Source organism: Rhinoderma darwinii, unplaced genomic scaffold, assembly GCF_050947455.1.
Source record: "Rhinoderma darwinii isolate aRhiDar2 unplaced genomic scaffold, aRhiDar2.hap1 Scaffold_483, whole genome shotgun sequence".
In the NCBI taxonomy this organism is placed as follows: domain Eukaryota; kingdom Metazoa; phylum Chordata; class Amphibia; order Anura; family Rhinodermatidae; genus Rhinoderma; species Rhinoderma darwinii.
In genome coordinates this window covers 143524-196550 of record NW_027464029.1, presented here as the reverse complement: position 1 = coordinate 196550, position 53027 = coordinate 143524, and the positions used below count along the sequence as shown (strand labels likewise).

Sequence of the window (53027 nt, the reverse complement as noted above, 5' to 3'; positions counted from 1 at the left end):
CCTGACCCTCTAACCCCCCCACCTCCTGACCCTCTAACCCCCCCACCTCCTGACCCTCTAACCCCCCACCTCCTGACCCTCTAACCCCCCCACCTCCTGACCCTCTAACCCCCCCACCTCCTGACCCTCTAACCCCCCCACCTCCTGACCCTCTAACCTCCCCACCTCCGGACCCTCTAACCCCCCCCCCACCTCCTGACCCTCTAACCCCCCCACCTCCTGACTCTCTAACCCCCCCACCTCCTGACTCTCTAACCCCCCCACCTCCTGACCCTCTAACCCCTCCACCTCCTGACTCTCTAACCCCCACCTCCTGACCCTCTAACCCCCACCTCCTGACCCTCTAACCCCTACCTCTTGACCCTCTAACCCCCACCTCCTGACCCTCTAACCCCCCCACCTCCTGACTCTCTAACCCCCCCCACCTCCTGACTCTCTAACCCCCACACCTCCTGACTCTCTAACCCCCACCTCCTGACCCTCTAACCCCCCCACCTCCTGACCCTCTAACCCCTCCACCTCCTGACCCTCTAACCCCCCCAGCTCCTGACTTTCTAACCCCCCCCACCTCCTGACTCTCTAACTCCCCCACCTCCTGACTCTCTAACCCCCCCACCTCCTGACTCTCTAACCCCCCCCCACCTCCTGACTCTCTAACCCCCCCACCTCCTGACGCTCTAACCCCCACACCTCCTGACTCTCTAACCCCCACCTCCTGACCCTCTTACCCCCACCTCCTGACCCTCTTACCCCCACCTCCTGACCCTCTAACCCCCCCACCTCCTGACTCTCTAACCCCCCCCACCTCCTGACTCTCTAACCCCCCCACCTCCTGACCCTCTAACCCCCCCCACCTCCTGACCCTCTAACCCCCCCCACCTCCTGACTCTCTAACCCCCCCACCTCCTGACCCTCTAACCCCCCCCACCTCCTGACTCTCTAACCCCCCCACCTCCTGACTCTCTAACCCCCACTTCCTGACCCTCTAACCCCCCACCTCCTGACCCTCTAACCCCCCCCACCTCCTGACCCTCTAACCCCCCCCCACCTCCTGACCCTCTAACCCCCCCACCTCCTGACCCTCTTACCCCCCCACCTCCTGACTCTCTAACCCCCCCCCACCTCCTGACTCTCTAACCCCCCCACCTACTGACCCTCTAACCCCCCCACCTCCTGACCCTCTAACCCCCCCACCTCCTGACCCTCTAACCCCCCCACCTCCTGACCCTCTAACCCCCCCACCTCCTGACTCTCTAACCCCCCCCCCACCTCCTGACTCTCTAACCCCCCCACCTCCTGACTCTCTAACCCCCCCACCTCCTGACTCTCTAACCCCCCCCACCTCCTGACTCTCTAACCCCCCCCCACCTCCTGACTCTCTAACCCCCCCCACCTCCTGACTCTCTAACCCCCCACCTCCTGACCCTCTAACCCCCCCACCTCCTGACCCTCTAACCCCCCCACCTCCTGACTCTCTAACCCCCCCACCTCCTGACTCTCTAACCCCCCCACCTCCTGACTCTCTAACCCCCCCACCTCCTGACTCTCTAACCCCCCCACCTCCTGACTCTCTAACCCCCCCACCTCCTGACTCTCTAACCCCCCACCTCCTGACCCTCTAACCCCCCCACCTCTTGACTCTCTAACCCCCCACCTCCTGACTCTCTAACCCCCCACCTCCTGACTCTCTAACCCCCCCCCCACCTCCTGACTCTCTAACCCCCCCACCTCCTGACTCTCTAACCCCCCCACCTCCTGACCCTCTAACCCCCCCACCTCCTGACCCTCTAACCCCCCCACCTCCTGACCCTTTAACCCCCCCACCTCCTGACTCTCTAACCCCCCCCCACCTCCTGACTCTCTAACCCCCCCCACCTCCTGACCCTCTAACCCCCCCACCTCCTGGCTCTCTAACCCCCCCCACCTCCTGACTCTCTAACCCCCCACCTCCTGACTCTCTAGCCCCCCCACCTCCTGACTCTCTAACCCCCCCACCTCCTGACTCTCTAACCCCCGCCTCTTAGTTATTCACTTGCTAAGTCAGTTATTACCCAGAATCCTCTCAACAGCTGAATGGAACCAAAGCCCAGGAAGAGGTTCTGCAGCTTATTGGGGCTCTGCGCTCTGCCCTTGATGAGAAACAAGCTGTACTGACACGGGACATCACAGAGCGACAACGGGAGCGCCGCCGCATTCTGGAGGCCCAGGTGTGGGAGCGTCAGTCCTTGTTGGAGAACTCAGGACTGGTCAGCTATGCCCATGAGGTGATGAAGGAGACCGAGCAGCCATGTTTTGTCCTTGCGGCAAAGCAGCTACATGAACGGTATGTCCCATGGGAAGAATGGAGGTGGAAACACATGGGGAATGTATGAGGGGGAAGGGATGATGAACCAGGCTATAGGGGTCCAGATACACCTGGAGAACCATGGATGATCGAGTCTAAGGGATCTGTGAGGGTAATGGGTGCAGAGTCCAGGGGACGCCACTTTAAACTTGGCCGTTTCTTGTCCTCAGCATTATGCGAGCTATAGAATCCGTCCAGGGCTTCCGGTCTGCGGCCTGTGGCCCCCTGCACCCCATCAAACTGGACGTCAGCAGAGAGTTGAAGCTACTGACAGAACTGACCTTTGTCCGAGGTAAATGCAGCCACTATTACACTGCGGAGGGCGTACATTACATGGCATTGTATCTCCAGGGTCATCCTCATCATGGCTTATATGGTGTGAAGGGATCTCCCATCCATGACCCTTTCATCATGACCTCTCAACCGCCGGCTCACTCATCTCCAGATCTCTGCATCTCACGATATATGAATTGGTGCAGAGTGTTCAGAATGACCCGGGCCCCTGACCATACAGCACCCTCCGGGTCACACTTTGTAAGTATGGGGTCACCTCCTCTCAATCAGTGGACTATGAATGAATCTTGTGGTCCAGGCTACTGAGCAATGGGCGAGGTCCTACATGTGGTCCGGATGGACAGGAGATCTGCTGCATATGCTGAATGTTAACGCTTTGTCATTGACTTCCATTCATTTCAAGGTCGCTTTAAGGAGCCTTCATGTCTGTAGTGGTCTCCCGAATGATAGCAGAGACCTCACCACCTCCCGGAGGTTTTCTGTTAGCCCGTCCGTGGCCCTTCTCAGACCCACATGTCCCTCTCTCTGTTTGTAGGGCTCTCAGGGTGATGCACAGTCCAGGAGATAGCAGAGGCAAGTGACCACCCCAACCTTTTGCCCAGAGACTCCTAACCCCTTCCTCTCAACTTTCCTCCTGTGCCCCATACTACTGAGAGTAACCCGGCCTCGGGCCAGACTTACATCTATCTCCTTACTTCAGACAGACTGTGTTTAGGATATTTTCATGGCTTTGTCTGTTCCTCACACCCTCCATCTCCTCCACCTTCTCCTGCGTCTTCATACCTCCATCCTCCTCCACCTCTTCTCCAGGTTCCTTGGATTGACTCTCTGCCTGCGTCTTCCTGCTTGTTCTTTGACCTGGGATCTGCAGTAATGAGGTCTCTCTCTTCCCTCTATCTTAGCATGGAAAGCTCCCCGTGTCCCTTCTGTTTATCCTGCAGCCTCTGCCGCCCTTCCCCTCTGACTCTCATTGTCAACGCTTCTTCTACAGCTCCGGATGCTCCTGTCATTGACACTCAGCGGACTTACGCCTACGATCAGATCTACCTGAGCTGGCGCCTACCCCAGGACTCGGCACCTGCCTGGCACTACACTATAGAGTATCGAAAAATCGACCCCAAACACAAAACCCTAAAGCTATGGCAACGACGAGAGGAGGTGTGGAGCCTCAGCACCATCTTAGAGGGTCCAGATATTGACAGCGTGTACGTGCTGAGGGTGAGGGGCTACAACAAAGCTGGATACGGGGAGTACAGTGAGGACATCTACCTACACACCCCACCAGCTCCAGGTGAGTGACCCCATCAGGGTCCGGAGATGTTTGACTCTTGGGGAAGTAGCCACCGTAGACAGTGAGCTGGAGGTCTTGCTGGGTTCCTTTTATAGTCCTTTTTAGTCCACGGTTAAGTGGCAGGGAAATCCGTGGGATGTCCTCACTGCTGTACATTGGGTATCTCGGTGCTGGTGGAGGGGCGGCAGATCCGTGGACTGTGTATTTCTAGGGAAACAATAGTGGTTTTCTCATCCTTTCTACCCTTTGGCCTGAAATTGTCTGATGGCCCTATAGATTTTTTTGGGGTGCTCCCCAATTGAACCCCTTTCATATGGCATATTACTAGGTTTTAGAGGGGGTCAGCCAGGACGGTTCTGTAGAGCCACGACACGGTTGTCTCTAGCTTCGGAGGACTATTCGTGTCCTTGAGTTACGTGGATGTTCGTTGAAATCAATGTCCTCTATAGTGATCAGTTTGTTACACCAGTGTCAACAGCTGATCGTGGAGGGTCCCAGCAGCAGTACCCCCAACAATCAGCCCGTCACTGAAGGACTCCCTCAAAGGGGCTGATGAAACAGGGCCGGCTCCTTACATATGTAGCCCAGTCCTGCTGTATTCACCAGGCACTAGATGTAAAGAAGGTCATGGACTAGAAGTCCTAGGCCGGGTGATGGGTTACAGGTGACATGAAATGGTCAGACGTCTGCACCTGGCAGTTCTGTGACCACTCAGGGTGGAGTCTCATTGATTGTCCTCTGGATCACCCATAAGCCTCGGCTCCGTCTTGTCATGCTTCATATTTCCGGCAGTTCACTAGATTTATAGATCTTTATGACGGACAGGAGGGAGGGCATTGACTTTTATCATTTGTTTGCGTTTCCCAGTTAATGAGCCGCCATGACGGTAACCCAGCTTAACGAGCTGTAAAAATAGTTCTGGTCTAGTGAAATAAAAAAGGAAAAGTAATAAAATGTTATCAATTGGAGTCTTTAGGTCAACACACTGATCAAGACTTATCATCATCCCGTGTACACGTCACCATATCATCAGATCACATGTTATCATCATCCTGAGCACATATCATCAGATCACATGTTATCATCATCCCGTGTACATATCACCGTATCATCAGATCACATGTTATTATCATCCCGTGTACATATCACCGTATCATCAGATCACATGTTATCATCATCCCGTGTACATATCACCGTATCATCAGATCACATGTTATCATCCCGTGTACATGTCACCGTGTCATCAGATCACATGCTATTATCCCGTGTACATATCACCGTATCATCAGATCACTTGTTATTATTATCTCGTGTACATGTCACCGTATCATCAGATCACATGTTATTATCATCCCGTGTACATATCACTGTATCATCAGATCACATGTTATTATCATCCCGTGTACATATCACCGTATCATCAGATCACATGTTATTATCATCCCGTGTACATATCACCGTATCATCAGATCACATGTTATTATCATCCCGTGTACATGTCACCGTATCATCAGATCACATGTTATTATCCCGTGTACATATCACCGTATCATCAGATCACATGTTATCATCATCCCGGGTACATATCACCGTATCATCAGATCACATGTTATTATCATCCCGTGTACACGTTACCGTATCATCAGATCACATGTTATCATCATCCCGTGTACATATCACCGTATCATCAGATCACATGTTATTATCATCCCGTGTACATATCACTGTATCATCAGATCACATGTTATTATCATCCCGTGTACATATCACCGTATCATCAGATCACATGTTATTATCATCCCATGTACATATCACCGTATCATCAGATCACATGTTATTATCCCGTGTACATATCACCGTATCATCAGATCACATGTTATCATCCCGTGTACATATCACCGTATCATCAGATCACATGTTATCATCATCCCGGGTACATATCACCGTATCATCAGATCACATGTTATTATCATCCCGTGTACACGTTACCGTATCATCAGATCACATGTCATCATCATCCCGTGTACATATCACCGTATCATCAGATCACATGTTATTATCCCGTGTACATATCACCGTATCATCAGATCACATGTTATCATCATCCCGGGTACATGTCACCGTATCATCAGATCACATGTTATTATCATCCCGGGTACATGTCACCGTATCATCAGATCACATGTTATTATCATCCTGGGTACATATCACCGTATCATCAGATCACATGTTATTATCATCCCGTGTACATATCACCGTATCATCAGATCACATGTTATCATTATCCCGTGTACATGTCACCGTATCATCAGATCACATGTTATCATCCCGCGTAAATATCACCGTATCATCAGATCACATGTTATTATCATCCCGTGTACATATCACCGTATCATCAGATCACATGTTATTATCATCCCGTGTACATATCACCGTATTATCAGATCACATGTTATTATCATCCCGTGTACATATCACCGTATCATCAGATCACATGTTATTATCATCCCGTGTACATGTCACCGTATCATCAGATCACATGTTATTATCCCGTGTACATATCACCGTATCATCAGATCACATGTTATCATCCCGTGTACATATCACCGTATCATCAGATCACATGTTATCATCATCCCGTGTACATGTCACCGTATCATCAGATCACATGTTATTATCCCGTGTACATATCACCGTATCATCAGATCACATGTTATTATCATCCCGTGTACATGTCACCGTATCATCAGATCACATGTTATCGTCCCGCGTAAATATCACCGTATCATCAGATCACATGTTATTATCATCCCGTGTACATATCACCGTATCATCAGATCACATGTTATTATCATCCCGTGTACACGTCACCGTATCATCAGATCACATGTTATCATCATCCCGGGTACATGTCACCGTATCATCAGATCACATGTTATTATCATCCCGTGTACATGTCACCGTATCATCAGATCACATGTTATTATCCCGTGTACATATCACCGTATCATCAGATCACATGTTATCATCATCCCTTGTACATGTCACCGTATCATCAGATCACATGTTATCATCCCGGGTACATGTCACCGTATCATCAGATCACATGTTATCATCATCCCGTGTACACGTCACCGTATCATCAGATCACATGTTATTATCATCCCGTGTACATGTCACCGTATCATCAGATCACATGTTATCATCATCCCGTGTACATATCACCGTATCATCAGATCACATGTTATTATCCCGTGTACATATCACCGTATCATCAGATCACATGTTATCATCATCCCGGGTACATGTCACCGTATCATCAGATCACATGTTATTATCATCCCGGGTACATGTCACCGTATCATCAGATCACATGTTATTATCATCCCATGTACATATCACCGTATCATCAGATCACATGTTATTATCCCGTGTACATATCACCGTATCATCAGATCACATGTTATCATCATCCCGGGTACATATCACCGTATCATCAGATCACATGTTATTATCATCCCGTGTACATATCACCGTATCATCAGATCACATGTTATTATCATCCCGGGTACATGTCACCGTATCATCAGATCACATGTTATTATCCCGTGTACATATCACCGTATCATCAGATCACATGTTATCATCCCGTGTACATATCACCGTATCATCAGATCACATGTTATCATCATCCCGTGTACATGTCACGTATCATCAGATCACATGTTATTATCCCGTGTACATATCACCGTATCATCAGATCACATGTTATTATCATCCCGTGTACATGTCACCGTATCATCAGATCACATGTTATAGTCCCGCGTAAATATCACCGTATCATCAGATCACATGTTATTATCATCCCGTGTACATATCACAGTATCATCAGATCACATGTTATTATCATCCCGTGTACACGTCACCGTATCATCAGATCACATGTTATCATCATCCCGGGTACATGTCACCGTATCATCAGATCACATGTTATTATCATCCCGTGTACATGTCACCGTATCATCAGATCACATGTTATCATCCCGTGTACATATCACCGTATCATCAGATCACATGTTATCATCATCCCGTGTACACGTCACCGTATCATCAGATCACATGTTATCATCATCCCGGGTACATGTCACCGTATCATCAGATCACATGTTATTATCATCCCGTGTACACGTCACCGTATCATCAGATCACATGTTATTATCATCCCGTGTACATGTCACCGTATCATCAGATCACATGTTATTATCATCCCGTGTACATGTCACCGTATCATCAGATCACATGTTATTATCATCCCGTGTACATATCACCGTATTATCAGATCACATGTTATCATCATCCCGTGTACACGTCACCGTATCATCAGATCACATGTTATTATCATCCCGTGTACATGTCACCGTATCATCAGATCACATGTTATTATCATCCCGTGTACACGTCACCGTATCATCAGATCACATGTTATTATCATCCCGTGTACATGTCACCGTATCATCAGATCACATGTTATTATCATCCCGTGTACACGTCACCGTATCATCAGATCACATGTTATTATCATCCCGTGTACATATCACCGTATCATCAGATCACATGTTATTATCATCCCGTGTACATATCACCGTATCATCAGATCACATGTTATCATCATCCCGTGTACACGTCACCGTATCATCAGATCACATGTTATTATCATCCCGTGTACACGTCACCGTATCATCAGATCACATGTTATTATCATCCCGTGTACATATCTCCGTATCATCAGATCACATGTTATTATCATCCCGTGTACAGATCTCCGTATCATCAGATCACATGTTATTATCATCCCGCGTAAATATCACCGTATCATCAGATCACATGTTATTATCATCCCGTGTACATGTCACCGTATCATCAGATCACATGTTATTATCCCGTGTACATATCACCGTATCATCAGATCACATGTTATTATCATCCCGTGTACACGTCACCGTATCATCAGATCACATGTTATTATCATCCCGTGTACACGTCACCGTATCATCAGATCACATGTTATTATCCCGTGTACACGTCACCGTATCATCAGATCACATGTTATTATCATCCCGTGTACATGTCACCGTATCATCAGATCACATGTTATTATCCCGTGTACATGTCACCGTATCATCAGATCACATGTTATTATCATCCTATATACAATTCTGGTTTCTGGTCTTCTCTTCAGTGCTGAACTTCTTCCTGGACAGTAGTTGTGGATTTCCCCGGGATCGGCTGGTGGTCAGTAAGGATCGCAGGGCAGTGCGCAGTGTTCCTGGGGTGCCCATGTTGTTTGCTGCAGAGCGGTTAATGACGAGCTGTCATGTGTCCATGGAGCTGGTGCTGGGGGACGTGGCCATCACACAGGGGCGATACTACTGGGAGTGTTCTGTGGACCCCAGCTCCTACGTGGTCAAAGTGGGCGTAGGGCAGGAGAATAAACTGCAAGAGCTATTTCAGATGCCCCAGGATGTGGTCAGTCCCAGGTAAGAGCCAAACAATACTAGAAGTATATCCAGTGCTGCTGTGATTAGTATATATATATCCAGTGCTGCTGTGATAGTGATCAGTATATATATATATCCAGTGCTGCTGTGATTAGTATATATATATCCAGTGCTGCTGTGATAGTGATCAGTATATATATATCCAGTGCTTCTGTGATAGTGATCAGTATATATATCCAGTGCTGCTGTGATAGTGATCAGTATATATATATCCAGTGCTGCTGTGATAGTGATCAGTATATATATCCAGTGCTGCTGTGATAGTGATCAGTATATATATATATATCCAGTGCTGCTGTGATAGTGATCAGTATATATATATCCAGTGCTGCTGTGATAGTGATCAGTATATATATATATATCCAGTGCTGCTGTGATAGTGATCAGTATATATATATATCCAGTGCTGCTGTGATAGTGATCAGTATATATATATCCAGTGCTGCTGTGATAGTGATCAGTATATATATATATATATATCCAGTGCTGCTGTGATAGTGATCAGTATATATATATATCCAGTGCTGCTGTGATAGTGATCAGTATATATATATATCCAGTGCTGCTGTGATAGTGATCAGTATATATATATATCCAGTGCTGCTGTGATAGTGATCAGTATATATATATATATATATATATCCAGTGCTGCTGTGATAGTGATCAGTATATATATATATCCAGTGCTGCTGTGATCAGTATATATATATATATATCCAGTGCTGCTGTGATCAGTATATATATATATCCAGTGCTGCTGTGATCAGTATATATATATATATCCAGTGCTGCTGTGATCAGTATATATATATATATCCAGTGCTGCTGTGATCAGTATATATATATATCCAGTGCTGCTGTGATCAGTATATATATATATATCCAGTGCTGCTGTGATCAGTATATATATATCCAGTGCTGCTGTGATCAGTATATATATATATCCAGTGCTGCTGTGATAGTGATCAGTATATATATCCAGTGCTGCTGTGATAGTGATCAGTATATATATATATCCAGTGCTGCTGTGATCAGTATATATATATATCCAGTGCTGCTGTGATAGTGATCAGTATATATATATATCCAGTGCTGCTGTGATAGTGATCAGTATATATATATATCCAGTGCTGCTGTGATAGTGATCAGTATATATATCCAGTGCTGCTGTGATCAGTATATATATATCCAGTGCTGCTGTGATAGTGATCAGTATATATATATATCCAGTGCTGCTGTGATCAGTATATATATATATCCAGTGCTGCTGTGATCAGTATATATATATATCTAGTGCTGCTGTGATCAGTATATATATATCCAGTGCTGCTGTGATCAGTATATATATATATCCAGTGCTGCTGTGATAGTGATCAGTATATATATATCCAGTGCTGCTGTGATAGTGATCAGTATATATATATATCCAGTGCTGCTGTGATAGTGATCAGTATATATATATATCCAGTGCTGCTGTGATAGTGATCAGTATATATATCCAGTGCTGCTGTGATCAGTATATATATATCCAGTGCTGCTGTGATAGTGATCAGTATATATATATATATCCAGTGCTGCTGTGATCAGTATATATATATCCAGTGCTGCTGTGATCAGTATATATATATATATCTAGTGCTGCTGTGATCAGTATATATATATCCAGTGCTGCTGTGATCAGTATATATATATATCCAGTGCTGCTGTGATCAGTATATATATATATCCAGTGCTGCTGTGATCAGTATATATATATCCAGTGCCGCTGTGATCAGTATATATATATATCCAGTGCTGCTGTGATCAGTATATATATATCCAGTGCTGCTGTGATAGTGATCAGTATATATATATATCCAGTGCTGCTGTGATCAGTATATATATATATATATCCAATGCTGCTGTGATCAGTATATATATATATATCCAGTGCTGCTGTGATCAGTATATATATATCCAGTGCTGCTGTGATAGTGATCAGTATATATATATATCCAGTGCTGCTGTGATAGTGATCAGTATATATATCCAGTGCTGCTGTGATCAGTATATATATATATCCAGTGCTGCTGTGATAGTGATCAGTATATATATATATATATATATATATCCAGTGCTGCTGTGATAGTGATCAGTATATATATCCAGTGCTGCTGTGATCAGTATATATATATCCAGTGCTGCTGTGATAGTGATCAGTATATATATATATATATATATCCAGTGCTGCTGTGATCAGTGTATATATATATCCAGTACTGCTGTGATAGTGATCAGTATATATATATCCAGTGCTGCTGTGATCAGTATGTATATATATCCAGTGCTGCTGTGATAGTGATCAGTATATATATATATCCAGTGCTGCTGTGATAGTGATCAGTATATATATATATCCAGTGCTGCTGTGATAGTGATCAGTATATATATATATATCCAGTGCTGCTGTGATCAGTATATATATATATATCCAGTGCTGCTGTGATAGTGATCAGTATATATATATCCAGTGCTGCTGTGATCAGTATATATATATATCCAGTGCTGCTGTGATAGTGATCAGTATATATATATCCAGTGCTGCTGTGATAGTGATCAGTATATATATATATCCAGTGCTGCTGTGATAGTGATCAGTATATATATCCAGTGCTGCTGTGATCAGTATATATATATATCCAGTGCTGCTGTGATCAGTATATATATATATCCAGTGCTGCTGTGATAGTGATCAGTATATATATATCCAGTGCTGCTGTGATAGTGATCAGTATATATATATATCCAGTGCTGCTGTGATAGTGATCAGTATATATATATCCAGTGCTGCTGTGATAGTGATCAGTATATATATATCCAGTGCTGCTGTGATAGTGATCAGTATATATATATATCCAGTGCTGCTGTGATAGTGATCAGTATATATATATATATCCAGTGCTGCTGTGATAGTGATCAGTATATATATATATCCAGTGCTGCTGTGATAGTGATCAGTATATATATATATCCAGTGCTGCTGTGATAGTGATCAGTATATATATATCCAGTGCTGCTGTGATAGTGATCAGTATATATATATATCCAGTGCTGCTGTGATCAGTATATATATATATCCAGTGCTGCTGTGATAGTGATCAGTATATATATATCCAGTGCTGCTGTGATCAGTATATATATATCCAGTGCTGCTGTGATAGTGATCAGTATATATATATATCCAGTGCTGCTGTGATAGTGATCAGTATATATATATCCAGTGCTGCTGTGATAGTGATCAGTATATATATATCCAGTACTGCTGTGATAGTGATCAGTATATATATATATATATCCAGTGCTGCTGTGATAGTGATCAGTATATATATATATATATATATCCAGTGCTGCTGTGATAGTGATCAGTATATATATATCCAGTGCTGCTGTGATAGTGATCAGTATATATATATCCAGTGCTGCTGTGATAGTGATCAGTATATATATATCCAGTGCTGCTGTGATAGTGATCAGTATATATATATATCCAGTGCTGCTGTGATAGTGATCAGTATATATATATCCAGTGCTGCTGTGATAGTGATCAGTATATATATCCAGTGCTGCTGTGATAGTGATCAGTATATATATATCCAGTGCTGCTGTGATAGTGATCAGTATATATATATATATATATATCCAGTGCTGCTGTGATAGTGATCAGTATATATATATCCAGTGCTGCTGTGATAGTGATCAGTATATATATATCCAGTGCTGCTGTGATAGTGATCAGTATATATATATCCAGTGCTGCTGTGATAGTGATCAGTATATATATATATATATCCAGTGCTGCTGTGATAGTGATCAGTATATATATATCCAGTGCTGCTGTGATAGTGATCAGTATATATATATATCCAGTGCTGCTGTGATCAGTATATATATATCCAGTGCTGCTGTGATAGTGATCAGTATATATATCTCCATCGCTCCCGTCGTTGTGTGTTCTGATTGTTGGTTTCGGGCCCCATCTTCTGTCCCGTTCTTCTTTCCAGCAGGTATGATCCGGACAGTGGCCATGACTCGGGGGCAGAAGATGCGACCATGGACGTGTCTCCGTCCTTCTGCTTCTTGACCATTGGAATGGGGAAGATCCTGCAGCCTCATGGGGCGACCCCCACCTCCCGGGACCCATCGGGCTGCACGGTTCCTCTGCCCCCGCGGCTGGGCATCTGCCTGGACTATGAGAAGGGTCGCGTGGGATTTTTTGATGCCGTGTCGCACCGCAGTCTGTGGGAGGGCACCGTGGACTGCTCCGCTCCTGTATGTCCAGCCTTTTGCTTCATTGGAGGGGGCGCTCTTCAGTTACAGGAGTTGGTGTCCATCAAACACGAGCGCAAGGTGACGATTGGGGGGTTTACCAAAGCGGAGTGAAAGCCCCCAGGGAGGCCGGGAGCGACACCATAGTCCAGACGACTCCACCAGGGGACCTCCGGGAGGCCGCAGCGGAGTACGGCTGGAGATGGTGGACTGTTAGATATGTGGCTCTCTGTGGCCGGTGTCCTCATCTTTTCATCCTCCGTCTCCTTCCCACCGGGCTGGACCCACCGTCTCCTCCCCACCCCCGGTAGCAGGGTCCCCTCCGGGAGGCCGCAGCGGAGTACGGCTGGAGATGGTGGACTGTTAGATATGTGGCTCTCTGTGGCCGATGTCCTCGTCTCTTCATCCCACCGGCCTGGACCCACCGTCTCCTCCCCACCCCCGGTAGCAGGGTCCCCTCCGGGAGGCCGCAGCGGAGTACGGCTGGAGATGGTGGACTGTTAGATATGTGGCTCTCTGTGGCCGATGTCCTCGTCTCTTCATCCCACCGGGCTGGACCCACCGTCTCCTCCCCTCCGGGCCGTGCACAGTATAACTTCTAGTCACCACTTTTTATGAACTTTTTCTTTTTGCGGAGGGTGAAGCTCTTTCTGTCTTCCTTTTTCTACACGTGGACCTCAGAAGACGACACATGAGATGCACAGAACACGCATGCGCACACGCATGTACAGAGGCCTCCGCATGCTCCGGTCTATGAACCCTTGTGTTATACAGGTGTATGAAAGGGAGCGGAGGAGATCACACAGGAGCGGGGCGATCACACAGGAGCGGGGCGATCACACAGGAGCGGGGCGATCACACAGGGGCGGGGCGATCACACAGGGGCAGGGCGATCACACGGGCAGGGCGATCACACAGGGGCGGGGCAATCACACAGGGGGGGGCCAGGCTCACCATTCACTAATTACATAGTATGACGACAATAAAGAGGAGCAAAGAGGATCTGCAGCAGCCTGGTTATTCACCGAGTCCCTGCAAAAGCCAGCAAGTATGGAGAGCTTAGATACATGGTAGACAGTATCACACATGATAGGATTAGACACACAGCTCAGCAGACAGTATCACACATGATAGGATTAGATACACAGCTCAGCAGACAGTATCACACATGATAGGATTAGATACACAGCTCAGCAGACAGTATCACACATGATAGGATCAGATACACAGTTCAGCAGACAGTATCACACATGATAGGATTAGATACACAGCTCAGCAGACAGTATCACACATGATAGGATTAGATACAGTGGTTCAGTAGACAGTATCACACATGATAGGATTAGATACACAGCTCAGCAGACAGTATCACACATGATAGGATTAGATACACAGCTCAGCAGACGGTATCACACATGATAGGATTAGATACACAGCTCAGCAGGCAGTATCACACATGATGGGATTAGATACACAGCTCAGCAGATTGTATCACACATGATAGGATTAGATACACAGCTCAGCAGACAGTATCACACATGATAGGATTAGATACACAGCTCAGCAGACAGTATCACACATGATAGGATTAGATACACAGCTCAGCAGACAGTATCACACATGATAGGATTAGATACACAGCTCAGCAGGCAGTATCACACATGATGGGATTAGATACACAGCTCAGCAGATTGTATCACACATGATAGGATTAGATACACAGCTCAGCAGACAGTATCACACGTGATAGGATTAGATACACAGCTCAGCAGACCGTATCACACATGATAGGATTAGATACCCAGCTCAGCAGACAGTATCACACATGATAGGATTAGATACAGTGGTTCAGTAGACAGTATCACACACGATAGGATTAGATACACAGCTCAGCAGACAGTATCACACATGATAGGATTAGATAGACGGCTCAGCAGACAGTATCACACATGATAGGATTAGATACACAGCTCAGCAGAAAGTATCACACATGATAGGATTAGATACACAGCTCAGCAGACAGTATCACACATGATGGGATTAGATACACGGCTCAGCAGACAGTATCACACAAGATGGGATTAGATACATGGCTCAGCAGACTGTATCACATTTGATGGATTAGATACACAGCTCAGCAGACAGTATCACACATAAGCTTAGATACACAGCTCAGCAGACACTATCACACATGAGGGGATTAGATACACAGCTCAGCAGACCGTATCACACATAAGCTTAGATACATCTGCCTTGTGATTCGATTTTTCTTGCTGGATCCGGGTGTGGTGGTGTACAATGTTTCCATGCTCATACCAGTCTGTGACCACCAGGGGGCGACGTACGTTTTGTCATGATGTGGTACGGGGCAGTAGTGGGTTGGTTATGAGGGGTTAATAAGTGGCAGTCTGCACTCTGCTCTATTAGTCACTGCTGCAGCTGGTGGGAGAGGCCTGAATGTGTGTAATACAGAATATAATGTACGGGAGGGGGAATCTGCCACCAGGAAACGTTATTCCAGCTCGATAGATAAATAAAATAAGTTTTTGTAAATCCTCCTTTACTGAAGCGCGACAATCGCCGATTACCAGTGCGCACCACTTCCCAGCGATCCGCCTCAGCAAACTGGAGGGGGGCCCCAACCTCATACATAGAATGGTCCTGCGGGCACGCTGCCACGTGACGTGATATAACACTGGATGTCATGTGACCCCGGGCCGCGCCGTTCACCACTGTCAGTAGAGGGTGATGTCGTTCTGTGGAGGCGATGATGTCATTGGGCGCTGTCACCTTGACTGCCGGTGTTATTGGTGGCGCCCTCGTCTGCGTGATCTATAAACTCTGTTATAAGTGGCGACATTTTATAACTGCGTGTTTCCTTCTTTTATCGCTCAGTCACCACGTACATTACTGCAATTACATTTTACACTGTGTAACAATACGCCGCTATTCCTACGCCGGGGTCCGCGTGCGGGAGTATTGCGCAGTTTTTATAAATGTGTTGAAATCTTGGCTAATCTGTAAGCCACGTCCACTTTTAGAAACTGACGAGCATATGGGGCAAATAGCTTCAAATTCTGGCACAAATGGTTAATAACTGCGGAGTAGCAGGTAGGACACTAATTTGGAGTAAAATGCGCCAAAAAAAGGCATAAATCTGGTCAATGTGGAGGATAAAACGTACACCCCGAGCGTCAGCAATGATAAAACCTAACACAGTATTACCTCCTGGGAGGAACAGACGTCTAACACTCTGGAATTTACATCTATTTCTGAACATACAAGGACAGACCGACACTCCCAAACAACGTGACCTGGAAGCAAGGAGACTTGGCTCTGAGTGCTCACATAATACCCCCATACACTGCTCACATAATACCACCATACACTGCTCACATAATGCCACCATACACTGCTCACATAATGCCACCATACACTGCTCACATAATACCACCATACACTGCTCACATAATACCACCATACACTGCTCAAATAATATCCCCATACAGTGCTCACATAATGCCACCATACACTGCTCACATAATGCCACCATACACTGCTCACATAATACCACCATACACTGCTCACATAATACCACCATACACTGATCACATAATACCACCATACACTGCTCACATAATACCACCATACACTGCTCACATAATACCAACATACAGTGCTCACATAATACCACCATACACTGCTCATATAATACCACCATACACTGCTCACATAATATCACCATACACTGCTCACATAATACCGCCATACACTGCTCACATAATACCACCATACACTGCTCATATAATACCACCATACACTGCTCACATAATACCACCATACACTGCTCATATAATACCACCATACACTGCTCACATAATACCACCATACACTGCTCACATAATATCACCATACACTGCTCACATAATATCACCATACACTGCTCACATAATATCACCATACACTGCTCACATAATACCGCCATACACTGCTCACATAATACCACCATACACTGCTCATATAATACCACCATACACTGCTCACATAATACCACCATACACTGCTCACATAATGCCACCATACACTGCTCACATAATGCCACCATACACTGCTCACATAATATCACCATACACTGCTCACATAATATCACCATACACTGCTCACATAATACCACCATACACTGCTCACATAATACCACCATACACTGCTCATATAATACCACCATACACTGCTCACATAATATCACCATACACTGCTCACATAATACCACCATGCACTGCTCACATAATACCACCGTACACTGCTCACATAATACCACCATACACTGCTCACATAATACCACCATACACTGCTCACATAATATCACCATACACTGCTCACATAATATCACCATACACTGCTCACATAATACCACCATGCACTGCTCACATAATACCACCGTACACTGCTCACATAATATCACCATACACTGCTCACATAATACCACCACACACTGCTCACATAATACCACCATACACTGCTCACATAATACCGCCATACACTGCTCATATAATACCCCCATACACTGCTCACATAATATCACCATACACTGCTCACATAATACCACCATACACTGCTCACATAATACCACCATACACTGCTCACATAATACCGCCATACACTGCTCACATAATACCCCCATACACTGCTCACATAATGCCACCATACACTGCTCACATAATACCACCACACACTGCTCACATAATACCACCACACACTGCTCACATAATACCACCACACACTGCTCACATAATACCACCATACACTGCTCACATAATATCACCATACACTGCTCACATAATACCTCCATACACTGCTCACATAATGCCACCATACACTGCTCACATAATACCACCATGCACTGCTCACATAATATCACCATACACTGCTCACATAATATCACCATACACTGCTCACATAATACCTCCATACACTGCTCACATAATGCCACCATACACTGCTCACATAATACCACCATGCACTGCTCACATAATACCACCATACACTGATCACATAATACCGCCATACACTGCTCACATAATACCACCATACACTGATCACATAATACCACCATACACTGCTCATATAATACCACCATACACTGATCACATAATACCACCATACACTGATCACATAATACCACCATGCACTGCTCACATAATGCCACCATACACTGATCACATAATACCGCCATACACTGCTCACATAATACCCCCATACACTGCTCACATAATATCACCATACACTGCTCACATAATACCACCATACACTGCTCACATAATACCACCATACACTGCTCACATAATACCGCCATACACTGCTCACATAATACCCCCATACACTGCTCACATAATATCACCATACACTGCTCACATAATATCACCATACACTGCTCACATAATACCTCCATACACTGCTCACATAATACCCCCATACACTGCTCACATAATACCACCATACACTGCTCACATAATACCACCATACAGTGCTCATATAATACTGCCATACACTTCTCACATAATACCACCATACAGTGCTCACATAATACCACCATACACGGCTCAAATAATATCACCATACACTGCTCACATAATACCACCATACACTGCTCACATAATACCACCATACAGTGCTCAAATAATATCCCCATACAGTGCTCACCTAATACCACCATACACTGCTCACATAATATCCCCATACACTGCTCAAATAATACCACCATACACTGCTCAAATAATATCACCATACACTTCTCACATAATACTACCATACACTGCTCACATAATACCACCGTACACTGCTCACATAATACCGCCATACAGTGCTCACATAATATCCCCATACAGTGCTCACGTAATGCCATCATACACTGCTCACATAGTATCACCATACACTGCTCACATAATACCACCATACACTGCTCACATAATACCAATATACACTGCTCACATAATACCACCATACACTGCTCATATAATACCACCATACAGTGCTCACATAATACCACCATACACTGGTCACATAATACCACCATACACTGATCACATAACACCACCATACACTGCTCACATAATACCACCATACACTGCTCACATAATACCACCATACAGTGCTCACATAATACCACCATACACTGCTCACATAATACCACCATACACTGCTCACATAATACCACCATACACTGCTCATATAATACCACCATACAGTGCTCACATAATACCACCATACACTGCTTACATAATACCACCATACACTGATCACATAATACCACCATACACTGCTCACATAATGCCACCATACACTGCTCACATAATACCACCATACAGTGCTCACATAATACCGCGATACACTGCCCACATAATACCACCACACACTGCTCACATAATACCACCATACACTGCTCACATAATACCACCATACAGTGCTCACATAATACCACCATACACTGGTCACATAATACCGCCATACAGTGCTCACATAATACCACCATACACTGCTCACATACCACCAAACACTGCTCACATAATACCACCATACACTGCTCACATAATACCACCATACACTGCTCACATAATACCACCATACACTGCTCACATAATACCACCATACACTGGTCACATAATAGCACCATACACTGGTCACATAATACCACCATACACTGCTCACATAATACCACCATACAGTGCTCACATACCACCACCATACACTGCTCACATAATACCACCATACACTGCTCACATAATACCACCATACACTGCTCACATAATACCACCACACACTGCTCAAATAATAACACCATACAGTGCTCTAATAATACCACCATACACTGCTCACATAATACCACCATACACTGCTCACATAATACCTCTATACACTGCTCACATAATATCGCCATACACTGCTCACATAATACCGCCATACAGTGCTCACATAATATCACCATACACTGCTCACATAATACCACCATACAGTGCTCACATAATATCACCATACACTGCTCACATAATACCACCATACAGTGCTCACATAATACCACCATACAGTGCTCACATAATACCACCATACAGTGCTCACATAATACCACCATACAGTGCTCACATAATACCACCATACACTGCTCACATAATACCGCCATACAGTGCTCACATAATACCGCCATACACTGCTCACATAATACCGCCATACACTGCTCACATAATATCACCATACACTGCTCACATAATACCACCATACAGTGCTCACATAATACCACCATACAGTGCTCACATAATACCACCATACAGTGCTCACATAATACCACCATACAGTGCTCACATAATACCACCATACACTGCTCACATAATACCGCCATACAGTGCTCACATAATACCGCCATACACTGCTCACATAATACCGCCATACACTGCTCACATAATATCGCCATACAGTGCTCACATAATACCTCTATACACTGCTCACATATCACCATACACTGCTCACATAATACCACCATACACTGCTCACATAATATCACCATACAGTGCTCACATAATACCACCATACACTGCTCACATAATACCTCTATACACTGCTCACATAATATCGCCATACACTGCTCACACAATACCGCCATACAGTGCTCACATAATATCACCACACACTGCTAACATAATACCTCTATACACTGCTCACATACCACCATACACTGCTCACATAATACCACCATACACTGCTCACATAATACCACCATACACTGCTCACATAATACCACCATACACTGCTCACATAATACCACCATACACTGCTCACATAATACCATCATACACTGCTCACATAATACCACCATAAACTACTCACATAGTACCACCATTCAGTGCTCACATAATACCACCATACACTGCTCATATAGTACCACCATACTGTGTTCACATAATACCACCATACACTGCTCACATAATACCATCATACACTGCTCACATAATACCTCCATACACTGCTCACGTAATACCACCATACACTGCTCACGTAATACCACCATACACTGCTCACGTAATACCACCACACACTGCTCACGTAATACCACCACACACTGCTCACGTAATACCACCACACACTGCTCACGTAATACCACCACACACTGCTCACGTAATACCACCATACACTGCTCACATAATACCATCATACACTGCTCACATAATACCACCATACACTGCTCACATAATACCACCATACACTGCTCACATAATACCACCATACACTGCTCACATAATACCACCATACACTGCTCACATAATATCCCCATACAGTGCTCACGTAATGCCATCATACACTGCTCACGTAATACCCCCATACACTGCTCACGTAATACCACCATACACTGCTCACGTAATACCACCATACACTGCTCACGTAATACCACCATACACTGCTCACGTAATACCACCACACACTGCTCACGTAATACCACCACACACTGCTCACGTAATACCACCACACACTGCTCACGTAATACCACCACACACTGCTCACGTAATACCACCATACACTGCTCACGTAATACCACCACACACTGCTCACGTAATACCGCCACACACTGCTCACGTAATACCGCCACACACTGCTCACGTAATACCGCCATACACTGCTCACGTAATACCGCCACACACTGCACAAATTATTACACCCTACACTGCCCACATAATATCACCGTACACTGCTCTAATAGTACCACCATACACTGCTCACATAATACCACTATATAGTGTGTAGATAGTATATGTGTATACAGTGTGTATATAGTGCATGTGTATACAGTGTGTATATAATGTGTTTTTCTATATAGTGTGTTTATACAGCAATAGCAGTGTCAGGGCCCCTGAGGGCCGCAGTCTCTACACTGCTCATGCCCCTCTTGATGCCAGGTGTGAGGACACTGAGTATCTCCTGCCACTCCCAGATGTTTATATAAAATACCAGCAGCTTGTGCACATCCTCGAGCACCACACCAGCCCTCACCACCCGGATGTCACCCCATGGTGTGCAAGGCGAAGCACCAGATAAGATGCCAAGTGACGCAAATCAAGGTGTGGTATGAGCTGAAGGAATCTCACTGAGCTATCTGGGACACGTTAGGTGACATACCACCCACTGCCCACACATACCAGCTCTTACCCACATATCACCTGCTGCCCACACCTACCACCTACTGCCCACACATACCAGCTCTTACCCACATATCACCTGCTGTCCACACATATCACCTACCCACATACCATTCACTGCCGCACTTACCAGCTCTTACACACATCCCACCCACTGCCCACACATACCACCCAGCTCTTACCCACATATCACCTCCTGTACACGCACATCACCTCCTGTACACACATCACCTCCTGTACACACATCACCTCCTGTACACACGCACATCACCTCCTGTACACACGCACATCACCTCCTGTACACGCGCACATCACCTCCTGTACACGCGCGCATCACCTCCTGTACACGCGCGCATCACCTCCTGTACACGCGCGCATCACCTCCTGTACACGCGCGCATCACCTCCTGTACACGCGCGCATCACCTCCTGTACACGCGCGCATCACCTCCTGTACACACATCACCTCCTGTACACACATCACCTCCTGTACACGCGCGCATCACCTCCTGTACACGCGCGCATCACCTCCTGTATGCGCACGCGCATCACCTGTGCACGCGCACGCGCATCACCTGTGCACGCGCATCACCTCCTGTGCACACGGACGCCCATCACCTCCTGTGCACGCGCACGCCCATCACCTCCTGTGCACGCGCACGCCCATCACCTCCTGTGCACGCGCACGCCCATCACCTCCTGTGTAAGACACTAGTCACATTCACTCTATTCCTTTTAAACAAACACTAAAATTGGACCAACACCCCACGATACCGGGGCACGACATGTATACAGCGCTAGACCTTTCCAAGACCTGTGCTGTACTACAGATAGATATGACCACATCTCTAATGTCATTCCCTTGTGGCCAGAGATGTAGTCTGGTGACCCACTGGTTTTGTAAAGGATCTGCCAGGCACAACTTCTGTGTATACGCCCATGGGTAATCAGTCTGCACCTGGTTCTATGTCTCTGAGACTGACTCCATCTTCCACCACTCAGGATGGCAGGCTTAGGAGTGGGAGAGCCTATCGCAGCCTGGCCAGACGGAGCTAGCTCCTGCCCTCTGTCTATTTATACCTGCCTTTCCTGTTCCTCCTTTGCTTGTGATTCTTCTCGTGTGGTTTCCTGGCCTTGCTGCAGCTTCTAGCTATTTGACCTTGCTTCATGCTGACCCCGGCTTACTGACTACTCTCCTGCTCTGCGTTTGGTACCTCGTACACTCCTGGTTTGACTCGGCTTGTTCACCTCTCTTGTTGCTCACGGTGTTGCCGTGGGCAACTGCCCCATTTCCCTTTGCTTGTGTCCCCTTGTCTGTTTGTCTGTCGTGCACTTACTGAGCGTAGGGACCGTCGCCCAGTTGTACCCCGTCGCCTAGGGCGGGTCGTTGCAAGTAGGCAGGGACTGAGTGGTGGGTAGATTAGGGCTCACTGTCTGTTTCCCTACCCCCCTGTCATTACATAATCACAAGCCCATATACCTAGGCTACCCTGGTCCCTCACACTACTATGGACCCCCTTGAGACCCTGGCTCAGCAAATGCAGGGTCTCTCCCTACAGGTCCAGGCCCTGGCTCAGAGGGTCAACCAGCCTGACGCTACCATGGTAGTGCCCCTCACCTCTTGAACCCCACCTCAAGTTGCCTGACCGGTTCTCAGGGGACCGGAGGACTTTTCTCTCCTTTCGGGAGAGTTGTAAGCTCTACTTTCGCTTAAAGCCCCACTCCTCAGGTTCTGAGAGCCAGCGGGTGGGTATAATTATGTCCCGGCTCCAGGAAGGGCCCCAAGAATGGGCCTTCTCCCTGGCTCCTGACGCCCCTGAACTTTCCTCCGTTGATCTTTTCTTTTCTGCTCTCGGACTCATTTATGACGAGACTGACAGGACTGCCTTTGCCGAGAGTCAGCTGGTGACCTTACGTCAGGGTAAGAGACCTGTGGAGGAGTATTGTTCTGACTTTAGGAAGTGGTGCGTAGCTTCTTGGTGGAATGACCCTGCCTTAAGGTGCCTGTTTAGGTTGAGTCTGTCGAACGCCCTGAAAGACCTGCTAGTTAGCTATCCCTGTTCTGACTCCTTAGACCAGGTTATGGCTTTAGCGGTACGACTTGACCGACGTCTCAGGGAACGACAACTTGAACGTTTTTGTGTTTTCCCCTCTGACTCCCCCATGATGCCTCCCAAGGTCCCGTTGCTTCGCTCTTCCACGGAAGACTCGGAGGTACCTATTCAACTCGGGGCCTCCGTGTCCCCCCGACAACGTAGAGAGTTCCGCAGGAAGAATGGTCTCTGCTTCTATTGTGGGGATGACAAGCATCAAGTGAACACCTGTCCTAGGCGTAAGAATAAGCAGCCGGAAAACTTCCGCGCCTAAGTGACCATCGGGGAGGTCACTTGGGTGCACAGGTATTTCCCGTAAATATGAAACGTAATAAAATCTTGCTTCCCTTTCAGGTCTCTTTTGGTGGTAGGTCTGCTACCGGCAGTGCCTTCGTGGATTCAGGGTCTTCTGCTAATATCATGTCTGTGGAATTTGCTATGTCTCTAGCTATGCCTTTGATTGATTTGCCTAAACCTGTCCCGGTAGTGGGTATCGACTCCACTCCTCTTGCTAATGGTTATTTTACACAGCATACCCCTGTTTTCGAACTCCTTGTGGGCTCCATGCATTTGGAGCAGTGCTCTGTACTGTTGATGCAGGGATTATCGTACGATTTGGTTCTAGGCCTTCCCTGGTTGCAGTTGCATAATCCCACATTTGACTGGAATACTGGGGAGCTTACCAAATGGGGTAATGAATGCTTGACGTCATGTTTTTCTGTTAATTCTATTTCTCCCCCTGAGGAGGTGAACACGCTTCCTGAGTTTGTTCAGGACTTCGCTGATGTTTTCTCTAAGGAGGCCTCCGAAGTGTTACCTCCTCATAGAGAATACGATTGCGCTATCGATTTGGTACCAGGAGCTAAGCTCCCTAAGGGTAGGATATTTAATCTTTCTTGTACCGAACGTAAAGCCATGAGAGAGTATATCCAGGAATGCCTGGCCAAGGGTTACATTCGTCCCTCTTCTTCTCCGGTAGGTGCTGGCTTCTTCTTCGTGGGGAAGAAGGATGGTGGTCTTAGGCCATGCATTGACTACCATAACTTGAATAAGGTCACTGTAAGGAACCAGTATCCCCTTCCTTTGATTCCTGATCTCTTTAATCAAGTTCAGGGGGCCCAATGGTTCTCTAAGTTTGATCTACGGGGGGCGTATAACCTTATCCGCATCAAAGAGGGGGATGAGTGGAAGACTGCGTTTAACACGCCCGAAGGTCATCTCGAATACCTCGTCATGCCCTTTGGGTTGTGTAATGCTCCCGCGGTCTTCCAGAATTTCATAAATGAGATTTTGAGAGATTACCTGGGGGTATTTCTTGTAGTGTACCTTGATGACATACTTGTGTTTTCGAAGGACTTGTCCTCCCACATTGAGCATGTCAGGAAGGTGCTCCAGGTCCTTCGGGAAAACAAACTGTTTGCTAAAACCGAAAAATGTGTGTTTGGGGTGCAGGAGATACCATTTTTGGGTCAAATCCTCACTCCTCATGAATTCAGCATGGACCCCGCCAAGGTCCAGGCTGTGGCGGAATGGGTCCAACCTGCCTCCCTGAAGGTGTTACAGTGTTTCTTGGGGTTCGCTAATTATTACAGGAGATTTATTGCTAACTTCTCGGTCATCCCTAAGCCTCTCACGGACCACACTCGCAAAGGTGCTGATCTCCTCCACTGGCCTCCTGAGGCTGTCCAGGCTTTTGAGGTCCTTAAGAAGTGCTTTATCTCGGCCCCGGTGCTGGTCCAGCCCAACCAAATGGAGCCATTTATCGTGGAGGTTGACGCATCCGAGGTGGGAGTGGGGACTGTCTTGTCCCAGGGTACCAGGTCCCTCACCCATCTCCGTCCCTGTGCCTACTTCTCCAGGAAGTTTTCGCCCACTGAGAGTAACTATGATATTGGCAACCGCGAACTCTTAGCCATTAAATGGGCATTTGAAGAGTGGCGCCACTTCCTGGAGGGGGCTAGGCACCAGGTAACGGTCCTTACCGACCACAAGAATCTGGTTTTCCTAGAATCTGCCCGGAGGCTAAACCCGAGACAAGCTCGATGGGCGGTATTTTTTACCAGATTCAACTTTTTGGTTACCTATAGGGCTGGGTCTAAAAATATTAAGGCTGATGCACTGTCGCGTAGCTTCATGGCCAGCCCTCCTTCGGAGGAAGATCCTGCTTGTATTTTGCCTCCAGGTATAATCATTTCCTCTATTGATTCTGATTTAGTCTCTGAAATTGCGGCTGATCAAGGTTCAGCTCCCGGGAACCTTCCTGAGAACAAGCTGTTTGTTCCCCTGCAATTCCGGCTAAGGGTACTTAGGGAAAATCATGACTCCGCACTATCTGGCCATCCAGGCATCCTGGGTACCAAACACCTCATTGCCAGAAACTATTGGTGGCCTCGGTTGCCTAAAGACGTTAAGGCCTACGTCGCCGCTTGTGAGGTTTGTGCTAGGTCCAAGACTCCCAGGTCCCGACCAACGGGCTTACTGCGTTCGTTGCCCATTCCCCAGAGACCTTGGACCCATATCTCCATGGATTTTATCACCGATTTGCCTCCATCTCAAGGCAAGTCGGTGGTGTGGGTTGTAGTAGACCGCTTCAGTAAGATGTGCCACTTTGTGCCCCTCAAGAAACTACCCAATGCTAAGACATTAGCTACCTTGTTTGTCAAACGCATCCTGCGTCTCCATGGGGTTCCTGTCAATATTGTTTCGGACAGAGGGGTACAATTTGTTTCATTGTTTTGGAGAGCCTTCTGTAAAAAGTTGGAGATTGATCTGTCCTTCTCCTTTGCCTTCCATCCTGAAACTAATGGCCAAACTGAGAGGACTAATCAGTCTCTAGAACAATATTTAAGGTGTTTTATCTCTGACTGTCAATATGATTGGGTCTCATTCATTCCCCTCGCCGAATTTTCCCTTAATAACCGGGTCAGTAACTCGTCAGGGGTCTCCCCCTTTTTCTGTAATTTTGGGTTTAATCCACGGTTCTCCTCCGTTTCACCTGGTAGTTCCAACAATCCCGAGGTAGAGGTCGTTCATCGGGAACTGTGCACAGTCTGGGCCCAGGTTCAGAAGAACCTAGAGGCGTCCCAGAGCGTACAAAAAACTCAGGCTGATAGAAGACGTTCTGCTAACCCCTTGTTTATGGTCGGGGATCTGGTGTGGTTATCGTCTAAGAACTTGCGCCTTAAGGTCCCGTCCAAGAAGTTTGCTCCCCAGTTTATAGGGCCGTATAAGGTCATTGAAGTCCTCAATCCTGTCTCCTTCCGACTGGAGTTGCCCCCATCTTTTCGTATACACGACGTGTTTCATGCCTCCCTCCTTAAACGCTGCTCCCCGTCCTTGGCTCCCTCGAGGAAACCTCCTGTTCCCGTTCTCACCCCTGAGGGGGTGGAATTCGAGGTGGCCAAGATTGTGGACAGCAAGATGGTCCAAGGCTCCCTCCAGTACCTGGTCCATTGGAGAGGATACGGGCCTGAGGAGAGGACTTGGGTACCCGCCCAAGATGTTCACGCTGGGGTATTGGTCAGGAAGTTCCACCTTCGTTTCCCCAATAAACCAGGTCAGCTTAGAAAGGGTCCGGTGGCCCCTCATAAAAGGGGGGTACTGTAAAGGATCTGCCAGGCACAACTTCTGTGTATACGCCCATGGGTAATCAGTCTGCACCTGGTTCTATGTCTGTGAGAAGGACTCCATCTTCCACCACTCAGGATGGCAGGCTTAGGAGTGGGAGAGCCTATCACAGCCTGGCCAGACGGAGCTAGCTCCCGCCCTCTGTCTATTTATACCTGCCTTTCCTGTTATTCCTTTGCTTGTGATTCTTCTCGTGTGGTTTCCTCGCCTTGCTGCAGCTTCTAGCTATTTGACCTTGCTTCATACTGACCCCGGCTTACTGACTACTCTCCTGCTCTGCGTTTGGTACCTCGTACACTCCTGGTTTGACTCGGCTCGTTCACCTCTCTTGTTGCTCACGGTGTTGCCGTGGGCAACTGCCCCATTTCCCTTTGCTTGTGTCTGTTTGTCTGTCGTGCACCTACTGAGCGTAGGGACCGTCGCCCAGTTGTACCCCGTCGCCTAGGGCGGGTCGTTGCAAGTAGGCAGGGACTGAGTGGTGGGTATATTAGGGCTCACTGTCTGTTTCCCTACCCCCCTGTCATTACAGGTTTATTGTGATTACAGTCACCGCCAATGCCTACTACTACTCCTATCATTACTGTTTTTACATAGGCCCCTGTTGTGTACTACTACTCCTATCATTATTGTGATTACATAGGCCCCCACGGTCTACTACTCTTTCCTGGTTGCACAGCAGATATGTCATGAACAATCCTGTGTGAATAGCGGCTACCTGCCCTGGAGTTATGAGGAAATAGTCTGGGGGAGGGGGACACATTCTTCAACTTGGCTGACACAGCGCAATATTTATACCATAAACAAAGTCTAGAAACCGAGGCGAGGACTAAACACTGACCAGCGTCTACAGGGGGCGGCCCCTGCTCTCCATACTGAAGATCTGAACCACGTCTATAATGCTTCATAGACCACACCCCCGCGCTAAAGCATCCATCATGATATATTGACCAGACCCCTGCACTATGAACTCCATCATGATATATAGACCACACCCCTGCACTATGACCTCCATCATGATATATAGACCACACCCCTGCACTATGACCTCCATCATGATATATAGACCACACCCCCGCACTATGACCTCCATAATTATATATAGACCACACCCCCACACTATGACCGTCATCATGATATATAGACCAAACCCCCTGCACTTTGACCTCCATCATGATATATAGACCACACCCCTGCACTATGACCTCCATCATTATATATAGACCACACCCCTGCACTATGACCTCCATCATGATAAATAGACCACACCCCGCACTATGACCTCCAGCATGATATATAGACCACACCCCTGAACTATGACCTCCATCATGATATATAGACCACACCCCCGCACTATGACCCCCATCATTATATATAGACCACACCCCCGCACTATGACCCCCATCATTATATATAGACCACCCCCTGCACTATGACCTCCATCATTATATATAGACCACACCCCCGCACTATGACCTCCATGATGATATATAGACCACACCCCCGCACTATGACCCCCATCATTATATATAGAGCACACCCCCGCACTATGATTTCCATCATTATATATAGACCACCCCCTGCACTATGACCTCCATCATGATATATAGACCACACCCCCGCACTATGACCTCCATCATGATATATAGACCACACCCCCGCACTATGACCCCCATCATTATATATAGACCACCCCCCTGCACTATGACCTCCATCATGATATATAGGCCACACCCCTGCACTATGAACTCCATCATGATATATAGACCACACCCCCGCACTATGACCTCCATCATGATATATAGACCACACCCCTGCACTATGACCTCCATCATGATATATAGACCACACCCCCGCACTATGACCTCCATCATGATATATAGACCACACCCCCGCACTATGACCTCCATCATGATATATAGACCACACCCCCGCACTATGACCTCCATCCTGATATATAGACCACACCCCCGCACTATGACCCCCATCATTATATATAGACCACACCCCCGCACTATGACCTCCATCATGATATATAGACCACACCCCTGCACTATGACCTCCATCCTGATATATAGACCACACCCCCGCACTATGACCCCCATCACTATATATAGACCACACCCCCGCACTATGACCCCCATCACTATATATAGACCACACCCCCCTGCATTATGACCTCCGTCATGATATATAGACCACACCCCTGCACTATGACCTCCATCATGATATATAGACCACACCCCCGCACTATGACCCCCATCATGATATATAGACCACACCCCTGCACTATGACCTCCATCATAATATATAGACCACACCCCTGCACTATGACCCCCATCATGATATATAGACCACACCCCTGCACTATGACCTCCATCATGATATATAGACCACCCCCTGCACTATGACCTCCATCATTATACATAGACCACACCCCTGCACTATGACCTCCATCATGATGTATAGACCACACCCCTGCACTATAACCTCCATCATGATCTATAGACCACACCCCCGCACTATGACCTCCATCATTATATATAGACCACACCCCTGCACTATGACCCCCATCATTATATATAGACCACACCCCTGCACTATGACCTCCATCATGATATATAGGCCACACCTCTGCACTATGACCTCCATCATGATATATAGACCACACCCCCGCACTATGACCCCCATCATTATATATATACCACACCCCCGCACTATGACCTCCATCATGATATATATAGACCACACCCCCTCACTTTGACCTCCATCATTATATATAGACCACACCCCTGCACTATGACACCCATTATTATATATAGACCACACCCCCGCACTATGGCCTCCATCATGATATGTAGACCACACCCCCGCACTATGGCCTCCATCATGATATATAGACCACACCCCTGCACTATGACCTCCATCATGATATATAGACCACACCCCCGCACTTTGACCTCCATCATGATATATAGACCACACCCCCGCACTATGACCCCCATCATTATATATAGACCACACCCCTGCACTTTGACCCCCATAATTATATATATACCACACACCCGCACTATGACCTTCATCATTATACATAGACCACACCCCCGCACTATGACCCCCATCATTATATATAGACCACACCCCTGCACTATGACCTCCATCATGATATATAGGCCACACCTCTGCACTATGACCTCCAGCATGATATATAGACCACCCCCCTGCACTATGACCTCCATCATGATATATAGACCACACTCCCCCACACTTTGACCTCCATCATTATATATAGACCACACCCCTGCACTATGACCCCCATCATTATACATAGACCACACCCCCGCACTATGACTTCCATCATTATACATAGACCACACCCCCGCACTATGACCCCCATCATTATATATAGACCACACCCCTGCACTATGACCCCCATCATTATATATAGACCACACCCCTGCACTATGACCTCCATCATGATATATAGGCCACACCTCTGCACTATGACCTCCATCATGATATATAGACCACACCCCCGCACTATGACCCCCATCATTATATATAGACCACACCCCTGCACTATGACCTCCATCATGATATATAGGCCACACCTCTGCACTATGACCTCCAGCATGATATATAGACCACACCCCTGCACTATGACCCCCATCATTATATATAGACCACACCCCTGCACTATGACCTCCATCATGATATATAGGCCACACCTCTGCACTATGACCTCCAGCATGATATATAGACCACACCCCTGCACTATGACCTCCATCATGATATATAGGCCACACCCCTGCACTATGACCTCCATCATAATATATAGACCACACCCCTGCACTATGACCTTCATCATTATACATAGACCACACCCCCGCACTATGACCCCCATCATTATATATATACCACACCCCCGCACTATGACCCCCATCATTATATATAGACCACACCCCCGCACTATGACCCCCATCATTATATATACCACACCCCTGCACTATGACCCCCATCATTATATATAGACCACCCCCCTGCACTATGACCCCCATCATTATATATATACCACACCCCTGCACTATGACCCCCATCATTATATATAGACCACACCCCTGCACTATGACCCCCATCATTATATATAGACCACACCCCCACACTATGACCTCCATCATTATATATAGACCACACCCCTGCACTATGACCCCCATCATTATATATAGACCACACCCCCACACTATGACCTCCATCATTATATATAGACCACACCCCTGCACTATGACCTCCATCATTATATATAGACCACACCCCTGCACTATGACCCCCATCATTATATATAGACCACACCCCCACACTATGACCCCCATCATTATATATAGACCACACCCCTGCACTATGACCCCCATCATTATATATAGACCACACCCCCACACTATGACCTCCATCATTATATATAGACCACACCCCTGCACTATGACCTCCATCATTATATATAGACCACACCCCTGCACTATGACCCCCATCATTATATATAGACCACCCCCCTGCACTATGACCCCCATCATTATATATAGACCACACCCCCGCACTATGACCTCCAGCATGATATATAGACCGCACCCCTGAACTATGACTTCCATCATGATATATAGACCACACCCCTGCACTATGACCCCCATCATGATATATAGACCACACCCCCGCACTATGACCTCCATCATGATATATAGACCACACCCCCGCACTATGACCTCCATCATTATATATAGACCACACCCCTGCACTATGACCCCCATCATTATATATAGACCACCCCCCTGCACTATGACCCCCATCATTATATATAGACCACACCCCCGCACTATGACCTCCAGCATGATATATAGACCACACCCCCGCACTATGACCTCCATCATGATATATAGACCGCACCCCCGCACTATGACCTCCATCATGATATATAGACCACACCCCCGCACTATGACCTCCATCATGATGTATAGACCGCACCCCCGCACTATGACCTCCAGCATGATATATAGACCACAGTACAAAATATGGCCCCGCATCCTTTACCCTCCTCATCCTCAGACACGACATGGAGATCAGGGGGTTTCTGTTTGAACAATTCTTTATTTAATACAAATGACAACAGAGATTTACATATAAATAGACATGAATTGTGTAGACAGCTGGAGCAGACCTTGGTGTATATATATCTGGGCAGGTGCGGGTCACTAGAGGTGGTTACAGATACATATATAACCTCCAGAGAGCGGCACCAGCGCGGAGTGTGAGCCGAGACTTTGTAGCTGTGGGGACAGGAACCTTCATACACCCATCAAACCCGCAGGGTGGGATCGTCCAGAACCCGCCAACACCCAAAATGGTGGAGAACTCCCAATGGGACCCATCATTGTTATCTGCACATAACTGACATGGACTGTACATTATAGAGGGCCACGAGGGCCCCCGACTGCACAACAGAGCAACCCGTCTGTAATGTATATATGGCTTGTATTTAGGGTGCAAGTTCAGGTCATGTGACTACAACTCCAGATGTAGAGGGGCACAAGGGTCCCCCCATCCGTCAGGGCAGCTACTGGTCAGTTCTGCAACTATGAGCCGCCACCCCCACCATCCCCTGGATACTGGAGACTGGGACACTGGGACAATGGAAAGCTAGATCTCCTCCAACTGATGCTCCAAAGACGTCTACACTTTGGTGGGTGGGAAGCGAGTCCCCCGGGGTCATCATTTGTGGCAAACCATCACAGACCATGAGCCGGAGAAGCTCAGAGCTAAATCAAACCCAAGCCCCCAAGGCTCCACCATGAGCGACAATGAGGACGTCACTATACGGAGAGAACATTCCCAGAAGTCACTGAGGCACAAGACTGAAAGGGAATACACTCAACATGGATGAACCGAGCTCAAGGGACCGAGGGGTTAATGCCATATAACAACCCAACAGTCCTCTCTATATAACAACCCAAAAGTCCTCTCTATATAACAATCATACAGTCCCCTCTGTATAACAGACCTCTCTATGTAACATCCCTACAGTCCTCTTTATATAACAACCCTACAGTCCTCTCTATATAACAATCCAACAGTCCTCTCTACATAACAATCATACAGTCCTCTCTATATAACAACCCTACAGTCCTCTCTATATAACAATCATACAGTCCTCTCTATATAACAATCCAACAGTCCTCTCTATATAACAACCCTACAGTGCCCTCTGTATAACAGACCTCTCTATGTAACAACCCTACAGTCCTCTCTATATAACAACCCTACAGTCCCCTCTGTATAACAGACATCTCTATGTAACATCCGTACAGTCCTGTGTATACAACATCACAGTATGGAGCTTGAAGACTTACAAAGGTTCCTTTAGGGCACATCTTTTTTTCTTGGGGAACCTTTGACCATATCCGGGTCTAGGATTGACCATCATGTACAACATTTCTCACAAATCTGAATCTTGTGTCTTATAATAAAGTTGTGATATGGTTAGAAATTGTCAATGTCATTGGGTTTTGTTGAGCTGTAAGGAATTGTAGAAGGACAACGGTTTCCAGAACAGATGAGGTGCTCATGAACTTGATGTGCAGAGATAATGGTTCCTGTGGGTCCAGAAGATGTGGTGGTGACCTCCTCTAAGGTGCATTGTGACTGGGAAATGATGAAGAGAAGACCTGGTGTCTACATGTTGGGAATACAATGAGTAAGATGGTCATTGGCCACTAAACATGATAACAACAAGGTGGAGGAACAACCATGTGGAGGTACAGCCATGTGGAGGTACAGCCATGTGGAGGTACAGCCATGTGGAGATACAACCATGTGGAGATACAACCATGTGGAGATAACGAGATGTACAGATAACATGGACACTTCAAGAATACATTGTAAGTGAAAATTGTGTCCATAACATGTCCATGGGCAGTAGGAGATAATGTGGCCTCCATGCCGGAGCTCTGCCCTGTTCTCCTAGTTCTGTGGTGCAGTTCACAAGTCGTTGGTCTCTAGGCCTTGGTTTGAGTAGGAGTACTGGTTCTTAGTCCCATTACCTGAAGACTGAAGAGAGAAAGAAAGAGTTAATCTCAAACATGATGCTCCTCAAGGTGCAGGATATGAAGAGATCTCAGGAGAACAATACTGAAACCGCAATCTCCAGAAATGAGAGGCTACAGAAGAATGAGGACCTAACCGCCGGAGTATTAGGTTACAGGAAGAATTTGGTGAATACCCTGAAACAATGAAGGGAATTGACATAAGACCACGTTAAGAATCAAGTCACTAATAAAAGTGACGTCTCCTCGGAGTCTCGGGAGGGGTGGGCCATGGTGTAACAGTGCGGACGTCTCTCCGCTGCTGCAGGTACTGGTGGTCTCTATCCATAGTCCCTGAACGGCGTTCGCCTCAGCATAGTAACGGATGGAGCGTATAACAGTGCAGACTCATGTGCGGCTTAGGGTGTGGGGGAAGTTGAGTTACAGCTCGTAACAACTTGTCACCCAGCATGGAATCTGCCGCGTCCGAAGAATTGATCAGACACAACTCTGCCGTTTTCTTTGTAGTTACTGCAGAGTGGGATGCCCAGGAGCAGAAGACACTAGGCCCCATGGACGATGGGGGTCATACTTCACTCTCACAATAATCAACTTCATGTAAAGTCTAGGGATTAATGATTAACTCTGGACGACGCGTCCCACCATGTTCCACCTCCCCGGAGAGGTCCAGTCACCTCCAGATCTACATCAACTGCAAACACCGGCTGGTCCAGCCGGGCAAAAAAAGTCTGCTCTACCTGCGGGTGACATGGTGCAGGCGTTTTATGGGTTTTCTGCCCTCGTTATAATCTGTCAATGATAAGAGAAGAACCTGTTCTCCCGGCCTCGTCCTTTTTATTTCTGACAGCTCTGTACATGATCATGGGGAGAGGAGCTGCGGGTGTCACTGGGTGTAAGGTGCCCGCAGATGATGTCGCCTCTCACAACATTTATTATGCAAACATGTGAATCATATTGTAGCGTGCTGCGAGCGGCTCCGTTACCCTGCTGGAACCAGTCACACGCCCGTCAAGGACGGAAGAAATGTGACCTGCAGGCGAATAAGAAGAAGGGGGCGGCTAATTCATGGGAAGGTGCGAAAATATTTAGGTAATTGATTAGAGGTGAGGACGGATCTGCCAAGAAACACAAGGAAACGAGCGGATGATGAAGATGATGATTACCATGTCCATCTCCCATCAGTCCCATCATCCAGAAGGTCCTTCATACAGATAATGACAGATGTTCTGGGTTAATTCAGGATGGTGGGAGTTATAATATAATAAATGATAACTGAAGCGACCACACCGGGAGAGGTGTATGATCAATGGGACGTCCGCACTTCTCTGGGTGCTCACTGTGATATGAGGGGTCATGATGTGACATCAGTGGAAGCCACGATATCAGTCTACAGCGAGACTCTGGGCCCACTATTTATCGGGAGGATGGATGTACGGAGGTGATTGCACGACTCCTCTCATACAGGGATCATTCTCCACCAAGTTCGATCAAATCAACATAAAATCTTAGAAGAGGAGAGCATCATCAGGCAGGGCCAGGGACATAGGAGAGCGTCATCAGTCAGGGCCAGGGCCATAGGAGAGCATCATAAGACAGGGCCGGGGACATAGGAGTGCATCATCAGGCAGGGCAGGGGACATAGGAGTGCATCATCGGGCAGGGGACATAGGAGAGCATCATCAGGCAGGGCCGGGGACATAGGAGAGCATCATCAGGCAGGGTCGGGGACATGGGAGAGCATCATCAGGCAGGGCCGGGAGACATAGGAGAGCGTCATCAGGCAGGGCAGGGGACATAGGAGTGCATCATCAGGCAGGGTCGGGGACATGGGAGAGCATCATAAGACAGGGCCGGGGACATAGGAGTGCATCATCAGGCAGGGCAGGGGACATAGGAGTGCATCATCGGGCAGGGGACATAGGAGAGCATCATCAGGCAGGGCCGGGGACATAGGAGAGCATCATCAGGCAGGGTCGGGGACATGGGAGAGCATCATCAGGCAGGGCCGGGAGACATAGGAGAGCGTCATCAGGCAGGGCAGGGGACATAGGAGAGCATCATCAGGCAGGGCCGGGGGACATAGGAGAGCATCATCAGGCAGGGCTGGAGATATAGGAGAGCGTCATCAGGCAGGGCCGGGGGACATAAGAGAGCGTCATCAGGCAGGGTTCGGGGACATGGAGGTGACTCTCTTATCTGCAGTAAACACGTCTATTTGACCGGTATGTTCCACACACAGCTGGGACTCTGCTCGTCTCTGACCACCACCCTCAATGCTTGGGGCTTCTCACTGTTTATAATGACAACAAGCACAAAAGTCCATGGGATTGTTATAACATAAACCTCGGTCCAGTGTCAGAGGCACCTGTTAGGTTCACATGTCCACCGGGCACCGCAACAGTCAATCATTAACCGAGAACAACGACAAGAGAGGAAATGTCCACAGCTAAAACCATTGTCCTCTAACAAGTAACATGACAAGCCTTGAGAGGAGACACCTATATACATGGAGATACAAGCCCTGAGAGGAGACACCTATATACATTGAGACACAAGCCCTGAGAGGAGACACCTATATACATGGAGATACAAGCCCTGAGAGGAGACACCTATATACATTGAGACACAAGCCCTGAGAGGAGACACCTATATACATGGAGATACATGCCCTGAGAGGAGACACCTATATACATGGAGACACAAGCCCTGAGAGGAGACACCTATATACATTGAGACACAAGCCCTGTGAGGAGACACCTATATACATGGAGCCACAAGCCCTGAGAGGAGACACCTATATACATGGAGCCACAAGCCCTGAGAGGAGACACCTATATACATTGAGACACAAGCCCTGAGAGGAGACACCTATATACATGGAGACACAAGCCCTGAGAGGAGACACCTATATACATGGAGCCACAAGCCCTGAGAGGAGACACCTATATACATTGAGACACAAGCCCTGAGAGGAGACACCTATATACATTGAGACACAAGCCCTGAGAGGAGACACCTATAAACATGGAGATACAAGCCCTGAGAGGAGACACCTATATACATGGAGACACAAGCCCTGAGAGGAGACACCTATATACATGGAGACACAAGCCCTGAGAGGAGACACCTATATACATGGAGATACAAGTTCTGAGAGGAGACACCTATATACATGGAGACACAAGCCCTGAGAGGAGACACCTATATACATGGAGCCACAAGCCCTGAGAGGAGACACCTATATACATGAAGATACAAGCACTGAGAGGAGCCACCTATATACATGGAGCCACAAGCCCTGAGAGGAGACACCTATATACATGAAGATACAAGCACTGAGAGGAGACACCTATATACATGAAGATACAAGTTCTGAGAGAAGACATCTATATACATAGAGCCACAAGCACTGAGAGTAACCACCTATATACATGGAGACACAAGCCCTGAGAGGAGCCATCTATATGCATGGAGACACAAGCCCTGAGAGGAGCCACCTATATACATGGAGCCACAAGCCCTGAGAGGAGAGACCTATATACATGGAGATACAAGCCCTGAGAGGAGACACCTATATACATGGAGCCACAAGCCCTGAGAGGAGACACCTATATATATTGAGACGCAAGCCCTGAGAGGAGACACCTATATACATGGAGATACAAATCCTGAGAGGAGACACCTATATACATGGAGACACAAGCCCTGAGAGGAGACACCTATATACATGGAGATACAAGTTCTGAGAGAATACATCTATATACATAGAGCCACAAGCACTGAGAGTAACCACCTATATACATGGAGACACAAGCCCTGAGAGGAGCCACCTATATACATGGAGCCACAAGCCCTGAGAGGAGCCACCTATATACATGGAGCCACAAGCCCTGAGAGTAACCACCTATATACATGGAGACACAAGCCCTGAGAGGAGACATCTATATACATGGAGACACAAGCCCTGAGAGAAGACACCTATATACATGGAGCCACAAGCACTGAGAGGAGACATCTATATACATGGAGACACAAGCACTGAGAGGAGACATCTATATACATGGAGACACAAGTCCTGACAGTAGACATCTATATACATGGAGACACAAGTCCTGAGTGGGGACATCTATATACATGGAGACACAAGCCCTGAGACACCTATATACATGGAGACACAAGCCGTGAGACAAGACACCTATATACATGGAGACACAAGCCCTGAGAGTAGACATCTATATACATGGAGACACAAGCACTGAGAGGAGACATCTATATACATGGAGCCACAAGCCCTGAGAGGAGACACCTATATACATGGAGACACAAGCCCTGAGAGGAGACATCTATATACATGGAGACACAAGCCCTGAGAGGAAATATCTATATACATGGAGACACAAGCCCTGAGAGGAGCCACCTATATACATGGAGCCACAAGCACTGAGAGGAGCCACCTATATACATGGAGCCACAAGCCCTGAGAGGAGACACCTATATACATGGAGACACAAGCCCTGAGAGGAGACACCTATATACATGGAGACACAAGCACTGAGAGTAACCACCTATATACATGGAGACACAAGCCCTGAGAGGAGCCACCTATATACATGGAGCCACAAGCACTGAGAGGAGCCACCTATATACATGGAGCCACAAGCACTGAGAGGAGCCATCTATATACATGGAGACACAAGCCCTGAGAGGAGACACCTATATACATGGAGACACAAGCACTGAGAGTAACCACCTATATACATGGAGACACAAGCCCTGAGAGGATCCACCTATATACATGGAGACACAAGCCCTGAGAGGAGACACCTATATACATGGAGCCACAAGCACTGAGAGGAGACATCTATATACATGGAGACACAAGCCCTGAGAGGAGACATCTATATACATGGAGACACAAGTCCTGACAGTAGACATCTATATACATGGAGACACAAGCCCTGAGAGTAGACATCTATATACATGGAGACACAAGCACTGAGAGGAGACATCTATATACATGGAGCCACAAGCCCTGAGAGGAGACACCTATATACATGGAGACACAAGCCCTGAGAGGAGACATCTATATACATGGAGACACAAGCCCTGAGAGGAAATATCTATATACATGGAGACACAAGCCCTGAGAGGAGCCACCTATATACATGGAGCCACAAGCACTGAGAGGAGCCACCTATATACATGGAGCCACAAGCACTGAGAGGAGCCATCTATATACATGGAGACACAAGCCCTGAGAGGAGACACCTATATACATGGAGCCACAAGCACTGAGAGGAGACATCTATATACAGGGAGACACAAGCACTGAGAGTAACCACCTATATACATGGAGACACAAGCCCTGAGAGGATCCACCTATATACATGGAGACACAAGCCCTGAGAGGAGACACCTATATACATGGAGCCACAAGCACTGAGAGGAGACATCTATATACATGGAGACACAAGCCCTGAGAGGAGACACCTATATACATGGAGACACAAGCACTGAGAGTAACCACCTATATACATGGAGACACAAGCCCTGAGAGGATCCACCTATATACATGGAGACACAAGCCCTGAGAGGAGACACCTATATACATGGAGCCACAAGCACTGAGAGGAGACATCTATATACATGGAGACACAAGCCCTGAGAGGAGACATCTATATACATGGAGATACAAGCACTGAGAGTAACCACCTATATACATGGAGACACAAGCCCTGAGAGGATCCACCTATATAGAAGCAATGAGAGAAGCCACCTCTATAGCCCTGACCAGGAACCAGAATTGCTTGTCAGAAACACCTTCACAGATGGAGCCACAACAGCTGCACCTCTACAATTAACATTACAACCTTTGGCTTTATTCTACACAATTTTGGGTATCTGCTCACTCCCTAAAGTCTCTTTCCAATAAAAGCAGTTACTACATATCATCACAGTCCAGTACCATGCAGTCAGGAGCTCCATTCATGAGTTTTAAGAGCACTTACCTCCTGTTTGGTCGGTGCCACATAACGTCCATGTGTTTGGTAGGATGTGTAGTCATTCATGGAGTGGTAGGAACCACGTGTCGCAAAAACATCCATGTACCCTCTAGACTTTCTTCGGCATAACATGATGGACTGAGGAGAAGACATTTAGAGTAAGCAGCAGAAGGAGACATGTGAAACACATCAGAGAAATGTAAGAGGAAATATAGGACATGAGGACGGTGATGAACCGCTAAGACTGAAGTCCGACCAGGAGAGGACATAGACTGGAGCCTTCATTCATCGATGATCAGAGGTCACAAAGAACTCCAACTCTGAAAGAGTCTATGTCCCTCAGTAAAAATGAGGGGTAAATGTTGTCATTTGGGATTGAACTCACCATGATAATAATGAAAATGATAGCAACCAGCAAGATGATGGCGGCCAGAACCAGCAGAGCGATGCCCCAGCCCGGGACTGTGGCTGCAGAGCTGGTTGATGATATTGATTCGGTACTGACTGTAAAGAAGAGAAGACAATGTCTCATAATACCAACGTATAAGCGTCTATCTACCAGAGAACGTTCTGGACCAGCGGATACAATTTTTACGGCACCCCCTCAGTTGTAATCCATGAATCTTACCTTGCACATCGGATATTTTCAGTCCACTAATCTCATTGGAGCCCTTGGACAATGCTTCATTTAAGATGGTTTTGGCTTCTCCTACATCTTGAGATCCTGTAAATTCCACTTTCGTATTGGCGATCACAGATCCAGAACTGCAAGAGAAAACATTATATTAGATACCAGTGGATGAGAAGAACAGGATCAGTAAATCGTAGCACAGGCGGGCATTGCCCAACCCCAAAGTCTCAGTCGTATTCTGTAGGGAGCTTAAGTTGCCTTTATGCGGAGGTGTCTATATAGTGCAGCAAGTTATGCTCTCTGTGTGGACACTGGGGCTTGACATGATTGCAGAAGGCCAGGATTGCATCATTTCACAATTCATTTGTTAGTATTCCGCTCTCAATCACTGCCAGATGACCACTGGTCTCTGTAGGTCGAAGAGTCTTCCCTATCAACACTGCGCATGTGATGTCCACCTAGACTGCTCTACGACCATGCTCTTCACCCTGCTCTGTACCTGCTGAGATACAGCCCTGAGGATCTCCCACAGTTCACTCTTTACAATACATATGGTGAACAGCTACTCACCTGAAGGTCAGGATGGTCACACCGGCGTACGTGTTCTTGGTGGCGGTGCAACTGGAGCAATTATAGACGTCATTAAACTGCAAAAAACAAAAGTGTCAAATAGAAATCTGTTAAAAAAGGCAAAAAAAAGTGACTTGGTCCCGACACCTCGTTGTATCAGCCACTGAGATCATAGGCTGCTTACCATCTGTTTAATATTTGTCTCCAGAATCTTAAAATATGCAGAGTTGGGGTCAGTCAGAAGGATGGAGTAGTCAAAATTGGTAATTCGCATTTGTATGTAGACACTTGTAGTAGCTGGCTGAGTAGATGCCGTGGATTGAATCGTAGCTGTGGATGTTGCTGCACTGTTAAGACTGGTTATAGTGGCTCCTGTTACATTTTGATGTGTTGTTGTAGATTCTGTGGCATTGACATTACCAGTTGTATTTTCTGTGGTATTGTGAGGACTGGTTGTAGTGGTTCCTGTGACATTGACATTTCCAGTGGTAGTTTCTGTGGTATTGTGAGGACTGGTTGTAGTGGTTCCTGTGACATTGACATTTCCAGTGGTAGTTTCTGTGGTATTGTGAGGACTGGTTGTAGTGGTTTCTGTGGCATTGACATTTCCAGTTATAGTTTCTGTGGTATTGTGAGGACTGGTTGTAGTGGTTCCTGTGACATTGACATTTCCAGTGGTAGTTTCTGTGGTATTGTGAGGACTGGTTGTAGTGGTTTCTGTGACATTGACATTTCCAGTTGTAGTTTCTGTGGTATTGTGAGGACTGGTTGTAGTGGTTTCTGTGACATTGACATTTCCAGTGGTAGTTTCTGTGGTATTGTGAGGACTGGTTGTAGTGGTTTCTGTGACATTGACATTTCCAGTGGTAGTTTCTGTGGTATTGTGAGGACTGGTTGTAGTGGTTTCTGTGACATTGACATTTCCAGTGGTAGTTTCTGTGGTATTGTGAGGACTGGTTGTAGTGGTTTCTGTGGCATTGACATTTCCAGTTGTATTTTCTGTGGTATTGTGAGGACTGGTTGTAGTGGTTTCTGTGACATTGACATTTCCAGTGGTAGTTTCTGTGGTATTGTGAGGACTGGTTGTAGTGGTTTCTGTGGCATTGACATTTCCAGTTGTAGTTTCTGTGGTATTGTGAGGACTGGTTGCAGTGGTTTCTGTGACATTGACATTTCCAGTGGTATTTTCTGTGGTATTGTGAGGACTGGTTGCAGTGGTTTCTGTGACATTGACATTTCCAGTGGTAGTTTCTGTGGTATTGTGAGGACTGGTTGTAGTGGTTTCTGTGGCATTGACATTTCCAGTTGTAGTTTCTGTGGTATTGTGAGGACTGGTTGTAGTGGTTTCTGTGACATTGACATTTCCAGTGGTAGTTTCTGTGGTATTGTGAGGACTGGTTGTAGTGGTTTCTGTGGCATTGACATTTCCAGTTGTAGTTTCTGTGGTATTGTGAGGACTGGCTGTAGTAGTTTCTGTGGTATTGTGAGGACTGGTTGTAGTGGTTTCTGTGGCATTGACATTTCCAGTGGTAGTTTCTGTGGTATTGTGAGGACTGGTTGTAGTGGTTTCTGTGGCATTGACATTTCCAGTTGTAGTTTCTGTGGTATTGTGAGGACTGGTTGTAGTGGTTTCTGTGACATTGACATTTCCAGTGGTAGTTTCTGTGGTATTGTGAGGACTGGTTGTAGTGGTTTCTGTGGCATTGACATTTCCAGTTGTAGTTTCTGTGGTATTGTGAGGACTGGTTGTAGTGGTTTCTGTGGCATTGACATTTCCACTTGTAGTTTCTGTGGTATTGTGAGGACTGGTTGTAGTGGTTTCTGTGACATTGGCACTTTCAGATTGTGCAGTTGTCTCTGAAATAGAAAAGAACATATTAAAGCACCGATATAAATGTGGTCACTTCTTTGCCTGTTTAATTGATTCCCCACTTTTCCTGTGAAATGGTCACTGGGTGATGGCAACACCTTTGATGATGACCTCTGGTCCTTAGCACTCCACTAACCCCTAACCCTAATCCTGATGGTTCTCATCTCCTGGTATCTCCCTGCCCAATACTTCACAGTTGTTCATTGTGACTCAGGTAATTCCATACAAAGGTTTCGATGGAAAACAAATGAGCGGAGTAGCCAGATGCATCTTTTCCCTAACATATGCTGGAACATTGGTTCGTGTGAGAACTTCAACTGAACCTGAGGTTTTAGACAATGGCACTCTGATGTCTTTGGGCACCTTGGTGGATCTCATTGCTCATGAGTCTTGACCTTGCATCCAGCATGAGATCCACACAAATGTTTGAGGCTAAATATTTCCTGATTCCCTATCTGCACCCCATTGCACGCTCTCCGTCTTCATACATGTAACAGAGAATGGTCAGTATATCTGAAACGCAGCCATTTTAATCCTCAGCTTTGCTTGCTCATGTGAGTAGACGTGACTGGTTTAAGTGCTGGAACTTGTGCCAAAGTCACATAACTGTGCTCCGAAAGAGCAAGAGAAGTACAGAACATGAGAGAGGAGGAGGAACTCTAGATTGTGAAAACAGAACCTGACTATGGTGAGAAAACAAAGGCAGGGACCATAGCTCAAACCGGCCATACATCAGCTTGGCCAGGACACTCGTATGGCCCATGACTTTCTCCTGACCCTCCAAAAAACATGGAAACTCGGCCAAGCATGTATGATTGTTTCAATCGGGAGAGGGCAATAAACCGCTGTGGCCCTCTGGATTATTTCCCACCAGAAGAAATGATCAAGCATGGTGACAGCCAACATGCAGATCCTTCTTCCTCCTGACTTCTACCACTTCGGTTGTCCAGAGGTGCCCAGACACATCACATTGTCGGCAGATCACAACACAATGGGTAGATTTAGATCTAGAAAGAATTAGGAAAAAAAAACACAGACATGACCATAGAGAGATGATAGTCCGAATGGTCAACCGATTTGGCCAATCAAAAACCCCTAGATAGAATAGACCAATGGAACCTGTGGCTCCCTAGCAGTTGTCAAACTGCAACTCCCATCATGTGCTGATGTGACAAAGACGCAACAGACTAAACCATGGAGACACAACTGTTACAAGACGCTCACGGGGGGAAAAGTTAGGTCAAAGTTTTTGGGTGAGGGGATAGAAGAGAATGCAGTATCTGAGGAAGTGGAACGCATGGAGAGGACCCTGATCGGGATGTCGTGAGACCATGTCGTGCAGGTGGTCTCATATTGAAGATCAGTATTTCTCAGGGTCAAAGGCCAAGTCACCGCTAGGCTACATTCAGCCACCTTTCCACATCACATTGTCTCCTTGAGAGTAGCAGTCAGAGTTCTTCCACTGCAGAACCTGGAGGAGTGCCACCCTATAAAGGTGCCCCATGACACAGCAGCCGGCAGCAGTCCCCATATAAGAAGCAGCCTACAACAGTGGAAGACGTAGGTCTGTGACAGGTCATGGTCTAGGAGCCCCACATGTATCCCCTAGACCTGCTAGACATACCCACATGCCTCACAGACTGACAAACACCACACACAACATGTGGTCTATGCCATTTAGGAACTCTACAAAACATGCAAATGATGACTTGTACTGCTCCCCTCCTTAACTGTACAGATTTACTTAGTATGTACAGGACTAATGCCTAAAATAATTGTCTGTACCACCCAACGCGGGACAGGGGCCCCTCACTCTCCTTCCTACACCTCATTAGAGGGAAGGCGATACCTCCAGCACCCCCTGCCATGTCTCCACCACTGTCCTCCCAATCACACGTTCTTATTCCCCCCTCGTGATAACACAACTGATTTCTTTCCTCAGACCTAGCAGGGGTCTGGATATGGATCCAACCATAGGTCCCAGGTGCCATCTCACACATCTGCCGGGTGTCATGAAGGCTCCACATGGAACGTGGAGAACTCTGGACATGACAGAAGAGGAAGACCCTACACCCTAATGAAAAATCTGCACCAGGGTCTCCCAACTGGCCCAGGTTCTTGATAGTACTGCTGTCCTCTTGGGTTTCCTCAGGCACCAGGACCTGGGTGTGACTGCATCCCTTATAGATACACGGCTGATAAGTGGCCATGTCTGGTACCATTGTCAGACCAATGATTGCACCATGCATGGTCACTGCTGGTCCCCATAATGGTGCCTTCCTGATGATCACCCTCCATGTGTAATACCATAATCTGAGATCCAGATCTGTTCTGTCCTTTCCTCATGGCCAGACATGAACAATGTTTGGTATGACTTGGCAGTATAACGCTGCTCTCCAGACAGACAGATGTCAGATCTTATCTACACAATCTACACCCAGACCGGTTTACAGGATTTTACTCCCCCGAGCTTTTGAATGACAGACAATTTCCATAAAAATAATAACGTTTACATTCCTAGGGTCTTGCTAACAGATTTACTTATAGTTCTACTATATATATATATATATATCTGCTTTGTGTTGATGTAGCACTGTACCCCATAATCCACACATCCCCAGTCCTAAATTGTAACCCCAGATAAAGAATAGACCCCCCACCCAAACCTGCAGATACTAGGAGGGACACAATTTATTGAGCTGAGAGCTGCAGGATGGAAAATAAGCAGAAAACGCCCCGAGGGGTAAATACTTACACTGAAAATAAAAGTCAACAAGAGGAAAGGGAAAGAAAGTCACGACAAGGAGGAAATTAAGGGAGGAAAATGCAATAAACAAAACAAGCGTCAGGTGCCGTGCGTCATCAGGTGCTCAGCAGCTCGAAACGCAACATTTCCACACAGGAATGCACAACACCAGAGATCTGGGCCCAGGAACCCTCCCAAATGGGAGGCAAAGTATGAAAATCCTTCCACCCCATAGAATTCACACCCGGCTCAGTTATGGTCATGGTGAGGAGCAACAGTGAAGTGTCACGCGGTTAAATCAGTCCCAGAGTCACCTGGAGATAATATTCAGACATTACTTATGTAATAGCACTTTCTGAGACGGTTGGGTGATAACCAATATGGCTGCCAGTACAACTCCTCTAGGGGTTGTCACCCTGCTGACCTAGAAGTCTGAAAGCCAAATCTGCCTAATCAAGCCGTGACACATCTCCTGTACCATATCTTCTGCTAAAGCCGGAATGAACTGGCTGTAAGCCAAAAATATAAGAGATATGTTGCTGGCAGAGATGTCTAGAGCGGACAGAAGGGTCTGGAGAAGGACAGAGGTGTCTGGAAGGGACAGAAAGATTTGGGAAGAACATAGGGATTTGGAGTGGAGGAAGATGGGCCTGGATGGGATAGAGGGGTCTGAAGGGAGAGAGAGGGGTCTGGAGGGGACAGAGGAGTCTGGAGGGGACAGAAAGGTCTGGGAGGAACAGAGGGATTTGGAATGGGGGCAGAGGGGTGTAGAGGGAGACAGAGGGGTCTGGAGGAGGACAGAGGAGTCTGGAGGAGGACATGGGAGTCTGGAGGGAACAGATGAGTATGGAGGGAACAGAGGAGTGTGTAGGGAACAGATGAGTATAGAGGGAACAGAGGGGTCTCTGGAGGGAACAGATGAGTATGGAGGGAACAGAGGAGTATGGAGGGAGACAGAGGGTCTGGAGGGAGACAGAGGGGTCTGGATGGGACAGAGGAGTCTGGAGGAGGACAGAGGAGTCTGGAGGGAACAGAGGAGTCTGGAGGGAACAGATGAGTATGGAGGGAACAGATGGGTCTCTGGAGGGAACAGATGGGTCTCTGGAGGGAACAGATGAGTATGGAGGGAACAGAGGGTCTGGAGGGAGACAGAGGGGTCTGGATGGGATAGAAGGGTCTCTAGGGAGACAGAGGGGCCTGGAGGGGCCTGGATGGGACAGAGGGGTCTGGAGGGAGACAAAAGAGTCTGGAGGGGGACAGAGGTGTTTGGACAGGACATAGAAATCTGGAGAGGACTAGAGTCTGGAGGGGACAGAGCGTTCTGGAGGGAGACAGAGGTGTCTGGAGGGGACACAAGAGTTTAGAGGGAACATAGGAGTCTGGAGAAGACAGAAGGGTCTGGAGGAAGAGAGAGGTGTCTGAGGAAGCAGAGGAGTCTGCAGATGATAGGAGTCTGGAGGGGAACAGAGGAGTCTGGAGGGGAACAAAGGAGTTCGGAGGGAACAGAGGAATCTGGAGGGAACAGAGAAGTCTCTGGAGGGAACAGATAAGTCTGGAGGGAACAGAGGGCTCTGGAGGGATCAGAGGGGTCTGGGGGAACAGAAAGGTCTAGGGGGGAGCAGAAAGGTCTAGGGGGGAACAGAAGGGTCTGGAGGGGAACATAGGAGTCTGGAGGGAATAGAGGAGTCTGGAGAGGACAGAGGGGTCTGGAGGGAGACAGAGGTGTCTGGAGGGGACACAAGAGTTTAGAGGGAACATAGGAGTCTGGATAGGACAGAAGGGTCTGGAGGAAGAGAGAGGTGTCTGATGGAGCAGAGGAGTCTGCAGATGATAGGAGTCTGGAGGGGAACAGAGGGGTCTGGAGGGGAACAGAGGAGTCTGGAGGGAACAGAGGAGTCTGGAGGGAACAGAGGAGTCTCTGGAGGGAACAGAGGAGTATGGAGGGGAACAGAGGTGTCTGGAAGGGAACAGAGAAGTCTGGAGTGGGACAGAAAAGTCTGGAGGGGGACAGAGGTGTCTGGAGGACAGAAGAGTCTGGAGTTGACAGAAGAGTCTAGAGGGGACAGAAGAGTCTGGAAGGTACAGAAGAGTCTGGAAGGGACACAGGTGTCTGGAGGAGACAGAGGGGTCGGGGGGAACAGAGGAGTCTGTAGGGAACAGAGGAGTCTGGAGGGAACAGAGGGGTCTGGATCGGACAGAGGAGTCTGGAGATGGGACAGGGGGGTCGAAAGGGGACAGGAGTCTGGAGGGAACAACGGGGTCTGGAGGGGACAGAGGGGTCTGGAGGGGACAGAGGGATCTGACAGTGGCTTACTCCCCTCTCCCCATTGAAATAAACTTGCAGAGGCCAAACGTTCACCCAACAGTCGCTTTAGAAACATCTCTGTAGGGTGACTCTCCGCCAATTATCAGGTTGTGCGCACTGTAGTGTACGGACAATCTCTTCTACCATCATCATGGTATAGGGCCAGCGGCATCCAGTGACTCATAGATATCAGTCCACACCCTGTGCACCCTCCCGTCACTGGGTCTTATCTCGATGACACAATTCTGCAGGTACAGAACCTCACACGAGATGTTTTGTGACCCTCGTCACTGCGACCCACGGAGAACTTTATAGAACATCATGAGGAGAGTGAACCCTGAATCAGAAATGTGTCATCAGTAAGTCATGTAAATCAGAGTCCTACAATGTAATATAAAGGAGAAGAGCTCGCTCCAATGTAAGCAGTACAAGAAACGGGGCAGAACACAATATAGTACACAATATGGGGCAGAACACAATACGAGGCGAAACATAATATGGGGCAGAACACAATACGGGGCAAAACACAATATGGGGCAGAACACAATACGAGGCGAAACATAATATGGGGCAGAACACAATACGGGGCAAAACGTAATATGGGGCAGAACACAATACGGGGCAAAATGTAATATGTGGCAGAACACAATACGGGGCAAAACGTAATATGGGGCAGAACACAATACGGGGCAAAACTTAATATGGGGCAGAACACAATATGGGGCAGAACACAATACAGGGCAAAACGTAATATGTGGCAGAACACAATATGGGGCAGAACACAATACAGGGCAAAATGTAATATGTGGCAGAACACAATACGGAGCAGAACACAATACGGAGCAAAACGTAATATGGGGCAGAACACAATACGTGGCAAAACGGAATATGGGGCAGAACAAAATACGGGGTAAAACACAATATGGGAGAAGAACACAATACGGAGCAAAACTTAATATGGAGCAGAACACAATACGTGGCAAAACGGAATATGTGGCAGAACACAATACGGGTCAAAACGTAATATGGGAGAAGAACACAATACGGAGCAGAACACAATACGGAGCAAAACGTAATATGGGGCAGAACACAATACGGGGTAAAACACAATATGGGGTAAAACACAATATGGGGGCAGAACACAATACGGGGGCAGAACACAATACGGGGGAAACAATACAATACAGAGCAGAACACAATGCGGGGAGAACATAATGCGGGGAGAACATAATGCGAGGAGAACATAATGCGGACAGAACACAATAAGGGGCAAAATAAAATACGGGACAGAAAACAATACGGGACAGAGCACAATACGGGGCAGAACACAATAAGGGGGAAAAAGACAACAAGTAGCAAAACGCAATCTGGAGTAAAACAAAACATGGGCAAAATACAATGTGGGGGAGAACACAATACAGGGGAAGAACACAATGCTGGGGCAAGTACAATACGGAGAAAGGCACAGAACCTAATTTCTGGGCTACATGTGGGCCCCATGGCGGTACCATTAATATCAGCGTACACCCATCACACACCCGTGCTCCCATCATATGTTCCATCAGAATCAATCAGTGTCGATCACTTTTTCCCCCGACATGTGGCTCCCCCTCCCCATATGTATATGCAGGATCAGATATTTGGATGACGGCCGCACACAATACATAATAATTAGGGATCCACGCATCCTGGTCCGGTATATTGTTTTCTAGACATCCACACAATTCCTCTGACTACGGCTTGGACAGCTGTACCACACCTTGTCATATGTTCTATGTGCCGATCTATGTACAAAACTCATGGTGACAGAGTGCCCACTCAGCTCTGCTACAACATTATGTTCATATATAACTATCAATGACCAATCTTTACTCTACTTCTCAGGGCTTATATATCGGTCCATGTCACATGTTGTATGGGCAGATTATAGGATGATGACATGTTGTCTTACTTTAAAGTTATCGCAGTGCACAGGCAGCTCTGCTACATCTGTATGTTAATACTATCCCCCAATAATCTCACTCCATACCGGACCTGGTCCTATACACATCCATATGTCCCTCCAGTCCTCAGGATCCCTCTCTATTCCTCACAAGGATCCCCCTGCATTCATTGGTACATTACATATATGACGTGACTTACGGAGAATATGGGAGCAGGAGAGGATGATGAGGAGAGTAGTAGCGATAATAGTGGGAGCCATCCTCGAGTTCTCTGATTCAGCTGGAGCTAAAAGTCTGAGCTGCTGCCGCCTGTGACTTTCTGATTAAGTTCTGGAGCCACCTGTAGGCAGGTGCATGTCCCCCACCCCCACCCCCAGGCACTACATGATAGGCTCGCGCCCGGTGTCACTCATTGCACCAGTGAGGTCACAAAGCAAATTTGTCCAGATCTATTCTTAGCTCCATACCTGTCCTGTCACTGATTCACCCCTTCCTGACCACAGGGAGAACCACACCAAGCACAGCCCTCACCCGAGCGCCTGAAGGCACCCACAGCTCGTGCCAAGGTCACGGGGCCCAAAACTACAACACAATGTCCCTGAGGTGTCCCAGAGCCGAGCAAAGCATGAAACTGTGCAAATGTTTACTCTGTAACTGTCTGCTAATCCCAAGCTTCCTCCTGTCACCCCACAACTGGAGACTGACCAAGAAGACTGTATCACACAGGACAGGATTAGATACACAGCTCAGCAGACTGTATCACACAGGACAGGATTAGATACAGCGGCTCAGCGGTGCAGTATCACACATCACAGGATTAGATACACAGCTCAGCAGACAGTATTACACATGATAAGATTAGATACACAGCTCAGCGGTACAGTGTATACTGTGATTTCTGGGATTTTGGGTGTTGACCCTTCTTATCTTTTGCAGTTGCCTGGTGGAGACAATTGGGTGTTCCTGCTGTACATGGGCAGCACCCGGCTGCTCTCTGGACAATGCTCTGTACACAGCGGTCATTGTCTCATGTGTTCCCTGCAGCTCCGGACAATGAGGGTCACTGTGTACTGACCCATAAATACAGAGTAACGAGTCTCTGGGCGGGGGTGGGGAGGCAATAAATTGTCCAAAAAGAAGCGCATCAATAATCTGTGAGTCAGTGGTGGAAGAATGATTGTCTCC

At 47.0% G+C, this 53027-nt stretch overlaps 2 protein-coding genes across 2 annotated transcripts; one reads left to right on the top strand and one right to left on the bottom strand.

Annotated features, from left to right (window-relative positions):
• Positions 1 to 2044: 2044 nt before the first annotated feature.
• TRIM46 (tripartite motif containing 46) lies at positions 2045 to 14691 on the top strand (the record flags this gene model as incomplete). Its single annotated transcript, XM_075848784.1, has 5 exons — positions 2045 to 2323; positions 2515 to 2636; positions 3630 to 3929; positions 9169 to 9466; positions 13528 to 14691. Coding segments are annotated over 5 exons (1378 nt in total), but the record flags the coding sequence as incomplete, so codon positions are not given.
• Positions 14692 to 33803: 19112 nt separating this feature from the next.
• On the bottom strand, positions 33804 to 52182 carry LOC142719518 (uncharacterized). The gene is made up of 7 exons (XM_075848782.1): positions 52042 to 52182; positions 43163 to 44835; positions 42979 to 43055; positions 42406 to 42542; positions 42163 to 42281; positions 41784 to 41915; positions 33804 to 35779 (listed from the first exon to the last, which is right to left on the bottom strand). Exons 1-7 carry the CDS (start codon positions 52100 to 52102, stop codon positions 35711 to 35713), a joined length of 2268 nt encoding a protein of 755 aa, XP_075704897.1. The 5' UTR covers positions 52103 to 52182; the 3' UTR covers positions 33804 to 35710.
• Positions 52183 to 53027: the final 845 nt, after the last annotated feature.

Coding starts and splice junctions, on each gene's coding strand:
- LOC142719518 (XM_075848782.1), bottom strand. CDS start 52,102: ATGGCTCCCACTATTATCGCTACTACTCTCCTCATCATCCTCTCCTGC. Junction 42,543..42,978: donor GTGACCATCCTGACCTTCAG/GTGAGTAGCTGT, acceptor TTTCTCTTGCAG/TTCTGGATCTGTGATCGCCA. Junction 35,780..41,783: donor TGGCACCGACCAAACAGGAG/GTAAGTGCTCTT, acceptor TTCTCTCTTCAG/TCTTCAGGTAATGGGACTAA.